Source organism: Benincasa hispida, chromosome 1 (genome assembly GCF_027475165.1).
Source record: "Benincasa hispida cultivar pf3 chromosome 1, pf3_genome.v1.1, whole genome shotgun sequence".
NCBI classification, from domain to species: Eukaryota; Viridiplantae; Streptophyta; class Magnoliopsida; order Cucurbitales; family Cucurbitaceae; genus Benincasa; species Benincasa hispida.
The window spans coordinates 82549454-82621542 of NC_143478.1; the positions used below are offsets into that span (position 1 = coordinate 82549454).

Sequence of the window (72089 nt, forward strand, 5' to 3'; positions counted from 1 at the left end):
TTAGCTAATTAGGTAATTAGGACCATTGGTTGGATGTCCAATTGATTGGGCTAGGCATAGTTAAGAAACAAAAATTACATTAAGCAATTTGATTATCGAAATTAAATTGAACAATTAAAATTTCCTTAAGCTAGGTCGTTTCCTTTAATTGTATTTCTATCTTTTAGTCTCATTGCATTTTATTTCTTTTATTCATTACCTTTCCAATCCACACAAACACCACCCCCCCCCCCCCCCCCCATTAATTTTACCACTTTAACTAAAAACTAGCTTCGAGGAACTAATATTTTGCGCTTCATTGTGGTTCGACCCTGAACTTGTCGCTTGTACTACCAGTTAGTATATAAGTAGTTCAACTAGTAAGGATTTATGGGCGACAATAAATTTCGAGCCTAGAAAATTGGTGTCGTTGCCGGGGAAGCCAATTAGTTCTTCTTAGTTAAGTTTTTAGTTAAAGTTTCTTTTGATTTGATTTTTTTTCTTTCTTGTGTCAATTGAGCATGACAGGATTTCCAAATTAATCTTTGACATCCGAAAGCCGAGTTGCAGGTCTTGACGACGAGGTAAGTGGCCTTGATCGCCATATTGCCGAGTTGACCACTTGGTTGGCCACGTGATGAAGTGGAATTTGTAGCAAGCAGAGGTAGTAGACCCGAGGTTGCAGCGGAGTCCAGTACCACATGGTCATTTTAAGGAGGAGTATTATGGTCATTTGGACTATGAGCCTCACCATTCTTGGTAGGAGTCCATTGACCATAGATACTTAGGATGACAACAGAGCTTGATTTTATAGCACCCCACCAATTGACTCATGCTCAGCTTTAAGGTCAGGTAAGTCTTTAGAGGCTTTGGTTGTGAAGCTTGTCGACTACACTTTTGAGCTTCAGCAGGACACCCTTCATAGGCAGTAGAAGTTCGAGCTCTTCCAGCATGAGAGTTTTTGCCTCAAGGCAAAGGCTAAAATCGACTTGCAAAGCCTAAGTGACCTTGTTGCTCAGCTTGCAACTTTAGTTGGGAGGCCTGACGAGCCGTTGCTAGACCATTCCTTAGATTTATCAGAGGCTCAGACGCATGAGGTAGTCCACGCTGACATGATGGAGGAGGAGGAACCATTTCTTGGAGATTCGTGCCCATGTATGACTTTGGAGTTTTTAATTTCTGAACTTGCTAATACCTCTCTTTAGTTTCAGTAGGACATTCAAGCTCAGTTGCAAAGTATGGCCAACCATGTTGCCTAGCTGACAGAGGTTGTGTAGAGATTGGAGAGCGTGCCAGAGCAGCCCATTGTCTGTACCTCGGAGGTTGAGTTCCTTGTGAACTACTACTACTCCAGTGATGATGAGGATGTCACTCAATGCTTCTCAGTTTGTGAGGCTAATAAAGATCCCAAGCCTAAATCTGACGATATCCAGGTGATAGGTTAGAGGTCAAAAGACCTCGCCCTGTTCTAACTCCTGGCATTTCGTATATATTTGAGTTTTGTTCCTTTAGGTCTTATGAGTTTGTTGCGTCTTTTCTTTCTTTAAACTCTTTAGAGTCATTCGAGTATTTTGATTCTTTCTTTTTTCCTTTTTTACCATATACTAAAAACACCAAATTCAACTTGTCTGGTTCTCTTCAAAAGATGAGGAGCTTTATAGCTTATCGGGCTATATTCACTCATCCAAGAAGGGACCAAAGAAATACAAGGATTTCTTTGTGCCTTGATAGGGGACAGGTCATGTCAAGTAATCGACGTTAAATAAGAGTGTTTGAAAGTTATTCTTGACGTTAAATAAGGAGTTATTCTGGGATAATATTTGATTGAGAGTGTCTCACTTCAATGATAGGAATAACTGTACACCCTGAGGAATCATTTATTCCAAATCACTAAATGTATCATTAAAAAATTCAATGATGTTGGGGTTCATTAATCTTTGCTAAAGTGGTTGGATTAGAATGAAAAATGAATTTTTGCACAAAGTGTCTAATATAGGTAATGTGTTTTTGTATCAACATATCTAACTCAATCGTTATCTTTCTTGGCACCAAAAAATTAAATGTAAAAAATTATACAACTTAGAAAAATACGATGAATACGGTTTTGGTAGTGGATGACCTCAAATTCGTTCTCACAAAGGAATGTCCTCTAGCCCTTGGACACAACGCATCACGAAGTGTTCGTGATGCTTATAAGAGGTGGACCAAGGCCAATGATAAGGCAAAGATCTATATTTTGGCATGCTTATCTGAAGTTCTGGCCAAAAAGCATAAGACCATGATCACTGCATGCCAGATCATTGAATCATTGTGTGATATGTTTAGAAAACCATCCTCACAAGCCATGTATGATGCTCTTAAGTTCATCTTCAGTGCGCGAATGTTTGAAGGATTGTCTATTAGGGAACATGTCCTTAACATGATGAACCATTTCAATATTGCTAAAATGAATGGAAGTCTCATAAATGAGCCCAGTCAGATGAGCTCTATCATGCAATCGCTGTCGGACAATTTTCTGTAATTCCGTAGGAATTGTGTTATGAACAAAATTGACTACAACCTTACCACCCTCCATAATGAGCTACAAATTTTTTAGTCTTTAATGAAAGCTAAAAGAAATAATGTTGAGATTGTTGGAATGTATCAGTAAGCAGCAGAAGCAACAAGGATCAATAAGCATGCTAATTCATTAATTTTGGCAGAAACTAAAGTATGCTCTTACAGAAACAAGTGGGCTTCAAGTCACACCTTTGTAGAACTTCTTCAAATCTCGATTCTCAACTGCATATTTCTCCAAATCTTATTGTAGACCACCTTAAGATCTTCCCCACTTTCCTTTTGGAGCTCTAGATTGAGTTATGAGACTCAAAATAAGCTTGAATGAAGGAAACTTGGAGAAGAACTCACAGCAGCAACCCACTTAAAGAACACCTTCTTCAACCCAAATTTTTCAGCAAAAATTCTATAGATTGCATGCCTCAATTTCACTCCAATCTTCTCAATATATTGCAGACTATCATGCAAAGAAGATGGCTGCATGAGATGCAACTCATCCTTGGAATTATTGAAGCCAAAGTTTATGGGTTTTTTGTGAGCTACTATGAAGGTAAATGGAAAATCCCATAAATCCATTTTATGTGATTTAATCTTTTTCAATTTAAAAAATCAATTTAATTTATAAAATTGAAAATATTATTAATTTTAAAAAATTAATTTCATAAATTAATTTTTCTAATAAAATTAATAAATAATTATTTAAATAATTTAAATAATTATAATTAATTTAATATCAAATATTAAATTAATTTTACACAAAACCACCTTCACATATTTAAAACTTATTTAAATATTAATTCTCCAATTCCGTTTAATTCTTAAAATTAAACGTGTAATTATAACTCATTTAATTACTAATTTCTTTAATTCTAATTTGAACATTTCAAATTAACTTATCACGCTATTCTAAAGCTAATCCATTTACGAGCTGATTGGTGGATCTCATGGACCTATAGATCATGGGCTCCAACGATTTGAGATTAATTGGCTAAACTCATTAGACCGAATTAACTCTCATTCATTAACTAATGGATCACTCCACTAAAGCCCATAGTTGAACTCCCCTCACTGTAGATATATTATGTCCACTCGATATAACCATGTTTAGTAAGTTAACCCTTCACAGGTCGTTCATAATAACGGCTGGGTCAAATGTCTGTTCTACCCCCGAGATAACCTCTTGTTCCTTAAGTCCCACTGATTCTCTAATGAACAATTGATTTGTGATCCAATCAAAAAACTGAGTCCTTCTCGGGCCAATGAGAGGGTGGGGCCCCTTGACCCGAAGTCAGCACTTAAGGGAATAACCTCTCTACTATCCCCAAAAGCGAGTAGGAGTGAATTCCTTCTTACACCCTATGTCCCCAGCTATCTACTCGGTCTTATCCCTAAAATGGGAGTTTATTGAGCCGGCACTGTTGAGCCAACTCTCATCTATGAAAATCTAAGAATAATCCCGAATAAATAGGAGTTCATAGTTAGCTCAGGATTAAGGTCAACTTACCTAGGTCATTGCTTTGAAATAGTTAGTCTTAAACAGTAAACAGCGTTATAAAGTAAGAGCGACTGTTTTCGTGGTCCGATCTAGTACAAACCCTTTTGCACAGGACGCCCTCACTTCTCATGTCATAACATGTATGAATTAGGATCACTTCACTTATAGCACTTTACAACTCTTTGTAACATCTACAGAGTAGGCCACATCCAATAGTGTTACTAGAATAAGGCACCCAATCTTATTCATATACTATAGATCATTTTGACTATTTTCTCGAACCTGATCCACTTTTATGTCTCCACATAAAGTTCAAGTACTCATGTAATAGTCAAGGGACTTTTAAGTTTATTGGATTTCTGATAAGCAATACATATATTCAATAAAAACTTATTGAATTTTTAGAATAACTTTTATTATTTACAAACCACGAGTTTTAGGACATAAAACCCAACAGAGACAAATGTTGCCTTCTCCTACAAGAAAAAGTTCATCAGAGGTTCGACCTCTGGAACTAAATCTGTGTCTCCCTCTTCATCTGGTGTGAAAAATTGAAAAAAGAAAAAGGGTGGAAAGGGAAATAAAACCACCACTGTTGTTGCTGCCCAAAAGGGCTAGAAGGTCAAAGTTGCAAAAGGAACATATTATCATTGCAACTAAAATGGGCATTGGAAAAGGAATTGCCCAAAATATTTGGCCCAAAAAAAGAAGAAAAAATAAGGTAAATATGATTTACTGGTTTTGGAAACGTGTTTGATGGAAAATGAAAACTATACCTGGATACTTGATTCATAAGCCACTAACTACGATTATACTTCTTTGCAGGAAACTAGGTCTTAGAAATAGCTGACAGCGAGAGAGATGACTTTATGGGTTGGAACAAGAAAGGTTGCCTTGGCGATTGCAATTGGAAGTTTGAAGTTTTTTTTTTTTAATCAAAGTTTATGTTGTTAGACAATGTTTTTTATGTCCCTAATTTTGAAAGGAACTTGATTTCAGTTTCATGTTTGTTCAAACACGCTTTTAATGTATCTTTTATTCGAGATAATGTGTTTGTCTCAAAAAATGGTATTAATATTTGTTCTACAATAAACAAAAACAACTTATATGTACTAAGGTCGTTAGTATCTAAAATGCTCTAGAATATTGAAATATTCAACACTGCAACCACTAAAACTAAGAAGAGAAAATTTCTTCTAAAGATAAGGCTCATCTTTGGCATCTAAGATTAGGTCACATTAATCTTAATAGGATTGAGAGGTTGGTTAAGAATGAACTTCTTAACGAGTTAATTCTTTAGTTGTATGTGAATCTTTTCTAGAATGAAAAATGACAAAACAACCTTTTACTGGAAAGGCTATAGAGCAAAAGAACATTTGGAGTTTACACATTCAGACCTTTGTGGTCTGATGAGTGTAAAAGCTAGAGGAGGGTTTGAATATTTTGTCACTTTTACGGATGATTATTCAAGATATGGGCATGTTTATCTAATGTAACATAAGTTTGACACACTTGAAAATTTTAAGGAGTATAAGGCTGAAGTTGAAAATTTGTTTGGTAAAAAGATTAAAACACTTCGATAAGATTGAGGTGGAGAGTACATGGATATTGAATTCCAGAACTGTATGATAGAACATGGAATCACATCTCAACTTTCGGCATCTGGTACACCTCAACAAAACGGTGCATCAGAAAGGAGAAATAGAACCCTATTGGACATAGTTCACTCTATAATGAACTATGCTTCTCTACCTATCTCGTTATGGGTTTATGTAGTGGAGACTGCACCTTATCTTTTAAACCAAGTTTCATTAAAGAGTTTTACTGGAACACCTTTTGAAATATGGAGAGTTATAAAAGTAGTTTATGACATCTCAAGATTTTGAGATGTCTAGCATATGTGCTTATGACAAATCCAAAGAAATTGGAACCACGTTCAAGATTATGCCTATTTGTAGGTTATTCTAAAGAAACGAGAGGTTGTCTATTCTTCGATCCAAAAGAAAACAAAGTATTTGTATCGACAAATGCTACTTTCTTAGAAGAAAACCACATTAGAGAACATAAGCCAAGGAGCCAAATCGTATTAAATGAAATTTTTAGAGAAACTACTAAAACTTCAGCAAGAGTTGTTGAAGAGGCGAGCACTTCAACAGGAGTTGTTGATGTTGTTTCATCTAGTCAAACACATCCTTCTCATGTGTTGAGAGAGACTTGACGTAGTGGAAGGATTGTAACCCAACCTACTCATTATTTGGGTTTAACAAAAACTCATACCGTCATATTAGATGATAAGGTTTAGAATCCATCGTCTTACAAGAAGACAATAGTTGATGTTGACAAAGATGAACGAATCAAAGTCATGGGTCAAGAAATGGAGTCTATGCACCCCAATTTTGTCTGGGAACTTGTAGATCAATCTGATAGAGTTAAACTCATAGGTTGCAAATGGATCTACAAGAGAAAACTGGGTGTAGATGGAAAGATGAAAACATTTAAGGCTAGACTAGAAACAAAGAGTTATACCAAGGTTGAGGGAGTGGCTATGAAGAAACTTTCTCACTTGTTGCTATGATTAAGTCTATCTGAATTCTTTTATCTATTGCCACATATTATGACTATGAGATATGACAAGTAGATGTCAAGATTGCCTTTTTGAATGGTAATATTGACGAAACCATCTACATGACCTAACTAGAGGGATTCATTGAACAAGATCAAGAGCAAAAGTTTTGCAAGCTTAATCATCCATTTATGGATTGAAACAAGAATCTCGATCTTGGAATATAAAGTTTGATGTTGTAGTCAAGTCTTATAGCTTTGATCAAAATGTTGACGAGTCTTGTGTTTACAAGAAGATCATCAACAATTCAGTAGCTTTTCTTGTATTGTATGTAGATGATATCCTACTAATTGGGAATCATGTATGCTACCTAACTACCATTAAAGAATGACTAGCTGCTCAATTCAAATGAAAGATTTGGGTGAAGTATAATTTGTTCTAAGGATCCAAATTACAAGGGATCGAAAGAACAAATCACTAGCCTTGTCTTAGGTATCCTATATTGATAAAGTGCTTGTCATATATTCAATGCAAAATTCCAAGAAAGGTTTGTTACCTTTCAAGCATGGAATTATCTTGTCTAAGGAATAGTGTTCTAAGACACCTCAAGAGGTTAAGGAGATAAGATGGATTCTCTATGCATTTGCAATGGGTAGCCTTATATATGTTGTGTTGTTTACTAGACCCGACATCTGCCATGCAGTGAGAGTAGTCAGTAGATATCAATCCAATCCATGATTTGATCACTGGACAGTAGTTCAAGTTATTCTCAAGTATCTTAGAAGAACGAGAAACTATATGCTTGTGTATGGTGCTAAGGATTTGATCCTTACAAGATACACTAACTCTCAGACTAATAAGGATTCAAGGAAATCCACATCAGGATTAGTGTTCATTCTAAATGGAGGAGTTATGGTATTGCGCAACATTAAACAAGGGGTATTGCGGATTCCACCATGGAGGCTAGGTATGTAGCTGCCTGTGAAGCTACTAAGAAAGCCGTATAGCTCAAAAAATTTCTCATAGATTTGAAAGTTGTTCCAAATATGTCCTTGCCCATCACACTTTATTGTGATAGTAGTGGTGTTGTGGCAAACTCCAAAGAGCCTCATAGCCACAAACATAGAAAGCATGTAGAGCGCAAGTATCATCTTATGAAAGAGATTATGCAATAGGGAGATGTTCGAAGCACAATATTGTTGATCCATTTACAAAGGCTCTCATGGCTAAAGTTTTTTAGGATCATCTAGTGGGTCTGGGTCTACAAATTTTATTGGGTATATTGTATGCCGCAGTTTATTGTATTGTATATTGATACTTTACTTTTCCACTCGTCTTTTATTGTATTTTGATATATTCCACTAGCTTTAAACAAGTGGGAGATTGTTGGAATGGATGCCCTAAATCTAGTGTATCTCATGGTTTGTAGCTTTGTTAACATAAATTATTTATCTAATAAAACCATAGGCATTTTATTTGACATTTAGACAGCATTAATTCAAACTAAGATCCAAGGTTATATGATGTCACTTGAACAGCCTATGGTTGACATACATATGGTTCATGTTCAAGAAATAACCTAAAAGGTCTGCAGTAAATGGGTGAAGATTGGGTGTCTTATCTTGGTAACACTACGGATACAACCCACTTTGTAATTGTTACATGAGATGTAAATGTTACAAATAATATGAATCATATTGTACGTGTAAAGACATATGAGTGGGGGTATCCTGTATAAAGAAGTTCCTACATAGACCAGACCACAAAATAATTAGTTTCACTTTATAACACCATTACTTGAAGAAACTAATATTTCACTAGGATGACCATAGGAGACTTGAAGAAACTAATATTTCATTAAGATGACCAAAGGAGACTTGACCTTAATCCTGAGTAAGTTGTGAATTCCTGTTTATGACAGCAGTTCTTTGATCTGTATGGGTAAGAGTGGCCATGATAACTCAATATACCTATAATTTTATGGATTTGTCTGATTAAGGAGCTGGGAATACAACTACTTAAGATGAAATTTACTCATTCACATTCCTTGGAAAAGTAGATAAATTGTTCCTTTAATAGCTGGTTTCGGGTCTTGAACAATGAGGCCTTAACCTCTCACTTGCCCGAGAGGTGTTAGTTTATAGAGGAATCAATTGTACATAAGGAGTACTTGAAAATATTATTTTTTAGAAATCCAATAAACCTAAGTCCCTTGACTATTATATGAGTACTTGAACTTTATGTGGAGACATACAAGTGGATCAAGTTCGAGTAAATAGTCAAAATGATCTATAGTATATGAATAAGGTTAGGTACCTTATTCTAGTAACACTATTGGATGCGGCCTACTTTGTAGTTATTACAAAGAGTTATAAAGTGCTACATACGAAGTGATCCTAATTCGTGCATGTTGAGACATGAGGAGTGAGGGTGTTCTGTGAAAATGAGTTTTGTGCAAGATCGGACCACGAAACCTGTCACTCTTACTTTATAACGTTGTTTACTGTTTAAGACTGACTATTTCAAAGCAATGACCTAGGTAACTTAACCTTAATCCTGAGCTAACTATGAACTCCTATTTATTCGGGATTATCCTTTGACCTACAAACGGTGAGAGTAGACCAATTGCCTTTACTCAATAAGCTTACCATTTTGGGGATAAGACCGGATGAATAGCTGGGAACATAGGGTGCAAGAGGGAATTCACTCCTACCCAATCAGGGTTAGTAGAGAGGTTGTTCCCTTCAAGTGCTGATTCTGGGTCTTGAATAAGAGGCCTCACCCTCTCATTGGCCTAAAAGGGATTCGATTTGTTGATTGGATCACAAATCAATTGTTCATTAGGGGATAAGTGGAACTTAAGGAACAAGAAGTAATTTCGGGGGTAAAACAGAGATTCGACCCAACCGTTATTACGAGTAACCTGTGAAGGGTTAACTTACTAATCATGGTTATATCGAGTGGACATAATATATCTACAGTGAGAGGAGTTCAGCTATGGGTTTTAGTGGAATCGCCCATTAGTTAACGAATGGGGGTTAGATCGGTCTAATGAGTTTAGTCTATTAATCTCGGATCATTGGAACCCATGATCTGTAGGTCCGCGAGGTCCTCCTACTAGCTCGTAAATGGGTAAGCTTTAGGGTAGCTTGAGAAATTAATTTGAAACGTTCAAATTAAACGGAACAAGAGAATAAATATTTAAATATGATTTAAATATATGAAGATGATTATTGTGCAAAAAAAATTAATTTAATATTTGATATTAAATTAATTAATCTTTAAAATTAATTTATTAAATTAATTTAAGAAAATCAATTTTGAATAAAAATGATTTAAAAGTCGTTTTGTGTTTTAAAAAGAAAATGGAAAAACAATTTGCATGGTTGCACAAAATGGAAAATGGATTTTCTCCATTACCATCATCTTTATGCTCACACAAAAATCATTATCTTCTGTACTTTGATTCTCCAAGTATGAGCTGAAAGCCATGCACTCCATCACTTTGCATGTTCATCTAAATATATAAAGAAGATTGGAGTTGTTGGAGAAGAAGAGAATACAGAATTTTGAGAGAAAAATTACGGTGAAGAAGAAATTGTCTTCTTCAATTTGCTGCTGTGAGCTTTTCTTGTTTCTTCACATCTTCAAGCTGTTCTTGAGTCCCACAACTCTACCTAAAGCTCCAAGAGCATATTAGGGAAGGCTTTGAGGTGGTTCATGTTGATATCAAGTGAAGACAGCAACTGAACAAACGTTTTTCTTGGAGAGTTCATCAAAGGTATGTTCTGAAAACTCATTTTTATGAAAAGCATGCTTTAGTTTTTACCAAAATTAGTGAGTTAGAATGCTTATGGATCCTTGATACTTCCCCCTGCATGTTGTTTAACTCTTATAATTGGTATCAGAGTATCTTTTAAGCTTTCAATTTGGTCTAATTTTGGCAAGGTGGGTGTTTTTTCATGAGATATATGAAACTGTTGCACTACTATGGTTTTCCCTGTTTTGGCATCTTAATTCTCTTTAGTTTCTCAATTAAATTTGTAATTGGCTCTTGTTTGATAAGCATTTATGTGTTAGCAAGAGTCTGTAATTTATTTGTAGTCATTAGAGTTGAAATTAAGATGTAATTGAAGAAACAAGCGAAGGAGGTCGAGCTGCTGTTCCAGAGTTTTTAGCTTCTTCTTAAATTTGTTGCTGAGGTCCAGTTGCTAAACAATCGTCTAGCTTTCAGCAAACACTATGTGATCATGTACTTCCTCTCAACCCAAGGCGACGACGCTAGACGATTACCTCCAGGCGTTACACGGTCGACCTTAGCAGCATATTGGGGTTGGACTGAGAGCAACCGGTTCGACCGATTTACTTAAGGTTCAATTTGATTCAGCTTCAAATGGTTATGGTTGGTCCGGTTCAGGCTTTGTTGGTTCAGTTCAGACTCGTCCAGCCCGGTTCAAGTTGTTTTGGGTTATGTTTCAAGCGGTTCAAAGATGGTTATGAAGCTATTTGTAATAGTTAGCTATCTGTTTGCTTGTTTATGCCAAAACAAAAACCATGACAGTTAGTATTTAATTGTTTATGCATGAGATGCATGTGATAATTAAGTAAATTCATGTACATGCATACAGTATGCCATGTAGATTTAAAACCCCACCGTAAGAAGCATGTTACATGCATTGACAGTATGTTATAAAATGTTATGATATATAGTATGCATGTTAGGGTTATGTTTAATATAATAGTTATATTAGATACCTTCGTTGTTTGTCGTGGATGTTAAGCATGTCTAAATTTTGTAAGTCGTTATAAAATTGGGTTGGACATTTAAAATCCATAACAAAGAACAGTTGCATGTTCACTTAGGTTAATCATTTGTTTTAATAGTTAAAATAGGTTGTTAAACTTGTAAAACTATGGTTACAAACTCAACAGGTATATAATCCTGTCAAAGGCTGGGGGTATTTAAGTTGACGGTATACGAAACACCACCTACCTGGGGATTATAGTCGAATAATTGAGCGTTGGTAATCGGTTTTATGAGCATTCGTTAGCGATGTGAGGTAATAAAAACGGTTTATCACCTAGACATTGTAGGTTAAATCCATTTATAAGTGTTATACTTGGATAAACCACCTAGACTTAGGGTTATTTTTATTAGCCGAAAAGAACCTAAGTATAACTATACCCAAAAATTTAGAACACTTCAGTAGGAGAATAAAAGTTATTAGCTCTCACGTCCTCAAGAGTTCACACCATGAGATCCATGCTCGGCTTCTTGATGATTTTACCTCGACTGCTCCATACGGAAAGTGTTTGCATGGGTCAATAACAAGGTGAATGGAGGAAGTTGTTCATTATAAGTAGGTGAAGGAAATGTATCAACATTGTCCTACGGTCTCCTCCATTAGTTTGAACCGTGAGATTCTTATGTTGCGCCTGCTATCGTTTTTCATGCGGCACTAGCTAGTCGTTAACCGCGACGATCCCTACGGAGGGTTGTAACATAGGATTTGGAACAACCCAAGCTTCAGTAAAATAAATAAGGTCTTATAGTTCCATCTTAGGTATTGTCTTTTATTTTGGAGGCATACTCATACCGTTCTGTAAGATCTGAAAATGGCAGGTCTACACTTACAAGACTTACTAAGTGTTAGTAATGATCTTGACCGAAAACGATAACTAAATGACTATCGGAATATGAGTTATTCTGGAGATAGTATTTGGTCAAGAACTGTCTTGCTTTTGTGAAGGAATTCTTGACTGCCCCACGGTAGCATTTGTTCTAAATCACTTAAGTATCGTTGCAAAAATAATGATTATGGGTACATTATCATTTTGCTAAAACTTGATTAGATTTAAAAGAAATTCACTTATAAAATTTTTTTATAATTTCAAAATGACGAGTTCTATTATACAATTATTGGCTTCGGACAAATTGATTGGGGACAATTATGTAAACTGGAAATCAAATTTGAATACAATACTCATGATAGACGATTTGAGATTTGTCTTAATGGAGGAATCTCCTCCCATTCCTAGCTCAAATTCCAACCGAACTGTTTGGGAAGCGTTTGATAGATGGGTCAGGGCTAATGATAAAGCCTGTGCTTATATTCTCACCAACCTGTCTGACGTTTTGGCCAAAAAACATGAAGGTTGAACATTGCCAAAGAGATTATGGAATCTCTAAGAGGGATGTCTGGATAGTCATCCTTCACCTTGAGGCATGATGTTATCAAATACGTTTACAATAATCGCATGAAAGAGGGGACCAATGTTCGTGAACATGTCCTGAACATGATGGTCTACTTTAATGTGGCTGAAATGAACAGTGCTATGATGGATGAGAGAAGTCAAGTTGTCTTTATTCTAGAATCTCTTTCGAAGAGTTTTCTGCAATTTTGTATCGATGCCTTGATGAATAAAATCGAATATAACTTGACAAATCTACTTAATAAGCTGCAGGCTTTTCAGACCATATTGAGAACTAAGGGTCTGGACCTGTACCAGAAGTAAATGTTGCTTCTGTTGAGAAAAGAGGAATGTCCTCCAACCCTGAAGTTGCCTCGTCTTCGTAAACTAAGAGTATTCCAACGAAGAAAGACAAAGGAAAAAAGAAAAAGCCTACTGGTAAGAAGAGCAAGAAAACCGCTGCAGAGAAAGGGAAATGTTTCCACTGCAATGAGTTGGGGCACTGAAAGAGAAATTTCCCTAAATATCTTACAGAGAAGAGAGTAGAGAAAGGTAAATAGGCTGCTTAGATCCTGGAGACCGTTTGCTCAGCTCATCCAGTAGGAGAACCTGTTTTTGTTAAATATTGTAATGAACCTTTTGTACATATTAAATTATTTGTTTTGCACAATAATCATCTTCATATATTTAAATCATATTTAAATATTTATTCTCTTGGGGATAAGACCGGATGAATAGCTAGGAACATAGGGTGCAAGAGGAAATTCACTCCTACCCAATTAGTGTTAGTAGAGAGGTTATTCCTTTCAAGTGCTGATTCTGGATCTTGAATAAGAGGTCTTACCCTCTCATTGGCCTGAGAGGGATTCGATTTATTGATTGGATCACAAATCAATTGTTCATTAGGGGATCAGTGGAACTTAAGGAACAAGAGGTAATTTCGGGGGTAAAACAGAGATTCGACCTAGTCGTTATTACAAGCAACCTGTGAAGGGTTAATTTACTAATCATGGTTATATCGAGTGGACATAATATATCTACAGTGATGGGAGTTCAACTATTGGCTTTAATGGAATCACCCATTAGTTAACGAATGGGGGTTAGATCGGTCTAATGAGTTTAGTCGATTAATCTCGGATCGTTGGAGCCCATGATCTGTAGGTCCGCGAGGTCCCCCTTCTAGCTCGTAAATGGGTAAGCTTTAGGGTAGCTTGAGGAATTAATTTGAAACGTTCAAATTAAACGGAACCAGAAAATAAATATTTAAATATGATTTAAATATATGAAGATGATTATTGTGCAAAACAAATAATTTTATATTTGATATTAAATTAATTAATTTAAGAAAATCAATTTTGAATAAAAATGATTTAAAAGTCATTTTGTGTTTTAAAAAGAAAATGGAAAAACAATTTGCATGGTTGCACAAAATGGAAAATAGATTTTCTCCATTACCATCATCTTCATGCTCACACAAAAACTATTATCTTCTCTATTTTGATTCTCCAAGCATGAGCTGCAAGCCATGCACTCCATCAATTTGCATGTTCATCTAAATATATAAAAAGATTGAAGTTGTTGGAGAAGAAGAGAATACAGAATTTTGAGAGAAAAAATACGGTGAAGAAGAAATTGTCTTCTTCAATTTGCTACTATGAGCTTTTCTTGTTTCTTTACATCTTCAAACTATTCTTGAGTCCCACAACTCTGGCACCAAAAACATATTAGGAAAGGTTTTGAGGTGTTTCACGTTGATATCAAGTGAAGACAATAGCTGAACAGACGTTTTTCTTGGAGAGTTCATCAAAGGTATGTTCTGAAAACCCATTTTTATGAAAAACATGCTTTAGTTTTTGCCAAAATTAATGAAATAGAATGCTTATGAATCTTTGATACTTCCGCTGCATGTTGTTTAACTCTTACAAATGTAACTGTAAGGGTAAAATGGTATTTTGGCCCAGCTGTAGTTATGAGTCATAGCTCAGTTGATTGGTTATATCCATAGAGATATAAATAGATCTACAGTGCGAAGAGTATAGCTACTGGTCTTTAGTGGAGTGATCAGTAGTTAATGAATATTGATTAATTGGATTAAAGAAGTTTAATCAATTAATCTCATATCATTGAAGCTGCTAATCTAGAGATTCATAAGATCCCCTTGTTAGCTCACTAAAGGATAGTAATGAAGAATGATTTAAATTGTTCAAATCAAATGAGAAAATTTTATATTAATGAGATTAATATATAATAGTTAATTATAGATATGATCTATAATCCAAATTATGTAAGAGAGATATATTTGAATAAGATTCAAATATTAAATTTAAATGAATTGGATTCATAAAGAGTTGTATACATATAAATATGTGATATTTATATGTTAATTAACTCTATATTAAATATGATTTAATATAGTTATTTAATTGATTAATTAATGGTTAATTAATTAATTCAGAAATAATAGAGATTGGAAGTTAGTGTAAATATATGATATTTATGATAATTAAATAAATTTATATTAAATAAGATTTAATATATGGTTATTTAATTAATTTTCCAATTAATTAAATATGGGTTATTTAAATAATTAGTACTAGGGGTATAAAGAGAAAATCTTGGGGAAAGGTTAACCTTCTCCATATAAATATATCCTTATAGCCCATTTAGGGCAATGAAATATTTTTCCACAAGGCTCCACATTCTCTTTAATTTCTCTAGAAATTCTCTATTCTTTTCCTCCTTAATTGGAGAAGTTCGAGATCATTAATAACGAAGGATGAGGAGAGTTAGAGGAGTCATCAAATGTGAGTTTTGATTTCTTTTCTTCTTCCTTTTTTCTAGCATGCTTATGGTTTTGTTTGAATTTTTATCCTACAAATGCATATTTTATTTTACTATTTTTGTTTTCCATAAAACGAATGTCTAAATGCAAGGCGTTCACACGTTTCCGCTGAAATTTGATTCCTTCAACACGGAACATTGTTGCATAGGTGGTAGGCTCAAATGCTTGCACAATGCCTTGCACCCCGTCTCAAAGCCCCTAAACGAATCTTTCAACTCTCTTTGCTTCAGTGGACACCGGGTCGAGGCTAAAGCAAGGCAACCTGTCAAACTCCTCTTCATATTCTTCCACTGTCATGGTCCTATACTTCAGGTTCATAAACTCGACTTGTTTGTTGTACCTCACGTGAGTAGAGAAGTACTTTCGTAGAATCGTTCTTTGAGTTGGTCTCACATTGCCTAACCCCATTAGCTTCTATCATCCTCCCTACTAAGTGCTACCAACGCTTGACATTATTGACAAGTATAAAGGTAACACACTGCAACTTCTGCTCTTCTGAGCACTTTATATATTGAAAAATCTCTTCCACAGTAGACAACCATAACTTTATTTTAGTGGGTCCTTCAAGGACCCATTAAACGTTGGGGGATAATATTTCTTGAAGTTCAGTAAATATTCAACCTCTAAAGAAGGACCTGCCACAGCCTGTGTGTGTGCGTGTGCGTGTGTGTGCATGTGCGTGTGCGTGTGTGTGCGTACGTGTGTGTGTGTGTGTATGCGTGTGTGTGTGTGTGTGCATGTGTGTGTGTGTGCGCGTGTGTGTACGTGTGCGTGAGTGCGTGTGCGTGTACATGTGCGTGTGTGTGTGCGCGCGCGTGTGAGTGCGTGTGTGTGAGTGCATGTGCGTATGCGCGTGTGTGTGTGCACGTATGTGTGTGTGCGTGTGTGTGCGCGCGCATGCGTTGTGCATGCGTGTTATTTATTTCTTTTACCTGGTGATGACAAAGAATCAATTTAGGGCCAATGGGACAGTCTGGACTTACCTAATAATTCAGTCTACATAACCTAAAACTTAAACTCCGATACCAACTGTAACTACTCAAATTCCTATTATACTTCTAGGGCACTACTATATATATGCATAGGCTTGACAATAAGTTTCTCGAAGAAAAAAATTAAATAAAATTTTTATTTCATTAAGTAAAACTCAAATACTAAAATCCTGAAAAACACTATTTGGGATACCCCTGAACTTATTTTAAAATAAATTAAACTAGTAAATGAATTAGTGAATTAGTGAATGAATAAATGAAATAACCAAGGGTTTTCTTTAAAAAAACTAAATCTTAAACCAAATCATGTCAAGTTAAAGAAATGAACAAATGCGGAAGCGATGTCATGTCCCAACGGCCGAGTCATGGATTCTTCCTATCATTCGCCAACTGATCCCTTCCCTTACCTGAAAAAAACATGGAAAGAAAAGAATGAGTATAAAATATACCCAGTAAGCGACCCACTACTGGGTCCCTAGGTGAACTGTTAATCTTCCTATCAGGACTCAAGCACACAAAATACATTGTAGGCATATGCATAGGCATAGGCATAGGCATAGGCATAAGCGGCGGACCAAAAGGCTAGCTTTCATAGATAGCGATCCTAGAGGGACAGAGTCATAAGCATAAGTGGTGACCTCGAGGGAACACCGTAACATAAGCATAGGGTGTGAACTCGAAGGCTCACAACATGCAATGTTCAAAGCCCGATAAAAACGCTAACGGTCACTATCATTCTCACATAGGCATAAGCACAAATTCTTAAAAAAATCATGCTTAGGGTTCAAAACAGTCTCACAATTCGTCCATCAATCAAACACTACAAGAGTACAAAATATCAAGATTCTATGACATAAACATAAGCTTCCATATTCCCCACCAACCGTCCAACAAACATGACATAATATTTTAACACAATATAGGAATCAATTTTTAACACATACTTGGGTTCGAGGGTGAACTGACAGTAGATAACTTACCTCACTTTTAGACACAAAATTCAATTCAAGCACACCAGCCACCAAGTTCCACGCACTTTGAATCGAATCCTAAAGCACAAACCAGAAATTAATTTTTTGCACTTAGCCCAAATTCTAGGTCACAAATTTATTCTACAGAAATTTAAAACCACTTATACAACACGTGGTTTGTTCCAATATCACTCCAACACTTCAATTAAGCATCCCAATCTGAACATACACCAATATCAAGGGTTAAATATCAAATTACAGCAACATAACCTAGTCCAAAAATGGATTGAATCTTTAACACTTGCTCAAAAGTACCGAGAATGCCCAAAACGAACCTCTACTTTGTTGGACAACTTCCTTAACAACCCTAAACTCCTGAATCCACCTAAAAAAATTGACGGGTAAATTAGTTTTGGCCAAAATTTAAACCAGTGTTAATGGGCGTTCCAAAAAGAACCCAAAACTTACTTAAATCATTGGATTCCGGCGACTGGAGGCACGGCGGATGACAGGCAGAGACGCGCAGCTGGGGCCGAGTACGGGTGGCATTCAAGGCTCGACGGCGGCAACTCGCATTCGGTCGACGAAGCGTGCGGTGGGCTGGCGCAGGCGTTGGGCGGCAACGCTTAAGACGACGACGAAGAACCCCTAAGACAACGGCGACGCTTCAGCAACCAAACGATCGACGATGGCAAGCAACGTTTGACGGCGACAGGCAAGGCTGAAGCGGCACAGCGTGGCGGATCGGCGACTGTGACGAACGGATGTGCGAAATAGAAGGGGGGTCACGACATCGTGCGGCTGAAAGAGGAAGAGAGGAAATTTTTTTCTCTAGCACGCTTCCCAACTCGAATTTTTTTTAAATAATGTTATTTTAATAATTATTAACAAAAATAGGGTTGGGCGGATAATATTGACAGAAATAGATTTTTTAATCGTGTATCGGTACACTATGCAGCGTTGACTGGGGTAATCGTGTACCTGGTTATGGTTACCTTAAGTCGTGTACCGGGGTACACAATTTAGTGGTCCCTTAAACGTTGCAACCCCTTCTTTTTCCTCCATCCGAGAGCATTTTCTCTTTTCTTCCTCATCATTATCGCCATAGCCTCTTTTCTTCTTCCATCCGATTGTGAGTTTTTTCTCTTATTACTGCCGTTGTGAGTTGATCTACCACCTGCTGTCTCCAATCTTTGTCGTCGTCCACCTTAGGTAAAGTTTTTTCTTTAATTTTTCCCAATATATGTATTTGTTTATAAAAATGAAGATCAAGTTCGAAAATGAAGATTACTTTATATATATATATATATATATCATTTCGTTTGTATTTGGGCCAAATTAAATGTATAGTTTATGGATCTATGATTTAAATGTATAAACTTTAGATATATGTTGAACTTAGAAACTGGATTTTGTTGAGCTTATTTTGTTGGGCTATTTTTTTGGATGATTTTGTTGGCCTATTTGTTGGGTTGAGTTAAGAAAATATATGTATTTGTTTATAAAAATGAAGATTGCTTCATATATATATATATATATATCTATATATATCATTTTGTTTGCATTTGGGCTAAATTAAATGTATGATCCATGGATATACTATTTTATTTTTATTTGGGCTGATTTAAATGTATAGTTTATAGATATTAGATTTTAGTTGATTTGAATGTATAATATTTAGATCTTATATGTTGAACTTAGAAATTGGATTTTGTTGGGCTGATTTTGTTAAGCTATTTGTTGGGTTAACATATTAACATATTTTTTTTGTCAACTATAATAGTTGAAAAGATCATAATAAATATGTAGATGCATCCTGAAGATTTAGTCATTCTATAGTGATATTGATGTTGAAATTGATGAATTAGTTGGAAACGATAGGAGTAGGGAACGTGATCTTGAGTGGTACCGTCGGATATGTTCACACAAATAGATTGGAAAATTACTAATTCAACATGTGAATGAGGGTCAACTTTGGAGGAAATGAGTATATAGGTAGATAATTCTAGTTTAATACAAAAAGGAATATTATTTAATATTAAAGAAGATCTACAACTTGTTGTATTACTGTGTGACAAAATACTATTTAATTATTGTAGTGGAATCAAATCAAGATATTTGGTACGTCAGATGCAAACAGTGGAAGGATGGTTGTGATTAGAGGTTACGGGCATGTCGACATAAAACTCATGGGATGTTTGAAATCACCAAACTTGAAGGGGAACACTCATGTTTATTTTCAGAATTGACATAGGATCATTCACATATTGATTCAAATTTTATGAGTATCGAAATCCAAAATTTGGTTAGAGTTGATCTTGAGGTACCTGTGGCCCTACTCCAAGAAGCAATTAAGAAACAATATGACTATAATGTTAATTATAGACGAGTGTGGCAAGCAAAAAGAAAAGTGTTAGATTTGTTGTGTTTGGTGACTGGGAGAAATCATATTTAGAGCTTCTATATTGGTTGAGTGCTCTTGTTCATTACAATCTAGGAACACGATCAGATTGGTGTTTCCTTCCATCTGATGTGCCAGATACGACTATTTTTGGTCAAGTTTTTTGGTTTTTCGATCCTACAAGAGAAGAGTTCAAATATTGTAGACCATTAATCCAGATCGATGGAATTCATCTCTACGGAAAGTATAAGAGAAAATTATTGACCACCTTATCTATTATTGCAAACGGGCATATATTTCCATCGATGGAATTCATCTCTACGGAAATTATTGACTGCCTTATCTATTATTGCAAAAGGGCATTCTTGCTGCAATTAGTAATGAGAAAATTGGTTGGAATGAACCTAGAGCGTACCATCGATATTGTCTTCACCATGTTGCCAGTAATTTCAATACAAAATATAAATCAAAGTAACTAAAAGATTTGGTGTTTAAGGCAGAAAATCAAGACCAAAGGCGCAAGTTCATTCGGTACATGAAAGAATTGAAACAATTTAACCCTTAATGCTTTGAATATTTTTCTGATATTGACTTGGAAAAATGGACCCAATCACATGACGGTGGATACTGCTATGGGTGGATGACAAGCAATGCAGCTGAATGCATGAATGGTGTTTTCAAAGGTGCTAGAATGTTACCAATTACTTCTATGGTTAGGCTAACATTTTATCACACAATACTGTATTTTGAACGTTGAAGACAAGAGATCAGTAAAGCACTCGACCGTGGGGATATGTAACAGAATATGCTCTGAGAAAACTTAAGAGGTGGAAAAAACGAGCATCTGCACACAGTGACATCTATTGACAGGAAAACTCAAACTTTTGAAGTACAAACTGGCATACGTATGATTTCTCCTTATAAAGGACAATACACACAAGTTTTGAGCTTGAAAGAGATAACTTGTTCTTGTAATAAGTGGCAGTCATTCAAGATTCCATGCTCTTATGTAATTGCAGTTTGTAATTACATGCATTTGACATACATACCTCTTATTGATGAATGCTACAAATTGTCCCATTTCAAGCGATGTTATGAAGGTCGCTTCCATCCAATAGAACACCCAGATTATTGGCCAGAATTATCATTTACAAAAGTTCATCCGAATGCAGACTTACTAAGAGAATAGAGTCGGCCAAAAAGTACGTGCATTCATAATGAAATGGATTGGAGAGAGGCAAGCCAAAAAGTACGATGTACAATTTGTAAGAGAGAAGAACATAACAGACGGACTTATCCACAACGTACATTAGGTGCTTCCTCTTTGGGTCATTAAATTTTTTATGTACTTTATTTTTCATATAATTGTATCTTTTATGTACTCGTATTTTTCATATAATTGTATATTTTATGTACTTGTATTTTTTATGTAAATGTATCTTTTATGTACTTATATTTTTTATGTAATTGTAATTTTTATGTAATGAATTTATTTTATCTAATTCATTCTTAGGAAATAGATTTTGTTATGTAATGTAATTTGAACTTCTTAGGTAATGGAGTCTGGTCCTACTAATCCTATACAATTATATCAATAAAATACGCATTGTTCACAATCAATATGGGATAGTTCTTCTACCATAGTTTTGAGTTGTCGGAGAAGGGAGGCATCTGCACAACATACTATCCCATTTGATCAACGTACTATTCTCTATGTTGAACATGCAAATTTTCTTGGGGTTGCACAGATCAGATTTATCCAACTTGATCGGTACCTCATTACTACTTTAGTTGAGCATTGGAGACCAGAAACCCACACATTTCACCAGCCTTGTAGGGAATGTACAATTACGTTGGAGGATGTTGCCATTCAGTTTGAGTTACGAGTGGACGAAAAACCATTGACAGGCTCATTACAATATGATTGAAAGAATGTATGTGATGTAGCTCTTAGACGTTCTACCAGATGATCTGAAAGGCTCAAAATTGAGTATCATGTGGTTGGCGTCCTAGTTTCCAGTTTTACCTCTCGATGTCGACGACATCAGCATACATAGGTATTCACAAGCATACATTATGCAGCTTATTGGAGGATTTTTGTTCGCTGACAAGTCAAAACTCTAGTACATCTCATGTTTCTCCTGCTATTGTCTAATTTCGAGCATGTTGGTACGTACTCGTGGGGTGGTGCCTGTCTTGCATGGTTTTATAGAGAACTTTGATAGATTTCCAATTATAGCACCACAAGTCCAGTTATAGGCCTCAGGTCATCGTCCACTTAGTGTCACGTATTATTTCATTTGTATATTTATTTCATTATTATTTTATGTAAGAATATAAATTAATTATATTTTTTATAATTTTAGATGGAGTGATGTATTAGCTACCTCTAAACAATCAGCAAATATGTTGCTAGTATACCAAAAAATATTTGACAGACTGATGCACAATCAGGTAACAAATGTATATATAAATGAATATTTAAAACATTTTTTTATGTATAATTATCTTTTTTTTTTTTCATATTAATTGGATGTCATACACACAAGATATAGAGTGGCATCATCCAGATCGTGTGTTGAGACAGGTCAGTGACAAACGATACCTTCGTTGTTCTATACACTCCCAACACTATACTTAAAAGGTAAGCATGACCAAGACTGGCATTGAATTCACATGGGATATATATCCTACTAGCATGGACGACATGATCGTTGTGCACAGGGAGAAATAACAAATGGGTCAGCTGTATTAGATGACTACTTTTCTTGGTTAGATTCAATCACGAGACGATTTATCACACCTAACAGCACTTACTATTACTGTATGGTAAAAGATTTAAAATTAGAAAAATTTTCAAATATATGATATGAATATTGTTTAATATTTATTTTTTTCATCGTACAGAATAATTTTATCGGAGATGTACAACAATATTTAGTACAACACAATTTACCAAAATTGGGTTTAATGTGTCACCAAAAATTGGTCAACATAGAAAGTATTATTCAACAAACAAGACGACTTAATGTTGCTGACACTGATCGAAGACGTATTTGTCATACACGACAACGACAATAGGGTGAAGCTAATTTAGAGGTAAACAAAGACGACCCCCATGTGGGGTAAGGGCCAGGGGGTCGTCTTTAAATTTCATGTAAACTTCTATTTTCAAATTAAATAACAAATTCTAAATCTTCTTTAGTATCATGATATTTTTTTTTAATATGAGTGCAGAATAATTATGTTTTCATTGTAGATTAAATATATAATTTAAGTTTAATAATGAAGGAATTTGTGGACCCGATCCTAAAGTCTTGTTGTACATCTCCGATTAAAAAAAATTATTAGTCAATTTATTAAAAAAAAAAAAGTGGATCCAATCAACGAGTATCTGTTAGACCAGTTAATCAATTGAGCCGATGGGTGTTGACTGGATTAAATGCTAATCGTGTACCCGTACACCATTTTCCTTCATAGCAAAACTACCTTATTTTTGTCAATACTTTCCATTTCCACCTATTTTTAAAAATACTACCCCATTTTTGTCAATAATTTAAAAATCCACAATATTTTTTAACTTGATCCCCCAACTCCTCCAATAAATATATATTTTCTTCTTTTCCATTTCCAAAAAGGAAATCCCATTTATATATATATAGATATATATTTACATCTTTTTTAACCACCCAAATCACAACCACTCCACTCAAAATTAATACCTCCAAATTCAAATAGAACTCTGAAAGAAAAAAAAAAATCTCAACCATAAATCCAATTAAATCAAAAATTAAATTCAAGTTCCGATAATTGAGTTTAATCCATACCTCTCACCAAAATTCACTTAAATCGATTTATTCCTCCAAAATAGACAAATTCCACAACTCTAAAAATCGAAATACAATCCGAATAATGCAAGATAAATAAATACTATTTCCTGAAATTTTTGGATTGTTACAGATATGATGAGGAGGAGGAGTTACTGATTTATGTTCTTGATTCACCTCTTCTTGCTTCAGCTGTACCTTGCAATACTAATAAGCAAATTACTGTCGGTAATGAATTCCTCCTACTCCTAAACATACTTTCAATCTATCATCTATTCTTCATGTCTGCCAATTATTACCTTTTAAACTATTAGTTGTAAATTAACTAATTTCCTATCACTAGTGATTGAGTATTAAACTTAGGTGTGATATCCATAAGAAAATATGTCTAACTCAAACTCGTGGATGTAGCATTCAGTGAGTGTTTGAATCTTCATGAGTTAGAACGAAGAAAAGAAGGCATTTGAAGATCAGTTTTATATTGGCTATGCAATTTGAAACTCTCCCATAGGCATTCCATATTTTCATGAATTTCCATATTTTTCTCACAAAACTCCTTAATCATTGCTTACATCATAATTAATTAGATTTATTCATGGTATGGCTAAAAGTCTTATATTTATTTCTGGCATGTCTCTTTGGAAATTAACAGCAATTGAAAGTTCTCTCAAATATTTGTTCTTGTTTGGTGCATATCACCAATCTGGAAGATTTTTCTGTCGTTAGCTTCTTGTTATAAAGTAGAGTGTATATTAGGTGTCCACTTTATTTGAGATGTAGACTAGAAATGTTCGATTTCATTACGGGGACGGCCCCGCCCAAAACGGGGCAGGGATTCCCGATTAGGGGGGAATGGGAGGGGAGTGGGGAAAAAGTTTCATCCCCGCCCCGATTAACTTCTACCTATCATATAGTTATCTAATGATATATTATTATTATTATTATATAAATATTACTTTTAAATTTCAAATTTGATTAATTATAGGGAAAGATAATGAATATGTTTAAATTGAATATTTAAATTTAGATTATCATTTGATTTACATTTATTTTTTTCTACTAAAAAATTAATTAGCTTTTTTAGGCTAAAATTTGACTAATTTATCTTTAAATTCAAATTATTATATAAAACTAACCATAATAAACAATTTAGTAATAAAGTTAATTATTTAATTAAAATTTGTCCACATTAGTGATTTAAATTAATTGATTTTTTATAAATAAAAAAAGAAAAAAAAGAAAAATTCCTCACTGGGAACCCGATCCCTGTGAATTTCCCACGGAAAATCCCACCCCGATCCCCATGGAAAATTTCACGAGGATGGAAAATGAAATGGGAAGTAGGGATGGAGATGGGGAATGGCATCCCGTGTACATCTCTAATGTAGAGTAAAGTTGTTTTTGTACTAATTTCTAATATTGATTAATTTTTATTTGCTAGAGATGTATGTGAATATAGTTGCTAACAGAGAGGAAAAAGAAAAGCAAATCAAGGCAATTTGGGATGATACTACAACGGATACATTTATCCGTACTTGTGTTGCTGAAGCTTTGAAAGAGAATAGGTCAAATGGACATTTAAGTAAAGATAGATGAAATTATGATCAAGGACAAATGAAAAATAAATGGGGTGTATCAAAGAAGGAGGAGCAGATATGTACAGACTTGGTCGGAAATAAGACAAGCTTGGGATGGGATCCTTTAAGACAGACTACTGATGCAACAAATGAGTTGTGTTAAGATAAATTAAAGGTGTATCATTTATCTATACAGTTTATTAAAGGAAAGAAAATTATAACTAAATATTTCATTTAGTTATAACATCACAATGATGAGATGCTACTACCTTCAAATGATGAAAGAAATCAAGAGGAGACCATCTAAGAACGTGGAGGTTCATTTCGTGAAATGTAGATGAATGAAGAACGTGGTCAAATTGTACAAATTCTTATGCCTAGTTGATATTATATTGTCTAGGAAAAATTAGTATTATTTATGTTTTGTTGTTGGAGATCAATTATTTATTATTTTTGCTTTAATGATTGTGCATTTACATTTGAAGATGCTTCTAAAATTGGATTATCCAAAGAAAAAAAATTAATACAAAAAAACGAAATTATGTTTCGTTTTACCTTCAATAATTTCAAGTTTCTAAAAAAATTCAATAATTTCAAGATAACGTACGATTAATTTCAAAATATATATCTTTCTAAAAAAATGAAAATACATGTGTTTTTTTATAAAATCAGTCCATAGCGTTTAATAGTCCTTTATGGTAATTTGACTTAAGTATAAACATTTTTGACATATAACAAACTAAACGAAGTTATGTATATAAACACTTATGAAAAGTTCTAAAGTGTTTAAATTTTAAACACATTTTAGAAAAAGTGTTTAAAAAATGTATTCCTGAAAAAGACTTTTTTCATAGACAATCCAAATTCAACATTACCAAAAAACAAAAGAAAGTTCAAATTCACTAGGGGTGTTCAAATGATCTGACGGACTACTCAACCCAAATTATAAATGTTGGGTTGGGTTAATTTAATTTTGGGTTGGGTTGAATTTTTATATTTTTTTTCGAGTTGGATTGGGTTTAGGTTTTATTTTTTAAAAATTCGGGTTGACCCAACCTGACCCGAATTTCTAATATTATTAATATATATATATATATATATATTATAATTTGTAAAATTATTGATAAAATTGTTGAAAATATTTACAAGATATAGCAAAATTTTAGAACTATCAATGATAGATGTTGATAGATACTGATAGACGATGTCGATAGACACTTATAGATGCCTATTAGCATCTATCATTGATAATTCTAAAATTTTGCTATATATTGTAAATATTTTGGTTTATTTTTCTATATTTAAAAACCGCCCTTATAACTTATAAATATTATAACTCATATATATTTTTATGATGTTTGTATGAAATTTATAATAAATATCTTGGATTTTGATATTTAACATTTGTGTTTTATGAAAATTTAATTATTAATGTGTTGTAAGCAAATTTAAATATTTTAAACTAATAAAAAAAATGTAATACAAAAGAAAAGAAAGGAAATAAATAACTCCAATCCAACCCAATCCAACTCAAATTTTAAGGGTTTGGTTAGGTTGGACTTTATTTGAGACATTCGAGTTACCAACCTGACGAACTCGAATTTTTAGATTGATCCAAAAAATTTCCCAATCTAACTCAACCCATGTCCACCCCTAAAATCCAGTCTTTCACATTTTTACTAACCGAAAGATCTTGCATTATAGAAAACTCAAAGATCTTGCATTATGAATTACATAAATCTTATATCATTTTATGAGAATTATCATCTTTTTTATTTTTTGACAAAGGACATCATTAGTTGTACTTGGACATGGGAAAGTATGATATATATTAGAGTCCACAAATTTAATTAGTACCAAGTAGTAAAATTTACAAATCTAAGCTGCACAAAGCTACAAAGTACTCAAAAGAGAAAAATGTAGAATATTTTATAAGTTTCAATGACTTTCTTCAATCTTTTTAAGTTTTTCCTATGTTGAGTGAAGGTTTGAGAACAGAAATGACATTACCAACCATTGTCATATGAACAACAAAACGCGTCCTCTATTCTACAACAGGGACCATAATCCAGGGCATGAAGAATATAAAAAACCATCCATTAAACTGTATTTTAAAATTAAAATGGACTATTTTGATTAAATACTTAGATAATAATAATTTGCACATTTACTTCATTTTCAACATAAAATCATTTATGAAATAAAATTTAAAACAAACAATCAAACTTGTGATTTGGAAGCAAAATAACAAAATTGCTTTTAATCCTAAAATTTCTTCCCATAAAAAAAAAAAAAAAAAAAAAAGAAAGAAAATAAAAGAAAGAAAAGAAACTGCCACTCGTATTATAACCAATTAAATATAAACTCAATGAACTAATGAAGTACCAAACTAATCGGTTGTACAAGATAAAAATGAGTAGCCCAAAAGAAAAATCAATGAAAACTTGACTTGGTTTCCAAAAACCATGTCATACCAACTCACCCATAGGCATTGATTTTTCATACTAATTGCTTCACTGCTTAAACTCTTTCAAAACAGAGTTTTAGAAGTATAACTTATGATAGGAATGGGAGAGTAAAAGAGTAGCAAAGAGATGAGATTGTACATCATGAAAGAGACTATTCTCAGTGCACCATGTTGATAAAACAAATGCAATTATTGCCTCTCCAAAAAATTGAAGCAGTACTACAACAATGGCTATTGCAGCAATATTGAACTACAAAAGACCAGCCTTCTTACAACACTAGAAAGGTAAAGTGCAAAACTTCTGAACATCTCATGAGTTAAAATGAAAACCCAACACTAAAGAAAAGATGTACACCAATTTAGTAAGTTGCTTCATTTTAGTTGAGTGTAATTTATAATTCTTGATGTTCTTGATGGAACTTTAGTAACCTACTTGTATTTCTGGGAGAACTCCCTAACAAGCTTGTCCATGAACTGGCATTTCTTGTCAAATCCCCACCCTGGGTTGCTCTGCAAACAGGAGAATTGTGCAAATTAGCATCCACATTTCAGAGTTCTATCCCTTTGATTATCTACATATTCATTGTCAAAGCCTAATGAAAATCACTCACTAATAGGCAACATAGACAGGAAATATCAATCAAACCTCTAGAGTACAGAGGCTGAACTAAAAAAGGCTTGAACTTGCACATTTTGACTTTGAGGAACTAGGTAGTTCATAACGCCATTAAATTAAGCTGCCTAGTGTAAAAATATACACAATGGTTGTTTAAAATGATATTGGCTCCATAAACAGATCAAATCAATACAGAGAAGTTCATTTATATCACTTCAAGATTATTGCAGCATATTCAAATGAAATTTCTGTTCTTTTTTCTTTCTGGTTGCACTGCATCTGCATTTAAGCGCATACCATTTCATAGTTTTATGCCCGTTTCAAAACCTCATCATTTATTCCTACTCAATATTCTTTCCTCAGAATTTTCCATTGCGCAGTAAAAACAATGCAAGTTAAAGGGCATTCGTGTTATGAGAATTAACATTCCAGGGCTTCGCATTGATAAGAAATGCAAATCAGTACTTAGTTCCCCTAAATATTCAAACCAACGAGGACAGAATAGCATCGCCATCTCTTCATTCTGCACAAATACTAAATTCCCTTTACATTTTTTTCTCCTTTCTTCTATAGGAAAATTTTCATTCATGAATGAAATTTACGTCCCTTTACATCACATCCAAACAATTTATTCCTATCAATGTAGCTTGTAAGTAGGTATGCAATACCTACCCATTAAGGATGCAGTTATACAATTCTACCAAAAAAAATTAATTATTTGCAGTAGCTTCAACATAAAAATAATAAATTGTTGCAGAACTTTATTCAATACTATTAACTCTAAATTAATATGCACTATACGTTTGATGGTAACATTAAAATGTATATGGTATTATAAATGTAACACTAAAATGTATATAGTATTATAAATGTTGCCTCATTGCAACGATTACTCATAAAATATGTAAAGCATGGCATACATGGATATTGATCATTACAAGTTTAGTGATTTGAAACGTATGTTTCCAGCTTAGAATCCCTTCTTGGTTTTTCATTTTTTTAATTTTTTTCCCCAATTTTGGTTTAAAAAAATAATTCAGAATAACAAGCCATTAAGGCAGCTTCACTAACCTGCAAAGAAAGAACTGCACGATTGGTGAATTGCTTTACGGAATTAGGTGCAGTTTGTGGAAGTGTTTTTGCAACTCTTTCCAGCTCCCCTTGTTGTTGCTTTGCAGTTACTCTATCCGGTCCACTGTAATAGTCAACTATCTCCTTCAGCAATGGGACTCTCTGCATGGTTTCTTCCATGATTTCCTTGTACAGCCAAATGAAAAAGTTAGGAGCGTATTATATTTTCAAGTTATCCTCCCAACCCAAGCGGAGATAAGAAAGCTTCTTCAATTGGAATTAAAATAAACGAGAAAAGAAAAAGGGATAGAGCAAGAGAGAGATAATGAATGACAATCCAGGAGGATTTTGATAAAATTCGAACTCCATATTTTTCATTTTGACGGGATGATTCCAAATTTCAAAGAGTTCGATAAACACGACTAGATGTTGAGAATAGTATGGACTTTCCAATCATACATAACCTCACTCAACACCAGAGGACCCAATTCTTGGAGTCTTGAAACCTGAACAAGGTTGCTTTCACGCCAAAACTTTAAAGTTAGTACCCTTACCAAGGACATTAATGCACTAGCTAAGAAGAAGACATTTTCAAATGTATAAATATTCAGATGTAACCTTCTCTAACTCTAAACCCAAGGGAAAGCAATATTTGAAAATAATCAAAATAAAAAAGCAGTAGGCGTAGATATAAGTTGTATATAACATCTCCAACACCAAAAACAAACGAATGTAGACCAACATCTTATTTCTTAAGGAAACAAATTATTTAGAAATAAGCACCAAATTTATCAGAGATCAACCAAAACTAGACTCAATTTAAAGATCATATCAAAGATTTCTCTCTTATTCCAAAATGGATGGAAATACAACACCTCCCCAATCATCAGAAGACACGACCTGTTAATAAGAACCAGACACATGCCCCGAGTCTCCAAAATGATTGCTGCAAACCCTATGTGTGAACTAACAACCCAACTAAATGTGACAAGTCTTCCAAAGCAAACTTGCATAAAGGGAACCTATGCAACACCAACAGCACAAAAGACCACCTCTACACGTAGTCAATGGTGATACGCGATAGTGATAATGGTGTCAATCCTCTATGAAATACGGACCAAAGAAAAAACCTGCCCTTCTTGGAGATTCTTACCTCATACACCAGATTGAACAAAGAGAGGATAGAAGAATGAGAGTAGCATGACATAGAGAAACAGACCTTACCAGAAAAAACCTTTCTCCCACTAGCCCCGAGACAAGAACTAGACAGTTAGAAATACCCATACTCCCTAGCCCCCCTATTTAAAATTGACTTCCACTAACCAACTCCTTGCTAAAGATAAACATGTCCTCCTACTAATATCCCAAATATTCCTGACACTAACCCACCCCAACAAAGAGTAAATAGGAGAAATCATTAATCAAAAGTTTTTTGTACCAAACAATGGGTAGCTTCAATGGGGTTTAAATCGCCACCCAACAGGGATAGATGGTTAGGAATCTGGACACAAAGGGCTCTTTCTCAACAAAATTTTTGTCCCTTGATTTGGGATCCAAAATGGCAGCTCCTTCACAGTTCGCACCCACTATATTGCCCAATATGGACTGATTATTGCCCAAAAAAGATAAAATTCTTCCTTTGGCACAATGCCATCAACAATTGTGACAAAATATAGCGTCGCTTCCCTCACATGGCTCTCTCGCCACATTGCTGCATAATTTGCCACCTCTGAGTCACCTTAACATCAATTATGTTTTTGCATAAAGATTTTGGAAGGAGGTATTCCTCTCCTAATTTTCAAGAACTCTCCCCTTGTGAGCTTATGAGCCTCCTCACTTGCACTCTCATGGGCCACCCTTTCAATGACAATGAGGATTGTGCAGATGCATATGATTTGAGCTTTGTTATGGATATCATTGAAGGAGAGAAACGACTGCATGTTCAATGAAAAAAAGCTCTTTATTTCTTATAACCTTACATCTCCTTCGACCAATTGGAGAAGTCTCTTGTAACTCCTTTGGCTTAGGCTGGTTCCCTTCTTTAATTTCATACCTCAATGACATTTGTTTCTTATAATATGTATATTCATTAGTGGGAATCCTCATACAGGGAATAATGAAAGCTACCAAGCAAACTTCATAGAAGAAAGATGATACAAGTGAATGAATCGAAGGCATAATGAACCATCCCTAACCTAAGATCCCTCCTACAGAACAAGTGAGTCTACCCAATTGAAAATTGCAAAAACTTAGTAAAAGAAAAGGAAACAGATGTGACAACCACAACCTTCCACACAAATCCAACCATCAAGACCCACTCAATTGGTGACAAACATCTTTGCAGTTTGCTTGCTATAGTCCTAACACACAGCAGTGAACATAAAAGGGAAATGCCACATCTACTTAGCCAACGAGAGTGTACTACAAACCTCAAGTTTTTCATGCCCAATTCCTCAAACCTAGCCAAGTTGTGCTAAAAAAAACCTCCCAACACTTAACTGAACGTGAATGCTCAGCTCTCTTCCAAGCCCAAAAATAAAATATCTCTTATCATCTTTTCCGCCTTAGAACTACTAAAAAGTAATTTCTTTTATAACTTTTATTGAGAAAAAATGAAAGAATACTACCAAGCCCACAAAAGAAAGCCCAACTAGAGGTAGGGGCTCTAGCTAGAAGAATGCACTTTTCATTTGAAAATACGTTTACGAACTTCCTTGTAATAGGATTTCCAAGAAAAGACAATTGGAACAAAGACCAAGGGAAAGACTTGGGCAATTAGCTTTTCTTTGGATAAGAATAATTTCGAGATACAAAAGGGGCACATTTTATAGGGTATATAACAGATGTCTCCAATTTGCTACAAGAAAATTCAAATTATTACTTTGTTAAAGGCTGTAAATTTTTATACCAAAAAAAAAAGCATTGGAAATAGTCAATTCAAGAACTTCTCCGGCAGATCTTTCTTTGTCTTGAAAAATTCTGGAATTTCTCTCATCCCAAACCTAACATCATATAACAGCCCTGACCATGCTTGACCAAAGATGAGCCTTTAGACTTGAATGGACGATCAATAAGCAGCATTCTGATCCAATCAAGGGATCAAGATGGGGAACAGCATGCCAATCAAAAGAAGTAAACAAATGCAGCCCATATCTCAGCAGTAAAATAGAAGTGGAAGAAAATATGGTTCTGGGTTTCTTTTCTTTTCTTTTTCTTTTTTTTTTTAAGAAAAATATGGTTCAGGGTTTATTTTTCCCTTTGTAAAGACAACACCAAGATGGAGATAGATGGATCCAGGGGCATCTTTTTTTGGAGTCTGTCCATAGTATTAAGACAAGAGTGCGTGATTCCCTATAGGAGGAATTGAGTTCTTTTGGGATAAATGAACTTCCAAATGTTCTTGAATATAATCCAATCAGGTGAAGGAAGACCGAGGCAATTAGTGAGAATGACACCAACTTAAAACTTCATCTATCCAACTTAATGAAACCACAATTAATACCAACCAGTGAAGTCTTTATCCAATTGATTTTGAGCACCATACAAATCTAAAAAGGGGAAAATTTTTCATAACGATTAGTGAATGGCTACTTATGCCAGAAAAATTGTCCTCAAAATAAAAACCAAAAGGGTGAATTTCAGTATAGATGATATGGAAGTTTAAGATCCCAAACAAAGTTAAGTTTTTTTTCCTTGGACTCTTTGGTATAGAAGTCTCAACACAGAGTTGAATAGAAACCAAGGGAAATCCTTTGGGTGGGTGTTTTCTCCCTCAATTTGATCTGCAACCATTGTTAAACAATGATAAGTTTTTCACCCATTTCCCTATTGCTTTGAGAGGGTGGATGAGGCTGTCAAGGAATTTGATTTCTCGATGTGTCTTCCAAATTGGATTGAGAATTGGTATCGTTGGAGTGTTTGGCTGGAATCTGGAGTAAGGCTGAGAAGTATAGCTAGCACCAAGGTCACATGGAGCGGCACCATTAGTACTTTTCGTGGCTCCTTTGGAATGAAAGGAATTAGAGGATTTTTTTTAACATAATACTACTACTACACACGTCTTTTTTTTAGTTATGTACAAAGCTTCTTGGTGGTGTTCCAACCACAAAAAATTTCACCCTCCCTTGTGATTTTAGACAATCGGAGGGCTGCATATAAAAAAAAAAAAGAAAAAAAAGAAATTGAAGAAAGAACAAAGAGATCGGTAGAGATATTGGAAGGCTGCATATAGTCCTTCATGGTAGAGGGTTTTCTCTTTCCCCTATGCTCGAGTTACCTACTCTTTTTTGGTTAATACAAGTCCTTTTAACTTTTTTGTTTTATTAACAGTGAACCCACTCTTAGCCCATGTGAAAACCCAAACCAAACTCTGATCCATGCTAACGTACTTCACCAACAACCAGGAAGAGGACAGGGAATAAAGTCTATGGCATAATCTCAGTCCCAGTAGAGGCAAGAATTCCTTGCCAGAAATAGGATAGTCAACAAACCTAATGCAATTCCATGCCCAAGATCTCCCCTTGAACCCAAAAATGTTCATTCAAACCATCTTATACAAGAAACCCAAATCCACACGATCATAATCTTTCTCAAAATCAATCTTCAAAACAATTCTTTCTCGCTTACAAGCTATATTGTTCTCAATAGCATCATTGCCAACAAGGACCTCATCGATAACCTCTCTCGTCATAAAAGCATCTTGAAACTTTGAGATATTCTTAGGGAGAATCTTTCTCGATCTATATGTGTACAACTTGGCAATAATCAGTCTCATGAGAAGCTGGTAACATGGTTGAAGAATTTAAAGTTTTCTGGTCTCCTTGTGTTCCCTTGTTTTGTTCTTGTGGGCTCCTCTATTCCAGGCTCTTATAGTGTCTAGTCCTTTCTTTTGAACAACTTTCAATTTTCTTGATAAATATCCCTAGGCAAACTTATTGATGTGATTCTCCAAAATGTCAGCTTAAACACTCCTGAGGTGAAATAACAACAGAGACGAGCAATTAAGTAGAAGAATTTAATACGAGCAGTCTATATATTTCGTCCACTTCTGCATCTCTACCTGTATTACATAAATATAATATCTAATAATAGTACGACCAGGAAAAACCAACGTAAATAGAGTATAGTGGACCTTTTCATCAATACTCAAAAACCACAAAAATAACTCAATATATACACTTCACTCAAATGCAGAGAACAAATTAACAAGTAAAAAAGACCCGGGAATGAAGGAATGAAAACATGGAGACATAACACAAAAAGATACCTCCCACTCTTCATGGCTTTGGATGTTTTCATACGCCATTAAAAATGGTTTCATCTTCTCAAGTGCATCCCGAAGAGGAATTGGTGGATTCTCATCAATATCAGGGTTACTTTCAAAATCCCCCATCAAGTACTCCGGCTCACACTCTATCTGCCATATAGAAAGGAAAAAAAAAGTCAAAACCGAGCGTTAATCCAATCTCTACATTTTTCATTATAAACTGAACAAAATCAGAATTGTAATAATTCAACCAACCAAGCACACTATTTAATTCGTCACCCGATCACAAACGCCGAAAATAGTATATTTTCCAATCATGCCATAACAGTTTAGAGCTAATCCTAATACGCAGTCCATTTTACGTTCATAGAGAGAAAAAACGGGGACAAAAAAAAAAAGACACAGGAAGTGCTCACCATATAATTGGTATGCATCGCATCCAAATACTCCTCCTCCAATGGCGAAGGCAGCACTCTACCACTCATCTCTTCAAACCCTTCAACCAGTTGGTTCATATGTTCAGGCCCAATCCTCTTTGCCAGTTTCTCACCGTCTGCATTGTCCCCTAAATAAAGTCCTGCAGCATATCCATCCTCCGTATCTTGAACTCTTCCTCTCCCCCCTCTATCCCCAGTTCTAAATTCCCCCCTTCCTCTCCCTCTATACGTTCCTCTGCCTCTTCCTCTGCTCTGGAACCCGCTTCTCCCTCGACCACCACCATATTCACCATCAGGCCCGCCTCTTGAAACCATCCTACCGGTGTTCCTCCCAGGTTCATCACGGCTCATCCCTTGGCCGCCGCCACGACTCCTTCCAGGCTCACCAGCTCCACGGCCACCCCCCTCTTGTCTAGGTCTGACATGACGATTCTCCAGCTTTGGTTGAGCTTCCGGGACTTGTTGCTTCATGGGTTTTCCTCGTCCAACACCAGTAAATCCCGAAAGCAAAGTATCAGGCAAGATTCTCTCTCCCACACCCTTGTGTGGCGTGCCAAGCCGAGTACTTGCAGCCGAGTCGCCCGCATTATCCTTCGAGAAAAACACAGGTTTCTTAAGCTCCGAAACTGGCTCGGGAGGGAACCGAATCGATGGCGAAGCATCAACTCTACCTCGACCAGCAGACGAGGGCTTAACAGAGGGCGAAAAGGAAGGGAAAGATGGAAGATTTGAAGAGGAAGAACTGGGTTTACCACGGCCATGTCCAAGGCCAGGAGTAGGACGAGAATGTAGAGAATCTTGTTTAGATGCATTTGAATCTTCTTGACCGGGGACTGGAGAAGTGAAATCAGAGGATCCGGTATGGGAGGGAATGTCACCTCGACCTCGGCCACGACCATGACCACCAAAAGAAGAGGAAGAAGAAGAAGAAAATGGAACAAAGCCTAGTTTGTTGGCATTGGGTAGAAGTGAAAATCCTGGAACCTTTCTTCCGATTGATCTACTCATCTATGCTTCAGAGGAAAGGACCGAAGTGGAGAGAAACAGTTTCGAAGAGTAGTTGATGAACAGAAAAAAGGGTTTAGAATTGGGATTTAGCAGCGCCGCCCATTCGTAGTGATCGTGATGACGTGATCTCCTTCGCCCACCAAAATCTCTCCATGTTCGTGATTGGGAAATTTACAAGATGGTCATTTTTTTTTCCTAAAATATCAAATGATCCATTTTTTTAAATAATAATTGATTCTAGGTTGAAATCATCGTCATACGAGATTACGTAAATATCCTCATATCTTTGTCTTCTTATCCTTTTACTGAAAACCAACCAAAACTAAAAGCTCTTCAAAGGTAATAGTTTCGTATCCCTCATAAGCTCCAGACGGTCTCGTTGCGTTTGAAATCCATCATTTAGGCTTGCAAAATCTTCCACTGCTGCCGAAAAATCGAATATGATCAATAAGTGATTTCAATATGTGTCGATTATGTCTTAAACTGATCGGTAATGAGGAAAGGGTGGGTCATTCTAGGGTTTAGAAATACTGTGAACCTATGGTTTTTCTTTTTTTTTGGTTTTCAATGTGTGTTGAGGTTGAAGACGAGTAAAAAGAGAGAATGTGAGCAAAATAATTGAGAGTGAAATTGGCGAGAGCTATATTAGAGAAAGCGACAACGGAAATGGTGGGTCATTTTGGGGTTTAGAAATACTATGAAATTATAGTTTTTTTAATTTGTTTTTTTTGGTTTTCAATGTGTTCTAAGGTTGAAGACGAGTTAAAAGAGAGAATGTAAAGAGATAAGTGAGAGTGAAATCGGCGAAAGCGATACTAGAGAGAGCGACACTAGAGAGAGTAAGACTAGCGAGACAATATCTGGTGAAAGTGGTTCTACGAGACTTAAACAGAATGTTGTGTTTGTAATTTTTTTCCTGAAGAAATTACTTATTGAATCTTTATTTCATGCAGGAGCAATTTAAGATGTCAACACGTTTCAGAATATCTATAATCGACCGATTTTCTGGTAAAGTAATGAGCTTGGTCCACATTGTTAATGCAAATAAGATTGTGAAGGAGAAGTTTACCCCACGACAGTTACGGATGTTCAAGAGAACACTTTTTGGGCAATTTGTAGACATTGACATGGTGTTCAATAGTCCAATTATCCACCATATGTTGTTGAGAGAAGTGAAGAGCACAAGAGCTGACTCAATAAGATTCTCTGTTGGCAAAAAGGTCATCATGTTTTCGAATGATGATTTTTTGTTGATGACTGGTTTGTGGCGATCCCCTACACAAGTTGATCAAAATGAGAAGTCTTTATATGAACTTGCAATCAAATATTTTGGTAATAGAGTGACGAAGGACACATTACATATCAATCTACTAGAAGAAAGATACAAGGAGTTGGAGTTTGAAGATCACCTTAGTGTACTACATGGAGGTTGCATTGATGAGAAAGAACAAGCAGAAAAGTGCAATGGAACTTAAAGGATTTAAGGACGTTCAGAACATAGAGTATTACAACAGTCTAGACTGGGGTACCATTATTTAGGAGAGGACACTCGACACTCTAAAGATTGTATCAAATGATAAGGTTAGTTTATACAAGACGAAGGTGAAAGAAAATAAAAATTATGTCGTGAAATACTCTTTGCGTGGATTTTCACAAGCGTTCTAGGTAAATTTGCTTAACATAATAATCGTGTTCTTTGATTTAATATTACTATTGTTCTAAATATATGTTAAATATTATTTAGATGTGATCCCAACAGCATAGATAGCTGGGAACATTGATGAATGAAAGAGTGATGGGATTGGTGTCCTAATTCTCCCGGAGTCTCGTAATTTGTAAACATTGTACACATTGTTATGAATAAAATAAGAGTTATTTTATTTTTCATTTACTCATATCCAATAAATAAAGATCCATGGTTATTATATGTAAACTTAAGCATGTATATGAGATATACAAGTGGATCATGCCTTAAGTAATAACCTAAAAGGTCTGTAGTATAAAGATAAAGGAGGGATACCTTATCCTGGTGACACTACGGATACGACCCACTTTGTAGAGGTTTACAAGTGTTGTAAACTACTACAGATGGTTGATCCTGACCATTCATGTGGAGACATGCAAGCGGGGTGTTCTATACAAAGAGTTTGTATAAGACCAGACCACGAGATGACTAGTCTCTTTATATAACGCCGTTGATACTTGAGACTTACATCTCACCTTAAACGACCGTAGGTGACATGACCTTAATCCTGAATGTTTTGAGAACTCTTGCCTTTGAGGGCGGTTCTTTAATTAGTATGGGTGAAAGTGGCCAGATTGCCAACTCAACAAGTCTATCTTTTTTAGGATTTGTTTGATTAGGGAGCTGGAAACTCAGTTACACGAGATGGAATTCACTTCTTCCCCGAAGCAGGGATAAGTAGATAGATTGCTCCTTTAAAGGTTGATTCCGGGTCTTGGCCACATCTTTTCTTTGGAAGAGAGGATAAGTCATAGTAGAACTATTACTTATGTTCATTAGAGGAGTCAGTGGTACTTAAGGAGTTAGATGTACGGTAAATTAGCCTAGCTATACTTACGAGCGATCTGTGAAGGGTTATCGCACTGTTGATTGGTTGATATGGACACAAAATATATATGTAGTGTAGAGAGTGCAGCTGTCGGTCTTTAGTGGAGTATTCGACAATTAATGGATGGTGGATCCCATGACTAAAGAATTTAGTAAGTTATTCACGTACCGTTGGAGCTTCAAGCTACAGATCCATAAGGTCCCATTGGTAGCTCAATGGATTCAAGTTGAGAATTAGTTGTTGGGGTTGATTTGAAATGTTCAAATTGACAAGAGGAAAGTCAATTATATATGATATAATTGGTGTGATGTATGAGATACATCAAGTGGAGGATTAATGTAAATATAATTTAAATTAAGTACCATAGAATAGAAAAAGAACTATGGTTTATATGTTTCATGAGATGAAATATTAAAACTATAGGTTATAAATATAATATGATAAGTTGGTGATCATATTTATTTATAATAATATTAATTATTTGATAATTATCTCTTTTTCTCTGATAACCAATTGAGTGGGGGGTTATTGGTGGTTTTATGGTAACCGTGAGATAAAAGAAAAAATATTTTCTTAATTTTGTAAGGGTTGCTACTTTCAGAAATAACTCACAGGGAAGCTATCAAGTGAAAGTGTTTCACTAAGCAATAGCAATAAAGAGACCAAATGATCGTGCGCATGGGTTATATGATAGTTCATTCAACTGGTCATAGCTAAACGATCGTATGGCTTTGTCTATACGATAGGGTGCCATTTACTACATGATCGAGCACATCGTCTATACGATAGATTGTGTCATCTCCCACTTGCTCAATCGTATACACGGTCATTGTCCTCTTGTTTCTTCCTCAAGCCAAGTTCATACATGATAACTTGTAGAAATACAAGTTATTTATACTACTTTATTTAGATATTGCGGCCAAAAGAGAGGAAAGATGCATCAATTGTATGGAAATTAGCTAAGAAATACAATAATTATAAATTGTCGTCAATACACCCACTAACACCATTGCGATGGTAGAAAAGAATATTTCAAGTCTGTTTTGTAGGATATCCAGTCACCGTATGTGCTCATGGCTCAAGAGAGAAAGATTAATGCATCTACGTTGCATTGCGCCCATCATTTAGGAATGAATAGACAATTAATGCAATGACTGCACATGCGACAATCGATCCAGAGCTGAACTTCAACTACATGCGGTAATAAAAACAACACTGCATGCGGGCACACGATCGAAGATGCAAATGAGTAGTGCAATCACAGAGGATTTAGACATGTGTATAACTAACCATTGTGCATTTTCGACGGACTGATTGCATAACAGAAGGAATATTTATTCCACCATTCTCGGAATTTCCATAACAATAAAGTGGGGACCACAAGTTAGAGAGTCAAAGCTTTCACCTATAAATACCCTCAAAGAATTCACTGAAAGATATACTTGATACGGGATAGTTGATACAAGGCTACTGAGAGAGAGGCTGATCTGAGTGCTGATCGGAGATGATTCGGGAAGAAAAGAGACAAGGCCAAGAGGTGAGTCTCAGGGCGAATCATTCCAAATCCCCGCTGTGAAGCTCTGTACCGAGATCAACTCTACTGGTTGAGCAAGCCTGAGAGGGAAGCTCATCCTTCCATTCACTCCATCTACGACCAGCAAGCAATCTCTCCATCCTGATTGCATAACAGGAGGAACAATGCAAGGAATGGGAAAGAAAACAAAGGTAACAATCTCGCCTTTAGTTGGCCAAGAGAAAGGGCAAAGCGGTCGCAGAAAGCAGCAAGCCCGCGTTGGCAAAGGTGCGTCTATCAAGAAAGAAAGAGAACGACGATTTGTTGATGGAGGTGGGCTTTTTCCCCGCGCCAACGCCACTACCAGATCTAATCACGAACATGATCGTGGAGCATGGTTGGGACACATTTTGCCAATGCACAGCCATTGTTGTTCCAAAGGTAGTGCGTGACTTCTACCAGAGACGGCTACATGGCACTAAGGATGTGGTGACCATAAAAGGGCGAATGGTGTCTTTCAGCGCAAGGGACATCAATGAACTATACCAAATGAAGGAAAACCCGAATGCACTGGGCAACAAAATCATTGATGATCCCACGGAAGAATAGATGGAAGATGCGCTGCGAATATTAAAGCAACCAGGCACTAAATGGTCGGTTTCTTTAAAAGGCATCAAGACCCTAGCGTCCAAGGCTCTGCTTCCGGAGGAAAGGCTTTGGGTTTATTTGGTTAAAAAGCGGCTAATCCCAACTTCCCATCACAAGACAATTTCAAGGGATCGAGTTATGGCCACATATTGCATTGCGCGCGGCATCCCAATCGACGTAGGCCGGTTGATCGCAAGTCAAATTCGAGGCTTTGTAGGGCACATTAGAGGACAATACTTCTTTCCATGGACTATCTCAAGTCTGTGCCTGTCAATGGGCATAGGCATTGAGGAAGAGCCCATGCAAGAAGTCCACGACCTCATCAATATCAAAATCCTGAGGTTGCTCCTCAAAGACTCCCCACATTGCCCAGAGTTACCTTTAAAAAGGCCCGCAATCGATCTCAATACGCCGTAAGAACCCAGGCCAAAAAGACAGCACAAAGATGATAAGGGAAAAGAAAAGGTCCATGAATTACCATCGCAAGAGACAGAACCTTTGGACCCTTTACCCTTAGTAATCTGCCCTCCAAGCCTTCCAAGCCCTCCTGCACAACCTTCTTCTTCTTCCCTTCCTGAGCACTTTACCAACCTTCTCCTTGCCCTAAATTCTCCAACCGCATATCCAGCAGCCTCATCCTCACCTTTAGCATCATCACTGCAACCTTCCATTCCACCGCCACATATTAATGACCCACATGATTTGGGTGAAGGCACCTCTGCCCAACCCCAAAACGTTGCTTGCGAGACATCGCAGGCACCACCCACTATCACCTCCTTAGCTGCTGAGTTAGCAGAAATGCGGTCCCTCTTCTCCCAACAACAACAACTCTTCACTCAGCAATAAGCCTTCTTCAACCAGAAATTTGATGTGGTAATGGAGCAAATCGATGATATACAACGCAGTGCTGCTACTTCAAAGGAGGCGTTGATCAATATTCAGCATAACATTTATAAAGTCCATCGCCACCAAAGACAGATTGCGGAGCGCAACCATAAGTACTTTAATTTTCTCACAGTATATCTTCATGGTCCTATGGTGCCTCCGCATCTCAGGCAGCACTTGAATTTTAAAGAATCTCCTTCAGTACCGCATTAGAACCCTCCTCCAGACCCTCCTGCTTCTCAACAATAATCTTTACATTTTTATGTGGTCATTCTATATTTTTATTCAATTCATTATTTTTCATTAGTTAACGATATTCTTTGATTCTTTGTATAGGTCAACAATTTTTGTATTGCGTTAATTTTTAGTTATTTGTATACTTAGTGAATATTCAATACAAATGAGTAAATATTCTCTCTATTTGTTTGTGCCTTTTTCTTTATCATCCTTTGTCAATATTTGCGATGTTCTTAATCTTTCTTTTTGCGTTATTCATTGCGCTGCTGTGATGTATAATATGCATACACTTAGAAACATTTCCAATACTTTGTAAATTCTAACTAACACTTAGTTAATTCGTAGCTTAGCAGTACTTTACCTTTTACCCTTCAAAGTTTTGTTCAAACCTTCTTTTTGAAATTTTGTCTAAGTGTTCGTCTATTCTGTCTAAACAACACAATGAGAACCTTGTGCATCTCTAAATTTGTAGGTGGGGAAGGTCTAAGCAGATGAGATCAGAATTATGCGGTCTTTAAGAAAAGGCGTTCATCATTTCCAAAAAAAAAAAAAACAAAAAAACAAAACAAAACATTTTTATATCAAACTCCAATGTCAGCGCAAGGGAAACCCAAAAACATTCTCAACCTGATAAGAGTTAGTTGTGAAAGGAACTTACTCGTAGTTGGATGTTCGTATGACACCCGTGGGAGCAAGCCAAAACGAAGGTAGGTTTCCAAGAACAACGTAATATGAAAAAGAAAAGGAAAAAAAAAAAAAATAAAAGAATGCAAGAGACAACTCCTCTTAATAGCATGAGTTAAAGTTGAAATTAGCACACAATCGTAGTTGGATGTTCGCATGACACCCGTGGGAACCAGCCAAAACGAAGAGTGTAACCATGATCAACAGTCTCTAATAAATGATGCAAAAAGTTTGACCACCGCATACGGACGCATCAAGTTGTTTTGACAAAGAAGAGGTAAACATTCTTTTTAAAACTAGAAAAGCATTTTTTAGCAAAAATTTGTAGTATAGAAGAATAAAGTAAGGCTTTGATATGAATTAGCAAGGATAGAAGGAAATTGCGTTGTTAAGTAATGTGCCTAAGTGGAGCATTCGGAGCAACCAATCGACGCAAAAATTTAGGATAGGAATTGAGTATTTTTGCCTTAGTAGAAGATATGCTTGAGGACAAGCAAATATCTAAATTTGGGGGTGTGATAACTTGTAGAAATACAAGTTATTTATACTGCTTTGTTTAGATATTGTGGCCAAAAGAGAGGAAAGTTACGTCAATTGTATGAAAATTAGCTAAGAAATACAATAATTATAAATTATTGTCAATACACCCACTAACACCATTGCAATGGTAGAAAATAATATTTCAAGTCTGTTTTGCAGGATATCCAGTCACCGTATGCGTTCACGGCTCAAGAGAGAAAGATTAACGCATTTATATCGCATTGCGCCCATCATTCAGGAATGAATAGACAATCAACACAATGATGGCGCATGCGACAATCAATCCAGAGCTGAACTTCAACCGCATGCGATAATAAAAACAACACCGCATGCGTGCACACGATCGAAGATGCAAATGAGCATCGCAATCATGGAGGATTTTGACACGTGTACAACTATCTATTGTGCATTTTCGACGGACTGATTGCATAACAGAAGGAATATTTATTCCACCATTCTCGGAATTTCCATAACAATAAAGTGGGGACCACAAGTTAGAGAGTCAAAGCTTTCACCTATAAATACCCTCAAAGAATTCACTGAAAGATATACTTGATATGGGATAATTGATACGAGGCTACTGAGAGAAAGGCTGATCTGTGTGCTGATCGGAGAAGATCCGGGAAGAAAAGAGACAAGGTCGAGAGGTGAGTCTCAGGGCGAATCATTCCAAATCCCTGCCATGAAGTTGTGTACCGAGATCAACTCTACCGGTTGAGCAAGCCTGAGAGGGAAGCTCATCCTTCCATTCACTCCATCTACGATTGGCAAGCAATCTCTCCATCCAGATTGGTTACATTGGCCCTCTTCTGTACCTGTTTCTAACTCTTATTCATCACTTGTATTTCATCTTCTTAGTCTAAATCATTCACAACCATGTATCAGACGCTTGATTTTATAATTAAATGTCATGATCACTTTCATTTCCATATTTCTGTCTATTTCCATTTCTCCATTAATCGCTTTCTCCACGATGTTTTCATAATCCCTTGGTGATTAATATGAATTAAACAAGTAACTTAATCTGTGCTAAAGAAATAAAGATGTTTAGCTAAAGCATGCTAGACGACATCTTCACCTGTGAGAGCAGAAGTGAAGATGTCATTCTGATCTATCGAGAGAAGGTTAGAAGAATGCGTTAACTAAAGCAAGAAGTACTTCCAGAGATGGAAGCAACCTTGCGTTCACCACGTTCTCCCTATTTCACCACAGAGATGTGAGAAACGTGGCTGATCACCAAGAGGTGTACGCCAAGGGAAAGCAGAACCGTACTTATATCTTTAACGCAATTAAGAAACTTGCCCTGTTTATATTAATTATCCTTTCTCTTTCTGTTTTGCACATAAGCCTTGCCACCGCATAACACGATCTTTGTATATTCTTCACAGTCAGTCTTAACCTCGGTATCTTGTATCATGTAACCTGTATCTTGTATCATCATAGCTTAGGTTTATTTTATAGCACTCTACTTTCATTGCAATTTACTTTATCATCGCATTTTTATAGCTTATCTTTACTTTACTGTACAATTTACTTTATCGCATGTACAAACAACACTTTTATTAAATTGACAAACCCCTGGTCGCATATATCACAAATATAACGTAATTAACCTAAAACAATTCCTGTGTTCGACCTTGGATCACACCAAGAAACTTGTGGTGAAATTATACTTGGTTTCAACGCAAGGAAACTTGTGAAAATGCATAATATACTACAAGAACATTCCTTAATAACGCATATCTAGAAGTAGTATCGCATATCATAGTAATCATCCCTGCATTGTATGACATAAGAAGAGTAATTTTATTCATTTATATTCATACATGCGTTACAAGTTTATGATGAGCTTGTATGATGATAAAAGTCCTAAAATCTGCGTGTCAAGTTTACGATGCTGGTTCTGGGGAATTGATAATGGGAACATGGACTTGTAGTTTATAGATTAAATTTCTGCTTGTCAATACACGACCCACAACTCCTTGATTCTCACATTGAGAATACCAAGGTAACTATTGTAGTGGTGTCCTCACTCAACTCGATTGATTTCGAGGTTCTGAAGGTCATTCATTGGGTTTGTGATCATTGTGTTCACGCTGGTGATTGTGTTGCACCCATCGTTGTGTTCGAGGGCTGTGTTGCTGTGGATGCTAGTAGATTGTTCGAGAGAGTTTGAAGAATGTTTCTTCAAGGGTACACATACTCTATCCCTTGACATTTTTGAAAGCATGCTGTAATTTCAATTTTGTGCATGACTTGTTAGTTTTTGTTTTATGACTGTAATTGTTTGTGTTCAATTTCGAATGGAATTTAGAACGATCCTTCCGTTGCTCATGGAAATCCTCATGTCTGATTTCCTTCAAGGAGCAACGAGGCTTTGCCTTCTATATCACAATGGTCATGCTTTTTGGATTACAGAAACATACAGCAGAAGAAAACAGGATCATTAAGTATTCTAATTCCTTAATTTTGACATCAAAATAAGTATGTCCATAGGGTATTAAGAAGGTTTCAACATATACCTTTGAGGATCTTCTTCAAACACGAATTTGAGCTGCAATCTTCTCCAATTGAAGTTGTGGATCACCAAGAGATCTTCTCTACTATTCTCAGCCTTGAATTTGAGTGGTGGAACTCACAATGGGTTGAATTTGTGAATGTTTGGTGTGGGTTTGAAGATAGGGTAAAACAGTTTCTGCAGAAACTAGTTTTCTGCCTTAATCAACCAAAATTGAAGAGTTTTATCCTTCTTATTCATGCAGCCACTATGGAGATTGATGATGCCACTTCGGACAAGATGAAGTAGGCAAGGTGTGTGAATTAGGAAGAATCCACCTCCTAAATAGAGAAGATTGGATGATTCCACTAAGAACTCAATTTCCAATTTTAATTTCTAATTTTAATTAATTCAAAATTAACTAAAATCTTATTTAATTAATTCAAACTAATTAAATTCAATATTTCAAAAACCAATTTCTCAAAATGAATTAAAATTGAAAATTAATTTGATTTTAATTAATTAAATAATAATTTAATATCAAATATTAAATTAATCACATACCTGATTTTAAACATGAATTCTATTCATGTAATTAATATTTAAATCAATATTAAATATTATAAACTCTCCAATTTTGTTTAATTTCGATAAGTTAAACGTTGATTAGTTATAATGAATATAATTATACAAACCCTAATTTGAATTTAAACTATTCAAATTCAAACCCTAAATTCAATTTGAACATTTCAAATTGAAATTCAATTTGAACACTTCAAATTGATATCATTCCAAATTCACTCAATTTACTAATTCATGGTATTCATGTTTTACGAGCTAGTAGAGGGATCTTATGGACCTATAGATCATGAACTCCAACGATTTGAGATTAATTGGTTAAAACTCTTTAGTTCGAATTAATCAATATTCGTTAACTATCGAGTTACACCAGTATAGCTCGATAGTTGCACTCTACACCATTATAGTTCGATAGTTGTACCCTCCTCACTGTAGATATATTTGTGTCCACTTAATTTAACTATAATCAGTAAGTCGACTCTTCACTAGTTGTTCGTAATAACGGCTGGGTCAAATGTTGTTTTACCTCGAAATTACGTCTTGCTTCTTAAGTTCCACTGATCCTTAATGAACAATTGGTTTGTGATCCGATCACTAAACTAAATCTCTCCCGAGCCAATGAGAGGGTGGGGCCCCTTATTCAAGACATGGATTCAACACTTAAGAGAACAACCTTCCTTCTATCCCTAAATCAGGTAGGCGTGAATTTTATCTTGTACCCTATGTCCCCAGCTATCTACCCGATCTTATCCTCAAAATAGGAGACTTATTGAGCAGTGTCGTTGGACTACTCTCGCCTATGCAGATCAAAGAATGATCCCAAATAAACATGAATTCATAGTTAGCTCAGAATTAAGGTTAAGTTACCTAGGTCATTGCATGAAATAGTCAATCTTAAATAGTAAACAACATTATAAAGTAAAAGTGACTTATTTCTTGGTCTGATCTTATACAAACTCATTGCATAGGACGTCCCCACTCCTCATGTCAATACATGAACGAATCAGGATCACTTTGTTTGTAGCACCTTACAACAGATTGTAACAATTACAGAGTAGGCCGCATCCGATAGTGACCAGAATAAAGCACCGAACCTTATTCGTATACTACAGATCGTTTTGGTTATTTACTCAAACTTGATCCATCTTTATGTTTCCACATAAATTCAAATATTCATATAATAACCATGGATCTTAGTTTATTGGATTTAGTCTTTACAGGTGCAATTTACAAATTCAATAACAACGTTATTGAAGAAATGTTAGACAACCTCTTTATTGATAATAGAAAATATTTAACTTTACAAACTGCGAGTTTTAGGACATACAACCCAACAATACTCCTACTCAGTGTCCTTCAAAATACTCGAGAGAGACATATTCGAGCCTAACGATGTAAGTGATATGCATAATATGTTCATTTGGTTGTTAAATTGACACTAACCATTAACCCTGTAAATGTGAGATTTAAGTTCTTCATACTTCAATGTAACAAACACAATGATTCCTGTCAGCTAGCCCCCAGCATACAAACTTTCATTCTCATCCCAATCACCTTTATATTGAATAAGTAGACACTCTTTTGTCATTCTACAAAGCAAGAGAATATTTGTCATTAAGTTGTACAAGCAATTGAAGTGTACTCTTGCTATCGCTTTCTCTTTTAATATCGCTCTCTCACTTATTCTCACTCTCGCTCTCTCTCTTACTCTTGCTCTCTCTCACTCTTGTTCTATCTCTCAATCTTTCTCTCTCTCCCAATAAAATTTTTTGTAATGCTCAATTCCTACCTTTCAAAAGTAACACGGCAAAAATAATGAAACATACACCTAAATAATGAAACACCGTTCTGGAAAACATGATCCATTCTAAAAAAGCCTCGTCTTGAAAATCTCCATTCGGAAAAACTTCGTTCAACAAAACACTGTAAAAAACTAGGGAAGTAATCATCGTTGAAATGGAGTTTAGAGTTTAAAGAAATCACCATTATATTGTGTTTAGATATTATTGATTTGTGGCTTTAGTCGTGAAAATTGTCAAATCATTCGTACACTGACGAGCAATCACATCAAATTAGAAAATTTAAAGCGAGAGCGGGAGTGTTTGACCAGACGAGAGCGAGACTTATAACGTGAGGCACTTATGAGGGCAATTTACGTAATCTGGTATGACGATGATATCAGCAGAGGGTCAATTGATATTATTTTTAAAAAAATTGGTCATTTGATATTTTGAGCCCACAAAATTGGTCATCCGTACAAATTTTCCTTTGTGATTTAGGGCGTTAAGGAGGTGAAGAAAAACACAACTTTTCGTAGATGATAGATTACAACAATTTACAATTTACATTTTTTTCGTTAAGATATTAGTTTTGTTTTATAAATTTTCTTTTTAAGTTCTATGTAAAAAAGATTAACGAAGAATGAAAGAAAACTTATTACATAATTCTTATTAAATATTTAGATGGAATGATGAAAAATCACACGAATTAATGGAAAATAGGTTGATTTTTAATGGATACAATTATTAATCTTTAGTTTATTTCAAAAAGAAAAAATGATTAATCTTTAGTTGATACAACCTCAAAATTTAAGAAAATGATTTGACGAAAGCATGTGATATGTTGCTCAATCAACGGTAATGTTAACATGTAATGAATTATCAGTTAGGTTTCAAATAAATTAAAATTAAGTCAAAACGAGCCTGACTAACAATTTGCTAAAAAAAATAAAATTATAGATAAAATATTGTACGGAAATTTGAAGCAATCAATATAACAAATGTCAATATAAAAAGTGGGAATCAAAATATTGAAAATTGACAACTAAATTTCAATAATAGGTAAATCTACTCCGAAATTGTGTCACACGCACAAAAGATATGGAGGACAACTCCTTTGAAGAGCAGAGTAGGCTTTCATGAGCACTTATTCAAGCATGGTTCGCAAAGAGAGCGAGCGACCTCATTTGTTTAGTAAGAAATTAAAAGGCCGTTTGGGACGCTAAGTTGACATTGGAGGTCTGGAATTTATATATTTGTAGAGTTCATATATCTATATTTGAGGTGTGAAGTTATTTGATCTGAGTTCATATATATGTGTTTGGGGTACAGAGTTAATTCATATGTCTGGGTATCTGATGCAATTTTTTGAGTTTTAAATAGTATGCTTTTATAATTACTATTTTTATTTTGAAACTTTTTATTTAATAATTCTACCCATCTTTGTTTGAATAATATATGGATTACAGTTTTTTTTCCTTTTAATTTTTAAAGTTTTTCTTTCTTTCTTTCTTTCTTTTTCAGACAGTGGACAACAATTTGCTAGTATAAATATTTAAATCTATATTGAATATATTTAACCCTAGGATCATTCATGCTAAATTGTCAAGAATAAATAACATACCGGATTCTATTGTGATTGATGATTGCTTTGGGATGGCGATGGCTTTAAGAAGACTACCCTTCGTGCGATCTCTCTCTAGATGAGATTCAAGAAAGACTGAGTGCTTATTGTTTTAGTATCTTGGAGACCATAGCCTAAGATCTCTTTTTATACTAGTTCAATTAGGGTTCCTATTAAACCTTAACTAACTAGGAATGAATTTCTACCCATTAAGTTCATACTACATTAGAAATCTAGGGTCTTAATTAATTGGATCACATAATATGTATCAATCTAATAAAATAACCCAATGTGATAAATTATTAATCCACATACATAGCCCATACTTTAATTAAATATATTATTATTTAAATATATCTAACACAATTAACCCATTACATTTCTTGCAAAAATATAGTTAAATAAAATGAGAAACCAAAGAGAATAAAAACTTTTGATTTCTAATTTTTCTCCATGAATTTCATTATCATCTTCTTCTTTTTCCTCTTATTCCTGTTGTTGCTTTATATTTTTACTATGTCATGTACTTTTTTTTTTAATTAAATCTCTCTCATCACCTTAACAAGAAATGGAATGTCATCCCATTTCCTGAACAATTTTCCTAAATTTGGAGGATCATCAAGAAAATACTTTTCACTAATTCTTGCTGGAAAATGTTCTAGGAAAAAAGTTCATTTCATGGTTTTTTTTATATGTTACAATATTTTTAAACTACATACGCACTTTGCTTCTAAATATTATTAACAGTCATTTGATATGTGAATTTAATTAAATAAAAATATTTTTTTTTCAATTTTTTACGTATAAATATTGCAGTTATTGTAGATAAAATACTATTTTTTTTTTATATAATCAACAACCCTACAATGTACTTTAACAATCATCAATATTATAATAGTCGGAAGTGATTGTCGAAGTTGATTATCAAAGATGATTTTTGCTAGAGTATGTAGTCAGAGGTAGTTATCAGAACCTGAAGTTGATCGCATGAAGGTGGTATTGGAGTTGGTTGTTGAAGTTTGTCATCGGAGGTGGTTTTCGAAACCCGAAGTTGGTCGGGCAAAGATGGTCATCGAAGTTGATTATCGAAGATGATTTTCACCGGAGTTTGTAGTCGGAGATAGTTGTCAGAGCCTGAAGTTAGCCACATAAAGATGGTATTAGAGTTGGTTATTGGAGTTTGTTGTTGAAGGTGGTTGTATTGTTGTATTGTTGTCAGAGTTTGTCGTCAGAGCTAGTCACATCAAGGTGGTATTGTTGGGGTTAATGTCCTAAATCTCGTGGGTCCTGTAGTTTGTAATTGTAATGTACAAACGATTTATTTATTTAATAAAATTTGAGATATTTTATTTGACATTTAGCAGCATTTACCCCCAAAACCAATAAACTAACATCAAAGGTTATCTTCTATAACTTAAACATGTATGTAGAGAGATACAGGTGGATCATGTTTAAGTGATAACCTAAATGGTTGTATTAGATGAATAAGGTTGAGTACCTTATCTTAGTGATACTACGAATACGACTTGCTTTGTAGATGTTATAATTATTGTAAAGTGTTATAAATGATCTGATCCTAATCATTCATGTAGAGACATGTGAGCGAGGGTGTTCTATACAAATGGGTTTGTGTAAGACCGGGCTATGGAATGAATAGTCTCATTATATAATGTCGTTAATAGTAGAGACTTATATTTCAACTAGGATGATCATAAATGATATGACCTGAATCCCGAGTCAGTTGTGAATTTCTGCCTATAAAGGCGGTCCTTACAGCTACACAAGATGAAACTCACTCCTTCCCTAATATCGAGGTAAATAGATAGATTGCTCTATTAAGAGCTGATTCGGAAGCTTGAACAGTGTGGTGCCACACCCTCTCTTGGCTCGAGAGGGTTTGGTCATAGTTGGACTATGACTTATTATTCATTAGAGGGATCAGTGGTACTTAAGGAGTTAGATGTAACTATAGTGGCCAAAGTTAATTTTGGTCCAATTGTACTTACGAGTAATTTGTGAAGGGTCATCGCATTGTTGATTAGTTATATCCAATGGACATAGAAATATATGTGTAGTGCAAAGAGTGCAGCTTCGGTCTTTAGTGGATTGACTGATAGTTAATGGATGTTGGATAATTTAAGTAAATGAGTTTAATTAATTATCCAAGTACTATTGGAGCTTTAATCTACGTGTCCATAAGGTCTCATCTGTAGCTCAATAGGGATTATTGAGAATTAATTTTGGATTAATTTGAATTGTTCAGATTAATTGAGGGAATTAATTATATTTGGTATAATTAATTTAAATTAATTATATGTGATATAATTAATATAATGTATTTGATACATTATAATATAAAGTGTATTTTGAGAGGAATTAAATATTTGAATATGATTCAAATACTAATTATATGGATCGTATTCATATAAATTTAATATAAATTTGATTTATATTAAATAACATGATTGATTGAGATAATTAACACTACAGATTATATTATATTTGATATAATATAAACTATAGGTTATGTGTTATATTTGATATAACATATAGTTATATATATATTATAAGTTAGTTATTATATATGTTTTATTTATTAAATTAAATTTAGTTAAATTTTAATTTTTTAAAATTAAAGGGAGGTTGTTACAACTTTCCTCCCTTTAATTCTGTCAGTAAAATCATGGGAATGAGAAGTTTTTATAAGATTCGTCTTTTTCCCTAAAAATCACAAAAGGTCTGTGAGGCTCTCCCAATGCAATTTCTCCTAAAAAATTCACCTCTCAGAAAAATCCTCTATCTTTCCCAAAATCAATAGAGCCCACACCTCCTGTAATTCTCAACCCCTAAGGAGAATACAGAAAGCTCTCTTATGGCGGTGTCCAACACAATAGTGATTTGGTGTTTGCTGAGGTTTTTGGATGTTCACGTTCTGAGACTTGTTCATGATCGATTGGAGAAGGAATTCATGAAGACTTTTGGCTTCAAGGGTAAGTGTTGATGTAACCCTTCTTCCTCCTTTTAGATGCATACTGTAAAATCTGTAATAATGCATATTAATATTCTCTATGTTTTTTACTCACTGTGAAATTTGAAAATTGGGAATGATTCCCGCTTCTGCTACGAAACTCAAAGCCCTACAATTGGTATCAGAGCGGCATTCTTGGTCCCAATTTTAATTTTCCAGAATTAAAATTCAGTTTATGGTGGGTTACATTCTTTAATTTTTTTCATGATGATGAATGAATAAATGGTTTGCAATTTATGGATATTTTTGGGATTGGTCTGTAACTTTATTGCTTTTCTTTACGGATTTAGTTTATAAGGGACCGTTGTCTAAGCTGGGATATTTAAGCTGACGGAAATGGAACATTCCTACCTGAAAATTGATTTGGAAGGTGAATTCAATAGATTTGTTACAAACATGCAATTGTCGATTAAAGTTTGTTAAAATGTTTAATGAACATTAATCAAAATTATTTAACTATCTAAAATAAGTGTTACTTTTGGGCAAATTTAAATGATTACTTAGTAAAAATAATTAGCCGTATTTTTCTAAGTTAAATTAACCCTAAGTAAAACACTCAATGGGAGGAAAATGAGGCATATGATACTTCATTTTTTCTTTTCACGTTTCTCCCTCATAGTTCACTCCGTGAGATCTATACTCAGCCTCGAGGCACCTTTACTTGTGTCCCCCTACGTGTGGTGTTTGTATAGGTCAATATCGAGGTGAATAAAGAGAGTGTTTATAGTATGTAGGGGGACGTGTGTCAACACATCCCTCGATCTCTCTCATTAATTTGTAGTAAATTTTCATGCTCGACCTCAAGGCATCTTTGCTTGTCCCCCCAACAGATGACATTGGCATGACTCTTTACTCAAACTCCAAAAATGGATAGGATTGTTTAGTTTTTGTCCCATTTGGTTTTTCCCTATGGTTGGCTCATTGGGACAGAACTTTAGAATATAAAATGAGGGGTTACACTTACGAGAAAATGTTAAGCTAGTTCACAATTTTTGGACCGAACAATGGTGATTAATATTTACAGGAACAAGGAGTTGTTCTGTATATTGGTTGAGATGGTCTCATTTCAGTGAAGGGGTACCTAATCACCATATGGTGGCTTTTACCTTGCCTCATTGAAAATCATTGTAAAATATATGTCACATAGGGTGCATTAAATTATCTTGCTAACTTGATTGGTTTTTCAAATTGGGTAATGCATGGATTATTAATATAAATAAATTGTATGTTTCGAAATTTTTTCCAAAATGACTTCCACGACATTAAATATTCTTGTCGTCGACAAATTAACTGGCAATAATTAAATCACCTTGAAAAATACTATTAATACAGTTTTGATCATCGATGATTTGAACTTTGTCCTAGTAGAGGAATGTCCTCCAGTCCCAACTCAAAATACCGCTCGAAAATTTCAGGAGGCATACGAGCACTAGGTAAGGGAAATGAAAAGGCCCGAGTGCATATCTTGGCAAGCCTTTCTGCAGTCTTGACCAAGAAGCATGAGCCCATGCTTACTGCCCGTGAGATCATAGAGTCCCTGTAGAGAATGTTCAGACAACCGTCCACTCAGCTAAAGGATGACGCTCTTAAATTCATCTTCAATGCTCGTATGTAAAAAGGGGCCTCTGTTCGAGAACACGTTCTGAACATGATGGTCCACTTTAATGTGGCTGAAATGAACGGGTCTATCATTGATGAGGCCAGTCAGGTTAGCCTTATCCTAGAAACTTTACCTGAAAGAAAAGCTTTATCCTGGAAACTTTACCTGGAAGTTTCTTTCAGTTATATAGCAATGCTATTATGAACAAGGTTGACTACAATCTGACCACTTTGCTCAACAAGCTACAAACTTTCCAATCCTTGATGAATGTCAAGGAACAGAACGGTGAGGCAAAATTTGCCTCGTCCTCCAGAAAGTTCTTCAAATGTTCAACCTCTGGAACTAAATCTATGCCTTCCTCTTTTGGCACCAAAAAGTGGAAGAAGAAGAAAGGTGGAAAGGGGAAAGCTAACCCACCAACTGCTGCCCAAAAGGACAAGAAGGCCAAGGTTATAAAGGAAATATGTTTCCATTTCAACCAGGGGGAACATTGGAAGAGGAATAGTCCTAAGTACTTGCCAGAAAAGAATAAGGCCAAGCAAGATAAATGTGATTTACTTGTATTGAAAACTTGCTTAGTGGAGAATGATGATTCAACTTTGATAATAGATTCAGGCACCACTAACCATGTTTGTTCTTCATTTAAGGGAATTAGTTCCTGGTGGCAACTAAAGGCTGGGGAGATGACGATGCATGTAGGAATTGGGCACATCGTCTCAGCTACGACAGTGGGAGGACTTTCACTTTGTTTACAGAAAACATATATTTTATTAGATAATGTATAATGTGGTTCCAAACTTAAAAATGACCCTTATTTCTGTAAAATATTTGCTTGAACAGAAATACACTTTAAATTTTAATGTATATAAAGTGTTTGTTTACAAGAATGAAGTACATGTTTATTCTGCAAATCTCGAAGATAATTTTTATGTGCTAAGACTAGGGGTGTTCATGGGTTGGGTTGGGTTGGGTTGAAAGACTTTTTAGACCCAACCTAATTGTTCGAGTTGTAAATTTTTTCAACCTAAATAACCCTTATTAAAAAATAAACCCAACCAAACCCAATCATGAAATATTTGGGTTGGGTTGGTTCGAGTTAATCGGGTCATTTATTTAAATTTTGTTCTAAAAAGAAGCAAAACATAAATATGTAAAAATCTAATTTAATTATTTTCATATATTGAATTAAGACTAACAACTCAATTTCAATTTATATAATGAAAATTTTCCTTCTAAAGTACAAAGAAACTAATTTTGAGAATTGTTGAAGTATACATTATTAAAAAAATATTGGAAATAAATAAAATTAAAATCAATATATGTATAAATAATTAAGTTATAAGTAATAAAAAATATATTTTAAAGTTAATAATAAATTTGGGTTGGTTCGAATTGGTTTAAGTTATATAGGTGAACCCATGAACCAACCCAACCCATAAAATTTTCATTTATTTGAATCCAACCCAACCCAACCCAAATGAGTTCATAACCCAACTCAAACTGCACGGATTGGATTGGGTTGATCGGTTTTTTCGGGTCATCAGATTTTTTGAACACCCCTAGCTAAGACCGTTAGCAACTAAAACTCTCCTTAATACTGAACTATTTAAAATTGTGATAACTCAGAATAAAAGATAGAAAATTTCTCCTAAAGAAAATTCTCATCTTTGGCACCTATGATTAGGACACATAAATGTCAATAGGATTGAGAGACTGGTTAAGAATGGACTTCTAAGTGGGTTAGAAGAAAATTCTTTACCTTTATGTGAGTCATGCCTTGAAGGCAAAATGACTAAAAGATCTCATACTGGAAAAGGTACAGGGCCAAAGAATCCTTAAAATGTGTACATTCAGACCTATGTGGTCCGATGAATGTTAAGGCAAGAGTAGGGTTTAAATATTTCATCATGTTTACTGATGATTATTCTAGATATGGGTATGTTTATTTAATGCAACATAAGTCTGAAATCCTTAAAAAGTTCAAGGAGTACAAGGTTGAAGTTGAAAATGCATTAAATAAAACAATTAAAACATTTCAATTTGATCGAGGTAGAGAGTATATGGATTTAAAATTCCAAGACTATTTGATAGAGCATGGAATTGTATCCCAACTCTCGGCACCTGGTACACCTTAGAAAAATGATGTATCAAAAAGGAGAAATCAAACCCTGTTGGACAAGGTTCGGTTTATGATAAGTTATGCTTCCTTACTTGACTCGTTTTGGGGTTATACAGTACAGACTACAATTTATATTTTGAATTACGTTCCTTCAAAAAGTGTTATCGAAACACCTTTGGATTATGGAATGGTTGTAAAGGTAGTTTACGCCGTTTCAGGATCTGGTGTTGTCCAACACATGTGTTTGAGGTAAATCCTAAGAAATTAGAACCTCGTTCAAAATTATGCCTATTTGTAGGTGAAGGAAATCAGATTCTTAGATTTCCATGAGCAGTGGAACAAGACTATTCCAAATTACAATCATATATGAACAAATTAATTTACAGTCAACTTCAAACATAAACGGTTATGCAATACATACAGAAATTATAGCATGAACAATACAAATATATAAAGAGATCAAACTCTACGCATAATAGCAGAAGCGTCTCCACGCTCCGATGCACATGATCGATCGAAAAAAGCAACCTCGAATGCCCGATCTACACGATCGTAACACCGCGTGAACACAGCACGAACACTTCGTGCTCGTCTTCAACGATCTCCTCGGTCATGATCTTCTCTAATACAGCAGACGACCTTCACAACACCACGAATGGCCTCCAAAATACCTCGACGGTGTCGAGTTGAGTCTAACACCAAACAAGGCGACCTTGGTACTCTTGGTGTGAGAATCCAGAGGGTGGGCTCTGTTCGGACTTGGTATGAGGCAGACGAACGGAGGAAACAATGATCGCGTACACGTCTGGGCAAGTGGGAGATGGCAGAAACCTATCGTATAGGTCGATGCCCAATCATTTAGATAAAGCTATGTGATCGTCTAGCAAAAACTATGCGATTGTTTAGCTCGGTCTGTCGCCTACAGACACTACATGATCGTTTACCTTGGGCCAGTGATTGTCTAGCAAAACTATGCAATCGTTTAGTAAATACTGCACAATCGTTTAGCTCAACTCTGCACGATTGATAACTAGCAGAAATGCCAGTTATTATAAACCTTTTATTTAGAATTATGAGGGCTAACAAGTAGAAAAGACGGTGATAATACTTAGAATTTGTGAAAAATTGAGTTTTGTGTCGATCAGCACCTAAATCCTCACTAACCCCAATATTATGCATTATTTCGTGTCAAAGTGTCTATTTTTGTAGCTATCACAGGAATCAAACGCATGCGCTGGAAATGAGCAATCGCAAAATCAAACGCATGCGCTGAAGCCAAGCGACCGCAAAGACAATCGCATTCAATGAAAGTCGAGCTATCGCATAAACGAACGCATGCAGTGATTGCATGCGTTTATCGATCAAATACGTTCATCACTTGGAGATTTCGATGATCAATCAAATGCGTCCATCGCATGGAGATTGTGGTGATCAACCAAATACGTCCATCGTCTGGAAGTTGCGGCTATCGATCGAATGCGTTCATCACTTGGAGATTGCGGCCACGGAGTAATAACCATAAATAGAAGGGCGATCGCAGGATGGGTGGAATGTGTTGATACTTCATTTTAATTAAGCTCGAACGCAAACTTTGGGAGTATCAACAAGATAAGATGATGTGACATTGCCCATACTACGACAAAGGCAGCAGTGAGACATAACGCAATCATGATTGCTGTCGGCGTTTAAACTTATAAATAGCCCTTTGGACCTTCATTTCAAATCATCCGAATTTCTGCCTTAAGGCAGAGGTTTGCGATCACAAATGAGAGCATGAGCAAGATTTTCTGTGAGGATTCTTCACCTCCACAACCCATTCTGAGTGATGACCAGAGCTTTTACCGGAGATAGAACTCGAGAGAGACGTCTCCACCATCCATCCATGGCACTACCAGCAGCCTTGACGCATAGTCTTTTCATTTCTTCTCTGATCTCTGTATTGTATTATATTTTAGCTTAAGATATTAAGACATTTTGTAATCAATGCATATCTTGATTCCTTCATTACCATCTTCTTCATCGTCTTTATCTTTATCATCGTTTACCTTCATCGTTTATTTATCAAAGGCGATCGCATACTCAATCGTGTAGCCTAGAGATAGGACGCGTGTAGCAACCCACCGAGAGGTGTACGTTGTGTGAGTATAGTGAGTTAATCCTCTTTGCTTGGTGAAAGGCTGTAGCAATGCTTGTCGATGGGTTGTTGCAATGCTTGTCTATAAGTTAATTAGCCACATCTAACTGCCTGAGAAGGTAAGAGATGGAACATATTAAAGTAAAGTATGCATTGTTCCCAGAGATAGGCATAGTCTTATGCTCGACGCAACCATGCACTATAAAGATATAGTCATGCGGCTGACCACTGAGAGGTGTGCGATGTGTTAGTGTGACGAGCTGGGATTACTCGAGAGATTTAAGATAATAAACATTATTATGCGTTAACAATTGTTGCATATCTACCAATTCTCATTGCAAGTCTTCCATTGCTCAATCTGTTTAGTTAAGAGTAGGAATAGTGTGTAACCTATTAACTTCTTCTTTTTACTTCTATTCATCACCTCAAACACATTGCTTCAAAAGCATTATTGAGTGACAAGTCCTTGTGTTCGACCTCGGATTATCCGAGAAACTTGTGTTCTCGTTATACTTGGCGAAAAGGCAAGAAAACTTGTGATAGGAACGCATGGTCATTGCATACTAGATTAACACATACTTTCTATTCCAACGCATGACCTCCGACGCATGGGCTTAAACGCATAGCTTAAGACATGCAACGTGCATAATTGTGTTCAACCATTTTTCATCAACAACAATCGTTTAGCTCGCCCAGCCGTCGTTTATAAATCCGAATTTACTTGACGACTTCATGAGTTTCTTTTGTGCAGAGAGAAAACTCAAAACTTTTTCTATCATTTTGTAAATCATCTTTTTAAAATAGGAAAACAATTTTCTTTTAAACTCACGGTTACCATGATTCAATAACCACCCACTTCTTTGGTTATTTAAAAGATAAAGAATTAATTATCCAATAATTAATATTATTATAAACATAAATGATAACCAACTTATCATACTATATTTATAACCTATAGTTTTAATATTTCATCTCATGAAACATATAAACCATAGTTCTTTTTCTATTCCATGGTACTTAATGTAAATTTCATTTACATCAATCCTCCACTAGATGTATCTCATACATCAAACGGATTATATCATATATAATCAAAATACCTCTTGTCAATTTTAACATTTCAAATCAACACCAACAACTAATCCTCAACTGAATCCATTGATCTACAAAGGGGACCTCATGGACCTGTAGCTCGAAGCTCCAACGGTACGTGAATAACTAACTAAACTCTTTAGTCACTGGATCCACCATCCGTTAACAGCCAGACATTCCACTAAAGATCGACAGTTGAACTCTCCTTACCACAGATATATTATGTGTTCATCTTAACCAATCAGCAGTACGACAACCCTTCATAAACTGCTCGTAAGTACAGCTCAGCCAATAACTGTTATGCCCCTATAGTTACATCTAACTTCTTAAGTATCACTGATCCCTCTAATGAACATAAGTCATAGTCCTACTATGACTGAGTCCTTTCTTCCAAAGAGAAGTTGTGGCCACTATGTTCAAGCCCCGGAATCAGCCCTTAAGGGAGTAATCTTTCTACTTATCCCTGCTTCGAGAAAGAAGTGAATTTCATCTTGTGGAATGAGTTCCTAGCTCCCAGATCAGACAAGTCCCCAAAAAGGTAGGCATGTTGAGTTGACAATCTGACCACTCTCACTCATACTAATCAAAGGACCGCCCTCAAAGGTAGGAGTTCCCAAAACACTCAGGATTGACGTCGTGTCACCTATGGTCGTTTAGGTGAGATGTAAGTCTTTAGTATCAACGATGTTATTACAGAGTCTAATCATCTTATAGTCCAGGTCTTATACAAACTCTTTGTATAGGACACCCTCGCTCCACGTCTCCACATGAATGGTTAGGATCTATCATCTGTAGTAGTTTACAACACTTGCAAACCTCTATAAAGCGGGTCGTATCCGTAGTGTCACCAGGATTAGGTATCCCACCTTAATCCTTATACTACAGACCTATTTAGGTTATCATTTAAGGCATGATCCACTTGTATATCATATATACATACTTAAGTTCACATAAAATAACCAAGGAGCTTTGTTTATTGGATATGAGTAAATGCCAGAATTAAATAACTCTTATTTTATTCATTGAACAATGTGTATCTTTACAAAACAACGAGACTCCGAGAGAATTAAGACACCAATCTCAACAATCTCCCACTTGTCCTAATGACTCGGGAGACTAATGTACAATACAATATAAAAATGTACAATATACAATAAACTAAGGCATACCCCAGTATCATCTCCCACTTGCCCTAGAAAAGATGTCGTATGTCCCGCAGACCCAGACTCTCCAGGTGACCCTCGAACACTTTAGCCGTGAGGGCCTTTATAAAGGGATCAGCAACGTCGTGCTTCGATGCGATCTGCTTGACTATCACATCATCGCGATGCACAATCTCTCTGATCAGGTGATATATTCATTATATGTGCTTACCCCGACGATGACTTCGAGGCTTCTTCGAATTTTCCACAGCCCCACTATTATCACAATACAGTGTGATCGGCAAATCCATATTTGGAACAACTTCCAAATCTGAAAGGAACTTTCTCAGCCAAACAACCTCTTTAGCTGCTTCACAAGCCGCGACGTATTCGGCTTCCATAGTGGAGTCTGCGATGCATCCTTTCTTGATGCTTCGCTAGACTACAACCCCTCCATTTAGAGTAAACACTGACCCCGATGTCGATTTGCGAGAATATCTATCGGCCTGAAAGTCAGAGTCTGTGTATCCTGTAAGGATCAGATCCTTTTCTCCGTACACAAGCATGTAGTCCCTCGTTCTCCGAAGATGCTTGAGGATTGTCTTGACTGCTGTCCAGTGATCAAACCCTGGATTGGACTGATACCGACTGACAATCCTTACTGCATAGCAAATATTGGGTCTAGTACATAACATTGCATACATCAAGCTTCCTACAGTAGAAGCATGGGGAATCCGTCTCATCTCCTCAACTTCTTGAGGTGTCTTAGGACATTGATCCTTAGATAGTATGATTCCATGCCTGAAGGGTAACAAACCCCTCTTGGAATCCTGCATCCTGTACCTGATCCATATTTGAGTAATGTACGATGCCTGAGACAAGGCTAACCATTTGTTCTTACGATCCCAAATAATCTGGATCCTGAGAACATACTGTGCCTCACCCAAATCTTTCATTTGGAACTGGGTAGCTAGCCAACTCTTAATGTCAGTCAGATACCCTACATCATTCCTAATGAGTAGGATATCATCCACATACAGTACCAGGAAAGCTACTGAGCTGTGTGATGATATTCTTGTAAACACAAGGCTTATCAACGTTCTAATCAAAGCCAAATGACTTAACAACATTGTCAAATCTGATGTTCTAAGATCTAGATGTTTGTTTTAGCCTATAAATGGACCTATTAAGCTTGTAAACTCTTTGCTCTTGATCTGGAACTACGAACCCCTTTGGTTGAGTCATATAGATGGTCTCCTCAAGATTACTATTAAGAAAGGCTGTCTTGACCTCCATTTTCCATATTTCATAATCATAAAATGTGGCTATGAACAGGAGAATCCTGATAGAGTTCAACATTACAATAGGTGAGAAAGTTTCCTCATAGTCAACTCCCTCAACCTAGGTATAAACCTTTGCCATGAGTCTAGCCTTAAAGGTTTGCACCTTTCCATCTACACCTCTCTTTCGCTTATAGATCCACTTACACCCAATAGGTCTGACCCCATCAGGTGGATCAACAAGCTCTTAGACGTTATTGAAGTACATAGACTCCATTTCCTGGTACATGGCATTAATTCATTCATCTTTGTCAACATCCTCCATTGCTTTCTTAAAAGACAATGGATCCTCGGCCCATCATTCGTAATGATGTTTTGGGCTTCAATCAAACCCATGTAGTGATCTAGTGGGTTCATAACTCTCCTACTACGTCGAGGCAGTCTCAACTCTTGAGCTGGTTGACTAGACGTTCCGACCTCAATAACTCTTGTTGATCTGTCGGCCTGTTCAACAACTCTTGTTGAACCCTCAGCAGTCTTAGTCTCACTAAAGATCTCACGTAAAATGAGCTTACTTCGTGGCTTATGATCCCTAATGCAATCTTCTTCCAAAAAGATAGCATTAGTGGAAACAAACACTTTGTTCTCACTTGGATCATGAAGTATCCACCTCTTGTTTTCTTGGGGTAACCTACAAAGAGGCAAACCTTCGAACGCTGTTCCAACTTTTTTGGGTTAGTCACTAGCACATTTGTCGGACAACCCCAAATCTTGAAGTGGCGTAAAATACCTTTACAGCCTCTCCATAACTCAAAAGGTGTTTCAGAAACACTTTTCGAGGGAACGTTGTTTAGGATATAACATGCAGCCTATACTGCATAACCCCAAAACGAGTTTGAAAGATGAGTATAACTCATCATAGACCAAACCATGTCCAACAAGGTCCTGTTTTTCCTTTCTGATACACCATTCTACTGAGGTGTACTAGGGGCAGAGAGTTGAGACGCAATCCCATGTTCTATCATATAGTTTTAGAATTGAAGGTCCATATACTTTCCACCACGATCAAATCATAGTGTTTTTATCTTTTTACCTAATAAGTTTTCAACTTCAGCCTTATACTCCTTGAACTTGTGAAGGGCTTCAGACTTACGTTGCATTAGGAAGAGATAACCAAACCTTGAATAAACATCTGTAAAAGAGATGAAATATTCATACCCACTGATGACGGGCAGAAATGCACATCATTATAGCCTTTTATTTAGAATTATGAGGGCTGTTAAGTAGAATATGCGGCGATTATGTTAGGAATTCATGAGAAAATGAGTTTGCGTCCATCGGCATTAAGAATCTAGGCTAACCCACTATTATGCGTTATTATGCGTTCAATTGTTTATTTCTGTAGCAACCACAGAAATTGATCGCATACGCGGATCCAGGTTATCGCGGAGACAATCGCATACGCTCGACGCATGGATGTTGCGACCATCAACCACATGCTCCCATCGTATGGATGTTGCGGCCATCAACTGCATGCGTCCATCGCATAGAAGTTGCACCATCAAGCGAATGCGATCATCGCAGAGAGATTGCGGCTACATAATGATAACCATAATAGAGGGATGAACGCAAGGTTGGTGGAATGAAACATGAATGCATACATTGGGATTATCAAAAGGTGATGTTGACATTTCACCTAACACACCGTTAGCAGCAGAGATTCAGAAAAGGACCATCACGCTGTGGGTGTCAGATTCAGAGCAGGTCCATTAATGCTGTCGGCGATCAAGCTCTATAAGTAGAAGCCATTGAGTGGAATTTCAGATCATCCAAGGTTCTTCGCCTGAGGCTCCCTGCCTTAGGGTAGATCTTTGTGATCCAGACTAAAGCGTGAGAAGATAGCTTGAGAGTTCTTCATCCCCTTCAATCATTCCGAGTGACGACTGGAGCCTTCGCTGGAGTTAGAGCTCGAGAAAGTCGACCCCACTGCACATCCATGGCACCACCGGTAGCTTTGTCACACATCTGCTGGAAGCGAGACATTGCTTCCAGTTGGCCTTTCATTTCTTTTCTTTCCTTGTATTGTATTACATTTTTGCTTAAGGGATTAATAGATTTTGTGATCAATGCACTTCTCTATTTCCTTCGAGTCCATCTCCATCTTCATTACTTAGTATCCTTTACTTTCATTGCATTACTGAGTAAGATTGTTAGAGTATCGCATATTTAATCATACGACATAGGAATATAAAGCATGTAGCAAACCACCGGGAGGTGTGCGTTGCGTGAGTGTTGTGAGAAAACCTCATTTGCTTAGTGTGAAGCTGTAGCAACGCTTGTCTATAAGCAGACACAATGCTTGTCTATGAGTAGAATCAGCAGCAACTAACTGCCCGGGAGGGAAAGTGGTTGGTCACATTAAGCAATGTAAGTAAGTGTTCACTAGAGATAGGAATAATCTTACGTCTGCCAGGTTTATGCGATTACCTTATCTTATGAGCACATCATTCTTCATTTAGGCATACTTGGGAGAGTAGTCTAAAAACCAAATCTAAGACTTGAGAGAGCTGATTGGATCACATAAGCAAGAATGGAGAACTTAGAGATAAGCTTCATTTGATATTACACAGGTTATAGTGGTATACGGTCATATAGAGGCTTAGAAATAGGCTTCTCGACACTATCGCATATACATCAAATGCGTCTACGTCAAGTGTGTATAGCATGATCGCATAGCTTGCTTGGCTGGGGTTGCCCTTACAGTCAAGCTTAGTGTTGCAGTGAAGACATCCTCACATTTTATCTATTTTTCCATGCATTTTACTACGCGTCAACAGTTGCCGTGTCTCTACCTCTCATTCATACTTCCACCGCTTTGTCTGTTAGTTAGTTAGGAGTAGTTCATAGCTTATCACCCTCACCATTCTTTTATTCATTCGCCGCATACACATCACCGCATACCATTTAGCTACAAGTCCCTGAGTTTGATCTCGGATCATCTGAGAAACTTGCGTTCTCGTTATACTTGGCGAGAGCGCAAGAAAACTTGTGACAAGAATGCATGGCCATTGCATAAGAGATTAACGCATACATTTCATCTCAACGCATGACCACCGACGCATGAGAATCAACGCATAATCTAAGACATGCATCGCATATATTTCATTCACTAATTCTCATCATCACCTACCTCGAGCTTTAACATTCATTGGACCACAGAGGTCTGAATGTACAAGCTGCAAGGCTTCCTTGGCTCTATAACCTTTTCCAGTAAAAGGGCGTTTGGTCATCTTGCCTTCGAGGCATGATTCACATACCGACAAAAAGTTTTCTTTTAAACTCTTTTGAAGTCCACTTTTCACCAACTTCTCAATCGTATTGAGGTTGATGTGACCTAACCTAAAATGCCAAAGATGGGCATTTTCCTTTGGAGAAACCTTTGGTCTTTTAGCTGTTATTGCCGTACTGAACATTTCAGTGTTAAACAAGGCATTTATGACTAACGGCCTTCGTACATATAAGTTATTTTCTATTGAACCATAATCAATCTCCATTCCATGCTTGAAAATAAATACTTTATTCTCATAAAAGAAGACGGTATAGCCTTGTTCAATAAGACAAGAAACCGAGACTAACTTATCGTAATATGAGGAACTACAAAAACATTATCCAGTAACAGAGAATGTTTCTTGTCAACAAATAACTTCAGCCTGCCTACAACAACAACTAAAACAACCTCACCAGTACCGACTCGAAGAGTAATCTCTTCCTGTAGCAACGTTTTCCAGGAACTGAATCCTTTGTAAGAGAAACTGACATGATTGGTAGCACCTGAATCAAGGATCCAGGCAGAATCATCATTCTCTACCAGACATGTCTCCAAGACCAATAAATCATATTTACTGTATTGTCTCCTCTTTTGAAGAGTAGTGGGATGGAGGTCGTTTGCCACGAAATTCGTTTCAAACGATTCTTTCCACTGTAAATAATCAGTCATTTTAAAAGCTTTAAACAGAAATACTAACAAGTTGCTGTAAAGAAAAACACATTGACCTACATTAGGTTTTAAGTAAATACTCGTAAAACAAAACAACATCCAATAAGGTTTTAGCAAAACTAACATGAACCCCGTGTGACATCTAGTTTTGCAATGATGCTTCAAAGATTTAGGATAAAAGTCGCTGAAGTGAGGTCAGTTATCCCTCCTGTAGATTGAGAAGTTCTCAACCAGTCATTAATACCAGAACAACTCTTGTTCCTATAACGACAATCCATCATTGATTTGGCCAAGAGATCATTAACTTACTTAACAATCTTCCATAAGTGTGACCCGCCATTTTAAGCCCTAGAGGTTCGTCCCAAAAGGCCAATTCGAAGGGAAAAAATCCGATTGGGGCAAAACCTAAAGCAACCCTATCCATTTCTGGAGTTCACCTTGATCAACTGCCCAAAACCCATTTGAAGGGGGACGCTCCGAAGGCAACACGAGGGCGTATAGAATGATCTCACGGTGTGAACCAATGACAGAGACCATAGGACATGTTAACACATACCCTTCACCCACTTACTATAAAAACTCTCTCTCCGTCCACCTTGATATTGACTCATGCAAACACCATCCGAAGGGGGATGCATCCTGGGCATCTTGAGGTCAAGCATGAGTCTCACGGTGTGAACATACAGAGAGAAACGTGAGTGAAATCATAGACATATCTGATACGCCTCTTCCTCCCATTGAGTATTTTATAACCTAGGGATTAGCTTACTTAGAAAAAACACGGCTAAGGATTTTAACTAAGTGACTTTTAGGTTTTCCCAAGAGTAACATTTACCTTGGATAGTTGAACAACTTTTGATCATCATCCATTAAACTCTTTAATGGAGTCTTTGACCAAATCGTCGCATGCTTGTTGAAAATCTATCTAATTCACCTTAAGAACCCCAGCCTAGCCAGAACCCACTTTAGACAAAAGGTCGCTTATAGATAGGTTTACAACAAATTTAATCTTTTATTTCATCCAATTTAATCCTATTAAACTGATTTTTAAAGATTAATCTTGATTACTAAACTCTTTAGAACCACTTGAACTTAGGTCTATCTCAATCCAATTTTAAAATCCTTTGAAAAAACTTGAGTTCACCCTAAGTCCTCATGCAAATCTGAATTATTGATTTTAGGTCTAACTTTCCTTTATAACATAGGAAACAACCACAATGTTAAGCTAACACATGCAAGGCATTCATAACGATTATAAACAGCCTAAGTGTCATGCTCAATGCATTGTCCATTCATTGCTACGTTTTTTATATAACACTTATACAAAACAACAATGAAACAAGCAAAACATACTTCCATTCACCCTTAGACTATAACATTTATAATAAAAGGATGATGCATGATAATGCTCACTGCATGCAAAATATAACTCTTATATTTCATGATGCATGCGCATGCTTTCAAGTAATTTCTTCATGCAAGATTATAACAATCATAATACATGATGTATGAATAATTGTACAACCTAAGGTGGGTTTTAACTATATGACAAACACTTTGGCATATAAGCACCATACATCACATGTATAAGCAATCAAAGTTGATGAACCGGGTAAAATTGCCTTAAAACACAAAAAGGAAAGCTAACTATTACAAAGACAAGAAGACTCCGATTCAAACAGGCGAACCGGGTCTTGAACCACTCGGCAAAGCATCGCTTCTCCTACCATTGTGTACTAAGCACCCCGCGATTGTCTACACGATAAAACAAACACTTCGTTCTATCGCTTACCAGCGTTCTAGAGTTAAACGATCGTTTAGCATTCACTATACGATCGTCTAGAAAAATCCAAGCAATTGTTTAGCTGTTACTATTACAATCGTGTACCTTTACTAAACCATAAAGCTTGAAGTACACGATCACTTAGCACGCTCTGCATAGCGCTCGCCTTCCGTGATCGTCTAAGCGACTACGATGTCGTGAAGCACCATCGCCTAAGCGATCGCTTAGCTAGCATCTCCGTATCGCATACGCGTGATTGCATAGGTAGTAACAAAGCGATGAAGCTTGCTAACTACGCGATCGTCTAGCGCGCGCCTTCTTTTAAATGACGAGCATCACATACTCCCACTACGATCGTCTACCTCCAGCGCCTACATGATCAAGCAACCAACGCCATGCAATATGGTAAACGATTTACTTTATTGCTTAACATGAGCTAAACGATCGTTTAGAAAATACTACACGATCGTCTAGAAAAAAAAAATCTAAACGATCGCTTAGTTAAATCCCAACGATCATTTACTTGAGGCTACACGATCCGACCAACTCTTGGTCTTCTTCTTCATTGAGAACTACATCGCCATGCACCAAAGCTTCATCACGAACGACTCAACGAACTCGAACTTTTTGAATTACAGACTTGATTGCAAACTTAATTTCGCCTAAAAGCACAGGGGCCCTTACAATTAACACTTAGTAATACCGAAAGCTTTAACAAAAAGGCAATCAAACCTGAAACGTTCATCAAATTCATCCACAAATGTAGAAAACGGTTAATCACAAATGCAGAAACCCACCACGACTGAAAAATTCGTTCAATTCAGATCTGTAATTTGGAATATCAGAGAACCTAGATCTGATACCAATTGAAGGAAATCGGAAGCGAGATTTCCATGAGCAGCGGAATAAGACTATTCCAAATTACAATCATATATGAACAAATACATTTACAATCGACTTTAAACATAAACGGTTATATAAATCATACAGAAATTACAGCATGAACAATACAAATGCATAAAGAGATCAAACTCTATGCACAATAGAAAAAGCGTCTCCACGCTCCAATGTGCACGGCCGTTTGAACAACAGCAACCTCGAACCCCCGATCTACACGACCGCAACACTGCACGAACACAACACGAATACTTCGCACTCGTCCTCAACGATCTCCTCTGCAATAGCAAACGGCCTCCACAGCACCACGAATGACCTCCAGAATACCTCAACGGTGTCGAGTTGAGTCTGACACCACCAACAAGGCAACCTTGGTATTCTCGGTGTGAGAACCCAGATGGTGGGCTCTGTTCGGACTTGGTATGAGGCAGACGAATGGATGAAACAACGATTGCGTACACGATTGGGCAAGTGGGAGATGGCGGAAAACTATCGTATAGGTCGATGCCCAATCGTTTAGATAAAGCTATGCGATCGTCTAGCAAAATCTATGCGAACATTTAGGTCATCATTTAGCTCGGTCTATCGCCTACAGACACTACACGATCGTTTACCTTGGGCCAGCGATCGTCTAGCAAAACTATGCGATCGTTTAGTAAATACTGCATGATCGTTTTAGCTCTACTCTGCATGATCGTTTAGCTCGCCCAGCTGTGGTTTAGTAAATCCGAATTTACTTGACGACTTCATGAGTTTCTTTTGCGTGGAGAGAAAACTCAAAACTTTTTCTATCATTTTGTAAATCATCTTTTTAAAATAGGAAAACCAATTTCCTTTTGAACCCACGGTTACCATGATTCAATAACCACCCACTACTTTGGTTATTTAAAAGAAAAAGAATTAATTATCCAATAATTAATATTATTATAAACATAAATGATAACTAACTTATCATACTATATTTATAACCTATAGTTTTAATATTTCATCTCATGAAACATATAAACCATAGTTCCTTTTCTATTCCATGGTACTTAATGTAAATCTCATTTACATCAATCCTCCACTAGATGTATCTCATACATCAAACCGATTATATCATATATAATAAAAACACCTCTTGTCAATTTGAACATTTCAAATCAACACCAAGAACTGATCCTCAACTGAATCCATTGAGCTATCAAGGGGACCTTATGGACCTGTAGCTTGAACTCCAACAGTATGTGAATAACTGACTAAAGTTTTTAGTCACGGGATCCACCATCCGTTAACTGCCAGGCACTCAACTAAAGACTGACAGCTGAACTCTTCTTATCACAAATATATTATGTGTCCATCTTAACCAATCAGCAGTGCGACAACCCTTCATAGATCGCTCGTAAGTATAGCTAGGCCAATAATCGTTATGCCCCTGTAGTTAATCTGTCTCTTTAGGTACCACTAATCCTTCTAATGAACATAAGTCATAGTTCTACTATGACTGAGTCTTCTTTTCCAAAGAGAAGCTGTGGCCACTATGTTCAGCCCCAGAATCAGCCCTTGAGGGAGAAAACTCTCTATTTATCCTTGCTTCAGGAAATGAGTGCATTCCATCTTGTGGATTGAGTTCTCAGCTCCCAGTTCAGACAAGTCCCCAAAAAGGTAGGCATGTTGAGTTGGCAATTTGGTCACTCTCACCCATACTAATCAAAGGATCGCCCTCAAAGGCAGAAGTTCCCAAAACACTCAAGATTGAGGTCGTGTCACCTATGGTCGTTTAGGTGAGATGTAAGTCTCTAGTATCAACGACGTTATATACAGAGTCTAATCACGTGGTCCAGGTCTTATACAAACTCTTTGTATAGGATACCCCCGCTCCACGTCTTCACATGAATGGTTAGGATCTACCATTTGTAGTAGTTTATAACACTTGCAAACCTCTACAAAGCGGGCCGTATCCGTAGTGTCACCAGGATCAGGTATCCCACCTTAATCCTTATACTACAGACCTATTTAGGTTATCACTTAAGACATGATCCACTTGTATATCACATATACATGCTTAAGTTCACATAAGATAACAGGGAGCTTTGTTTATTGGAAAGAGTAAATGCCAAAATTAAATATCACTTATTTTATTTATTGAACAATGTGTATCTTTACAAAACAACGAGACTTCGGGAGAATTAGGATACCAATCCCAATAGTAGGTTACCCTAAAGGAACTTGAGGTCGTTACTTCTACGATTCTAAAGAAAATAAAGTGTTTTTATTGACAAATGCTACCTTTTTAGAAGAGAACCACATAAAGGGAGCATAAGCCTCGTGGTAAGATAGTGTTAAATGAAATTTCCAGTGAAACTACCGAACCTTCAACAAGAGTTGTTGAAAAGCCCAACACCTCAATAAGAGTTGTTGAAGTTGGTTCATCTAGTAGGTCAAATCCACCTCAAACGTTGAGGGAGCCTCAATATAGTGGGAGGGTTGCAAACCCGCTTATTCATTATATGATGCATGAGCATGCTCTTATGTAATTTAAATCACGCTTCTCTAAATCATAACACTTATAATATAGAGATGATGCATGACCAATGCATAACCTAAGGTGGGATTTCTTCTATATGGCATACCATATGACAAATAAATAAACATACATCCTATGTACATTCATAAAGATTAATGGACCGGGATGAACTGCCTCAAAACCAAAAATAAAAGTTCTATCTATTACATATTCCATCGAGCACATTGATTCACAGGTGAACCGGGTCTTGAATCGCCTGGGCGAAGCTCCCATCGCTTAGTAAACGCAGTCAGGTATACGATCCTTTAGCTACGATCGAGTACCAATAACTATGTGATGAAGCATGAGATACCCGATCGTTAAGCGCACAAGACAAAACACGCAAGTCTAAACAATTGTTTAAACGACGACATTGTTGTGAAGCATGATTGTCTAAATGATCACATAATAAGCACTTAAGCAAACATTTTACTCCTCGATCGTGTAGTTAGGAACTAAGCGATGAAGCTTGCTGAGCTACACGATCGTCTAGCGCGCGCACGTCAACCTGCTCTCGAGTATTCGATACTCTATGATCGTTTACCCCATCGTTTACACGACCTGACCAATGCTTGGTCCTCTTCATCCTCAAAAAACAGTAACTCCTTGCCTTGAAGCTTCATCACAAACGACTCACAGTGACTCAAACAATTT

The 72089-nt window shown here is 36.1% G+C and overlaps 2 protein-coding genes across 2 annotated transcripts; both read right to left on the minus strand.

Annotated features, from left to right (window-relative positions):
• Positions 1–16820: 16820 nt before the first annotated feature.
• Positions 16821–22046, minus strand: LOC120089296 (uncharacterized). The gene is made up of 5 exons (XM_090314396.1): positions 22018–22046; positions 18059–18255; positions 17926–17975; positions 17600–17668; positions 16821–17026 (listed from the first exon to the last, which is right to left on the minus strand). The coding sequence occupies exons 1-5, from the start codon at positions 22044–22046 to the stop codon at positions 16964–16966; spliced, it is 408 nt and encodes a 135-aa protein (XP_090170522.1). The 3' UTR covers positions 16821–16963.
• Positions 22047–28033: 5987 nt separating this feature from the next.
• On the minus strand, positions 28034–36470 carry LOC120074102 (hydroxyproline-rich glycoprotein family protein). Its single transcript, XM_039027112.2, has 4 exons — positions 35232–36470; positions 34816–34965; positions 29550–29735; positions 28034–28372 (listed from the first exon to the last, which is right to left on the minus strand). Exons 1-4 carry the CDS (start codon positions 36258–36260, stop codon positions 28292–28294), a joined length of 1446 nt encoding a protein of 481 aa, XP_038883040.1. The 5' UTR covers positions 36261–36470; the 3' UTR covers positions 28034–28291.
• Between the last annotated feature and the right edge of the window lie 35619 nt (positions 36471–72089).

Excerpts from the sequence above, each read along its gene's own strand:
- LOC120074102 (XM_039027112.2), bottom strand. The coding sequence starts at position 36,260 with ATGAGTAGATCAATCGGAAGAAAGGTTCCAGGATTTTCACTTCTACCC. Across the intron at positions 29,736-34,815 it reads AAAGCCATGAAGAGTGGGAG|GAAATCATGGAAGAAACCAT; the intron begins GTATCTTTTTGT and ends TGGCTGTACAAG. Across the intron at positions 28,373-29,549 it reads GTGCAGTTCTTTCTTTGCAG|AGCAACCCAGGGTGGGGATT; the intron begins GTTAGTGAAGCT and ends TCCTGTTTGCAG.
- LOC120089296 (XM_090314396.1), bottom strand. The coding sequence starts at position 22,046 with ATGTATGCTGATGTCGTCGACATCGAGAG. Across the intron at positions 17,669-17,925 it reads AGTTGTCCAACAAAGTAGAG|GATTCGATTCAAAGTGCGTG; the intron begins GTTCGTTTTGGG and ends TTTGTGCTTTAG. Across the intron at positions 17,027-17,599 it reads ATTTTGTGTCTAAAAGTGAG|GTAAGGGAAGGGATCAGTTG; the intron begins GTAAGTTATCTA and ends TGTTTTTTTCAG.